The sequence below is a fragment of the Saccostrea cucullata genome, unplaced genomic scaffold, assembly GCF_032062105.1.
Source record: "Saccostrea cucullata isolate Sc308-1 unplaced genomic scaffold, CSIRO_AGI_Scuc_v1 ctg1223, whole genome shotgun sequence".
NCBI lineage: Eukaryota > Metazoa > Mollusca > Bivalvia > Ostreida > Ostreidae > Saccostrea > Saccostrea cuccullata.
In genome coordinates, this window is record NW_026940102.1 from 15,669 (window position 1) to 87,757 (window position 72,089).

The following is a 72,089-nucleotide window of genomic DNA, read 5'->3' on the forward strand; positions in this document are numbered from 1 at the left end:
ATGTTGAAGGATACAATAATTCTTTGAAATCTAGTTGCTATTAAACTTCCATGAAAACGAGAGTTGTTGTTTTTTTTTTTTTTTTTTTTTTTTTTTTTTTTCCTTGTTTTTTTTTTTGTTGTTGATTAATTTCATTTTTTAGACAAGGCAGATGCACCCCAAGAAAAGGAAAAGTGATCAATAAATGTTTTTGAAATTTTGATGAAAGTCCAAAAATCATACGATAAACTACCCTCCTCAAGGTATGTATTAAATGTACATTTTTTTTTTTGGAATAGACATATTTTTATTTCAACATGTGAATTGATTTAAGAGATTTTTATGTGTAATAAGATTGTCAAATATTTATTTTAGGGTTGGTAATAAACACTTTGAGATGATAAAATTTTAATAAAAATTCATTCAGAATTGGTGTTTTTATCATTTTTGATGTTGAAATGTAAGTGTTTATTGCATTTTTAGCCGGGCTTTGCTGAAAGCAAAGTCTGACTATAGGCATCATGATCAACTGTCTTACTATAAAAAGCATGTAACAAAAAACCAAACAGCGTCAAAGGAGACGCTTCCGATAAACAAAATAGTCAAAGGCCTGACGATATTCAAACAGATATTTTTAACATCCCAATCCTTGGAAAAGTTATTGATCAATATTTTGGCTTGAGAATTAAACTGAAAGAGAAATTAGATATTTGCTTTATTTGGATAATCCTGATATTCCACAGAAAAATAATTCAAACGTTTGCAAATTTTTCTCTTGAAATGTATTCCAATAAATAGCTAAAAAAATAACTTTTCATGACTTTCAGTTCACTTTACATTTTAAAAAACGGGGTCTCTGTAGGGAAAAGAGTACCAAATAATTTCCCATAGAACTCTATACAAACCTATATGCTCTCCCAGTAATTCACTAATTCCCTTTCAAACCTTTCAAACAAATCTCTAAAAATCTGGGTCTTTAGTACTCTTTTTCCATGGCGGGACACACGTATTTTAAGGTTAAAGAATGTTGTGAAAGCAGTCCATCACTTTCCAAAAACTTTTTCATAAGTGGAAAGGCTGACCAGAGAATAGGCCATGTGCTTTACCCATATCTGTCCCAGTCCAATGTATCTATTACGGAAATTCGGACTTCCAATTCGGAAGAAGGAAAACCATCGACAGTAACAGAGCCTGATACTCCCATTTCTGTTCTTGAGTCATTTGGCGTGCGATTCATTTTTGTTGACATAAAAGAGAATGGTAAGAACTTTGATATGTCTGTCTTTGAGTGAACATTTAAATCAAATCATATAAAAATAAAAAAATATCTTGCTTAATAAGAACTTGGTCGGTTGGTGTCTCAAGTATGTAAATAATCATGTCATATTGTTAATGTTATGTTGAAGGATACAATAATTCTTTGAAATCTAGTTGCTATTAAACTTCCATGAAAACGAGAGTTTTTTTTTTTTTTTTTTTTTTTTTGTTGATTAATTTCATTTTTTAGACAAGGCAGATGCACCCCAAGAAAAGGAAAAGGGATCAATAAATGTTTTTGAAATTTTGATGAAAGTCCAAAAATCATACGATAAACTTCCCTCCTCAAGGTATGTATTAAATGTACATTTTTTTTTTTTTTGGAATAGACATATTTTTATTTCAACATGTGAATTGATTTAAGAGATTTTTATGTGTAAAAAGATTGTCAAATATTTATTTTAGGGTTGGTAATAAACACTTTGAGATGGTAAAATTTTAATAAAAATTCATACAGAATTGGTGTTTTTATCATTTTTGATGTTGAAATGAAAGTGTTTATTGCAAGTTGACAGAGTTCGTCTGCCGATTTAAAGATACAGAAGAGAGCCTTTTTTTATAAAATACACACGATTTACCGTTCCATGAGGAGTTACGACCGCCTTTTTAATTTGAAAACGGCAATTTCTTACATTATGGTGACCTAAATAATGTAGGAAAAACAATATTCTGAGTCGTCAATTGTGAATCACAGAAAATTCTAGCTATGTAACTGTGACGGAGGCTTGAACAAAATACAAAACTATACAGGCTTGCAGGTTTTAACATAAAGATATGTAGAAATAGAATATTTCAAGTTTATACAATACAGTGTATCTTATGAATATCAATGGAGAAATAAATCACGTGGTAGCTGCACACCATTTCTCCATATGCATTTTTCTTTCAAATGCATATAGATGAAGTGTTTGAAATGATATTTAGCCGGGCTTTGCTGAAAGCAAAGTCTGACTATAGGCATCATGATCAACTGTCTTACTATAAAAAGCATATAATAAAAAACCAAACAGCGTCAAAGGAGACGCTTCCGATAAACAAAATAGTCCCAGGCCAGACGATATTCAAACAAAAATTTTTAACATCCCAATCCTTGGAAAAGTTATTGATCAATATTTTGGCTTGAGAATTAAACTGAAAGAGAAATTAGATATTTGCTTTATTTGGATAATCCTGATATTCCACAGAAAAAAAATTCAAACGTTTGCTAATTTTTCTCTTGAAATGTATTCCAATAAATAGCTAAAAAATAACTTTTCATGACTTTCAGTTCACTTTACATTTTAAAAGACGGGGTCTCTGTAGGGAAAAGAGCACCAATTAATTTCCCATAGAATTATATACAAACCTATATGCTCTCCCAGTACTTTACTAATTCTCTTTCAAACAAATCTCTAAAAATCTGGGTGTTTAGTACTCTTTCTTCATGGCGGGACACACGTATTTTAAGGTTAAAGAATGTTGTGAAAGCAATCCATCACTTTCCAAAAACTTTTTCATAAGTGGAAAGGCTGACCAGAGAATAGGCGATGTGCTTTACCCATATCTGTCCCAGTCCAATGTATCTATTACGGAAATTCGGACTTCCAATTCGGAAGAAGGAAAACCGTCGACAGTAACAGAGCCTGATACTCCCATTTCTGTTCTTGAGTCATTTGGCGTGCCATTCATTTATGTTGACATAAAACAGAATGGTAAGAACTTTGATATGTCTGTCTTTGAGTGAACATTTAAATCAAATCATATAAAAATAAAAAATATCTTGCTTAATAAGAACTTGGTCGGTTGGTGTCTCAAGTATGTAAATAATCATGTCATATTGTTAATGTTATGTTGAAGGATACAATAATTTTTTGAAAATCTAGTTGCTATTAAACTTCCATGAAAACGAGAGTTTTTTTTTTTTTTTTTTTTTTGGTTAAATTTTATTTTTTTGACAAGGCAGATGCAGCCGAAGAAGAGGAAAAGGGGTCAATAAATGTTTTTGAAATTTTGATGAAAGTCCAAAAATCATACGATAAACTACCCTCCTGAAGGTATGTATTAAATGTACCTTTTTTTTTTTTGGAATACACATATTTTTATTTCAGCATGTGAATTGATTTAAGAGATTTTTATGTGTAATAAGATTGTCAAATATTTATTTCAGGGTTGGTAATAAACACTTTGAGATGGTAAAATTTTAATAAAAATTCATACAGAATTGGTGTTTTTATCATTTTTGATGTTGAAATGAAAGTGTTTATTGCAAGTTGACAGAGTTCGTCTGCCGATTTAAAGATACAGAAGAGAGCCTATTTTTATAAAATACACTCGATTTACCGTTCCATGAGGAGTTACGACCGCCTTTTTAATTTGAAAACGGCAATTTCTTACATTATGGTGACCTAAATAATGTAGGAAAAACAATATTCTGAGTCGTCAATTGTGAATCACAGAAAATTCTAGCTATGTAACTGTGACGGAGGCTTGAACAAAATACAAAACTATACAGGCTTGCAGGTTTTAACATAAAGATATGTAGAAATAGAATATTTCAAGTTTATACAATACAGTGTATCTTATGAATATCAATGGAGAAATAAATCACGTGGTATACAAACCTATATGCTCTCCCAGTAATTTACTAATTCCCTTTCAAACAAATCTAAAAAAATCTGCGTCTTTAGTACTCTTTTTCCATGGCGGGACACACGTATTTTAAGGTTAAAGAATGTTGTGAAAGCAATCCATCACTTTCCAAAAACTTTTTCATAAGTGGAAAGGCTGACCAGAGAATAGGCGATGTGCTTTACCCATATCTGTCCCAGTCCAATGTATCTATTACGGAAATTCGGACTTCCAATTCGGAAGAAGGAAAACCATCGACAGTAACAGAGCCTAATGCTCCCATTTCTGTTCTTGAGTCATTTGGCGTGCGATTCATTTTTGTTGACATAAAACAGAATGGTAAGAACTTTGATATGTCTGTCTTTGAGTGAACATTTAAATCAAATCATATAAAAATAAAAAAATATCTTGCTTAATAAGAACTTGGTCGGTTGGTGTCTCAAGTATGTAAATAATCATGTCATATTGTTAATGTTATGTTGAAGGATACAATAATTCTTTGAAATCTAGTTGCTATTAAACTTCCATGAAAACGAGAGTTGTTGTTTTTTTTTTTTTTGTTTTTTGTTTTTTGTTTTTTTTTTTGTTGATTAATTTCATTTTTTAGACAAGGCAGATGCACCCCAAGAAAAGGAAAACGGATCAATAAATGTTTTTGAAATTTTGATGAAAGTCCAAAAATCATACGATAAACTACCCTCCTCAAGGTATGTATTAAATGTACATTTTTTTTTTTGGAATAGACATATTTTTATTTCAACATGTGAATTGATTTAAGAGATTTTTATGTGTAATAAGATTGTCAAATATTTATTTTAGGGTTGGTAATAAACACTTTGAGATGGTAAAATTTTAATAAAAATTCATTCAGAATTGGTGTTTTTATCATTTTTGATGTTGAAATGTAAGTGTTTATTGCATTTTTAGCCGGGCTTTGCTGAAAGCAAAGTCTGACTATAGGCATCATGATCAACTGTCTTACTATAAAAAGCATGTAACAAAAAACCAAACAGCGTCAAAGGAGACGCTTCCGATAAACAAAATAGTCAAAGGCCTGACGATATTCAAACAGATATTTTTAACATCCCAATCCTTGGAAAAGTTATTGATCAATATTTTGGCTTGAGAATTAAACTGAAAGAGCAATTAGATATTTGCTTTATTTGGATAATCCTGATATTCCACAGAAAAATAATTCAAACGTTTGCAAATTTTTCTCTTGAAATGTATTCCAATAAATAGCTAAAAAAATAACTTTTCATGACTTTCAGTTCACTTTACAATTTAAAAAACGGGGTCTCTGTAGGGAAAAGAGTACCAAATAATTTCCCATAGAACTCTATACAAACCTATATGCTCTCCCAGTAATTCACTAATTCCCTTTCAAACAAATCTCTAAAAATCTGCGTCTTTAGTACTCTTTTTCCATGGCGGGACACACGTATTTTAAGGTTAAAGAATGTTGTGAAAGCAGTCCATCACTTTCCAAAAACTTTTTCATAAGTGGAAAGGCTGACCAGAGAATAGGCCATGTGCTTTACCCATATCTGTCCCAGTCCAATGTATCTATTGCGTAAATTCGGACTTCCAATTCGGAAGAAGGAAAACCATCGACAGTAACAGAGCCTAATACTCCCATTTCTGTTCTTGAGTCATTTGGCGTGCGATTCATTTTTGTTGACATAAAACAGAATGGTAAGAACTTTGATATGTCTGTCTTTGAGTGAACATTTAAATCAAATCATATAAAAATAAAAAAAATATCTTGCTTAATAAGAACTTGGTCGGTTGGTGTCTCAAGTATGTAAATAATCATGTCATATTGTTAATGTTATGTTGAAGGATACAATAATTCTTTGAAATCTAGTTGCTATTAAACTTCCATGAAAACGAGAGTTGTTTTTTTTTTTTTTTGTTGTTGATTAATTTCATTTTTTAGACAAGGCAGATGCACCCCAAGAAAAGGAAAAGGGATCAATAAATGTTTTTGAAATTTTGATGAAAGTCCAAAAATCATACGATAAACTTCCCTCCTCAAGGTATGTATTAAATGTACATTTTTTTTTTTTTTTTTTGGAATAGACATATTTTTATTTCAACATGTGAATTGATTTAAGAGAATTTTATGTGTAATAAGATTGTCAAATATTTATTTTAGGGTTGGTAATAAACACTTTGAGATGGTAAAATTTTAATAAAAATTCATACAGAATTGGTGTTTTTATCATTTTTGATGTTGAAATGAAAGTGTTTATTGCAAGTTGACAGAGTTCGTCTGCCGATTTAAAGATACAGAAGAGAGCCTTTTTTTATAAAATACACACGATTTACCGTTCCATGAGGAGTTACGACCGCCTTTTTAATTTGAAAACGGCAATTTCTTACATTATGGTGACCTAAATAATGTAGGAAAAACAATATTCTGAGTCGTCAATTGTGAATCACAGAAAATTCTAGCTATGTAACTGTGACGGAGGCTTGAACAAAATACAAAACTATACAGGCTTGCAGGTTTTAACATAAAGATATGTAGAAATAGAATATTTCAAGTTTATACAATACAGTGTATCTTATGAATATCAATGGAGAAATAAATTACGTGGTAGCAATCTCATGAATAAATTGCACACCATTTCTCCAAATGTTCCTGTTATAAAAGATAAAACTACAAAATTTGAGCATACTTTGACGCTGTTTGGTTTTTTGTTACATGAAAGAGAAATTAGATATTTGCTTTATTTGCTTTATTTGTATAATCGTAATATAACAATTTGTGCACGTAGGCGGCTGAATGTATATTGTAAGCGAACTATTATCAATAGCGCGGGCTTTTCGAATTGTTAAAATTCTTGAAGAGTGTCATGTTTCATATCGTTTTCGTCGTTGTTATGTTAGTGGTTATATTCTGTTTTGATTTTTATCAAATTAATAATATAGTGAATTGGAATTTTAAGAATTAACATGCGTGAAGTCGCTTGACAATGTACATATATCAGGTTTCTACATGTAGTTGGCGATAAAGCTACTGTTTTAAGAATGTCTTTAAAATACACCTGTGCATTATTTTAACTATTCCAAGATTGAAATTTTAAATTATGAGAAAAAATGCTTACTGAATAGAAAATATGCGTGAACTTCTTGGAAATATTATTAAATTGAGAAAAAAATGCTTACTAAATAGGAAATATGCGTAAACTTCTTGAAAATATTATTTATTACTTCAAATTTTACAATCATAACATACCGTATCTTGAAGTCTGGACTGTTAATTTTAATTACTGATATATGGGATATTGTTTGAAATCATAATCATACAAACTCTACCCGTTAAAAATCAATGACCAAAAGGAAAAAATAAATGTGTACTAATTTCGGATCAGAAAATATACTCGAGCAATTAAAGCCTGGCTTTCAGTTCTTTCAATACTTTGATTAGATATGTTATTCAAACTACAAAGGCCTAGAGTAACGTCAAATAGTTTTGATATTTACTTCCGGTCGCGTGTTTTCCCGTCCTCAAAATGCTAAGTTATATATTTTTGAGGAAATATAGGCATCACATTCGGTAAAGAAAGAAGGATTTTTCCCGGCATTTTAGTACAGTACTTATGATTAACAGCTTCAAAACCTTGAAAACCTAAAATATTGTTAAAATTTTATTAAAAATGCAAAATTTTGAATTCTGTTAAGAGGTTTAAAAAGCTACTTCCGGTAATGGAAAGAAATTCATTCAACCGTTAATAACTGATTTGGCAAAGTAAAAGATGTCCTAACATTTTTGGTACATAGTTATAACTTGTATATAATTTAACCCTAAAATTAGGATGTTGCGTTTCTATCGACGGTGAGTATATATTATCTATGTAATGACGTACTTTTATTGTATAAGATAATATGTGCCTGTTTCGGATTAAGCAGCTTTAAAGAAGAAGGTTCCAATTTGTATCAAATAAATAGATTTTTTGCCAGGTTTATAACTCATTATTTGTCAGGCACCTAATTATTATCAGATGTGCGTACAACTATGCAAAATTCAAATGACGTGTTACAAAGGCTTGCTTAATTACAGGTTATTGTCTGCACATCTTGCAATGGATTGTTTTGATTGAGAACTTATCCAGCATGAAGACCAGGACATAATTAAAGGTAAGTGGCCCTATCAGCAAAGAATCAAACAAAGCAAAGCCTTCATCTTCAAAAGATTTACATTTAATACTTATTTAATTTGTGATTTATTTGAATTTCTTCAGAATGTTATGTTACATGTACATACTATGAAAAAAAAATTATATTTAAATCAAAATCGCTTTAAAATTTATTTCAGTACTTTGTGACAGTGGGAAGATGAAATTAAACATGACATGGCTCTATATTACTGCATCATATATCAATCCAGGTTTACTTATAAACCGAATGAAAACAGTCAAGCATCATTTGGAATTGGAGCTACATATGTCACCGCCTTAACAATATGCCTGCTTACATAACCAAGAAAGCACAGTGACCAGTTGTACCTATGATGTCGGACGAGATCCTGAGAAAACTTCCAGTACTCATCACTACCTGCACAGAAATGAAAATTTTAAATGACTTGTATTAACCCTTTTGTATTTCACCTTTCTTGTATTTTAGTACTCATGGCCTTTAGCTTCCTTCAAACAAAATTTCATCAGTACCAACTTGTAGGTGAAAAATGTTGAAACAGTTTGTTTGTCCCAAAGAAATTCTCTTCCAATTAATGAATTATCAGTGTCGTGAGCATTTGATTGATGTCAGTTCCATCGGCAAAGTATTTGTAGCGGAATGGTGCCAGTTGAAACACTTTTCACAAGAACCTGGAAAAACATCAGGTGGAAGTGATCATCTACAAGAAAAAAAGTGAATACTTTCTTAAATACTAGTATTAACAATAATACAGTAAAACTCGGTTATAGCGAAGTCACTGGGACCTATGAAATTACTTTGCTGTATCCATAATTCTTTTAAATTTATATAGCAGGGGATACGAGATAACTTTGCTATATCCGTGAATTTGCAATACATGTATCTGTGTACTAAACGAGTTTTACTCATACTGTATAACATGCCTCTGTACCTCTGTTATATAAAAAAACTAAATACACATGTACCGGTAAGTTGTAACTACCAAATATAGAAAATTAAACTAAGACGTCCTTAAATTTATTCTAAAGTGTATTTATAGCATATTAAAATTAGCATGCAATATTTCAATGTCTAGATATAGACATAAGAATTTTTAAGAAAAGATTATTCGTTGAAACAAATGTGCAAACATTCTGTACAGTTAGCAATTTTTATGCAGAACTTACTTATAAATGTTGAATGTGCATTTCAATCGTTAGAATGAATGTAAGGCACACAGTAGGAGAATAGTTCTTGTTAATAAGTTAAATAACTTGTTATTTACTGATTTTTTTTTTAAAGAAAATATGATAAAAAATTAAACTAGCATATATATGGCCCCTTGATTTACCATGATATGTGAGCTTTTGTGAATTTGATACTGAACTAGTAAGTTTTAAATATTGAAGTAAAGAAAAGTGCAGCCCAAAAAAATACATTGTGCCTGATTTAAAATGAATTCCATCAGTAACTACTTGGAAGTTGTCATATGAGAGAACTATGAGATAAACCCCATTAACAGATACCAGTACAAAGATAACACATTCAGTCGAATCATTGTCCTTTTTTCAGTACCTTCTGGAGCCCTTTAACATAAATTGAAAAAAATATCGAATAGATAAAATTTTCTATTGTTGAATGATGAATATCCTATGGTCCCAGTGAGGGCTGCATGTTAGGAGACACAGTTAGATTGTTGTACTACATGCACAACAAATAAGAAAAATTCCAGTTTCTAATCAAAGGCGGATCCAGGGCAAGCGCGATGGGCATGTGCCCCCTTCCTCTTAAAGTCTTTAAATTTGTTTATGAAATTTTGCTTATGCTATTCTAAAATCAAAGGGAAAAAACTTTAGGTTTTTCCTCAGTTTTATGGGGGCTTTGCCCCTGCACTCCCGCCAGGTCTTTTCCCTTCAATGCAGCCACAAGAACCCTTTACCTACTACTGCATCCCCCATCCCCTGTTATGCAATTCAGCCACTGCTCATTAATTCCTATTTTAGGAAAAAAAAATGCCTGTCTCATAATTTTAAGTGTATTTGGGAAGGGGGTCATAAAGCTTTACAGTTAATATAGAAATTGAAATTGAATGTATACATGCCTGTGTACATGCAAGAAGTAATGATTGACATTTTTATTTCTGGATCAACAGGATAGGGTACATAATTAGCTCATCTACTTTATATCTACTGTAATGATTTATGCATAGTATTATTATTAAATTAAATAATAAATATTATTTCTATCAGGATCATGTTTTAATGTAGTTATCAACCTAGCTGCAGAAATGTAGCTCTCTGAAAAAAATATATATTTGATAGACCGGAGAGCTACAGTGCCACCCATTGAAAAAACTGTATATTTATTGCGCACAAAAAAGTGCGCTGTTTCTCGATTTATTTCTCCATGTTTTTAAAACTGTCATCTCAAAATATTACTAACCGTGTATGGCATGTCAAACGTTGCTATATTCGATAATCTTGTGATTTATATTCAAAATCTTGTGATGTATGTTCGAAATCTTGTGATGTATGTTCGAAATCTTGTGATGTATATTCAAAATCTTGTGATGTATGTTCAATATCTTGTGATGTATATTCAAAATCTTGTGATGTATGTTCAATATCTTGTGATGTATATTCAAAAACTTGTGATGTATATTCTATAATCTTGTGATGTATGTTCAAAATCTTGTGATGTATATTCCATAATCTTGTGATGTATGTTCGAAATCTTGTGATGTATATTCGAAATCTTGTGATGTATATTCTATAATCTTGTGATGTATGTTCGAAATCTTGTGATGTATATTCGAAATCTTGTGATGTGTGTTCTACAATTTAGTGATGCGTGCAATAATACTGCATTATGGGTAATATGACGCAAAAGTATTCCAAAAAAGTAAGGACAATTTTCATTGGTTAGAAATAACGAAAGCAGCCGGAGCGGTGATCGACATTGTGATGCACAAATGACTGACTACCACACAACTTTGCAAGTGTGAAATTGGCGAATTCAACCTAAAGTCAAAACAACAATTATAGGTAATACTATAGTAAGACAGTATTGTGAAAATGTATTGTTTTGGTATCACGAAGCACTAAGTCAGTCATAACGTGAAAAGTGGGAATCAAGAACATTAATTTGATTTGTTTGAAGGTATTTTAACACACATTAAAAACAATTTAATGGCTAATTGCTGGAGAATGACATGTTTTATTCTTTTTTTAAGGTCCTCATATTGTAGTGATGTTGATTAATAGGTATGATTTATCTTATATAGGTGCTAGTTAGTATCTAACTGTGTCTCGGGACAAACTCTCACCACGCAGAGACGACTTTGCAATAAATAAAGAAATAAATAACACGACAAATTTTTAGGTGAAGGTGGCTGTCAGGAAAAGATTAATTGCCATGCATCATTGATTATTGTCATTCACAAATTTGTCCAATTATTTTTATAGTAAAAGTATTGAAAATTTCCTAATATTTTTAAGCTGTTTTTACAGCCTGAAATAATAAATTTAAAAAATCGTAATATATGTAATGATATATCATATTCTTGACAAGCAATATACAATGATAAAAATCATTGTCGCATATCTGCAGTGATTTTCTTTGATCTCTCTGTGGTGATATATCCCATATCACTTGTGTGATAATACTTTCCAAACATGTTTCAAAGTTTTTACACTCTATATCATACAGTTTTAAAGATTAAATGGTTAATTTATCAAAACCTGCCACTGAAAATTCAAAAGTCTTAAGTTAAACCAATTTGTCCAGGGTATTCTTAGTAAAGTATGTCAAAGGTCAAGGTCAATTGAATTGTAAGGCTGGTATTTTTTTCTTATGTTTTATGGCAATCAGTGCACATGGTAAATAGCATAAAATTACCCCTTAAAGGTCTTATGCAAGGAGATAGCCAATCAAAATGAACTCAGTCAAATGTAGTTCTATATATATAGAGACAATGATATTTCTTTTCTTTTTTCATTTTCAGCAACTTTATGTAGGTCTACAGTTTTGATTTTGGCTCATGCACTAGAAATATCATATCAGTAGAATTGTGCCACTGAATCAAAAGGATTTTTTTAGGTACGCATGATCGATGTAATTTCCTCGATGGTGCGTTGGCTGTTTGCCCATGTGTATTTCGGGGTAGGTATGTTTACTCTCAATTTTCTTTCTTAAAAGCCGCATAAGGGGTATATTTTTTCTGATCTAAAATTTTTGTCTAAGCATTAATCTTTATTTTCTATTTCATGAATTATCTGCTGACAGTCTAGTTAATTAGTTTATTTAATTAAAGCTATATAGTAACATATAGTGAAATTATTTCCTTGTGTGAGACCTAAAGAAAAATCAGGTTACTCATTTTTACGACAATTTCTTTGATTTCAGGAATAGCCTCCCCTTTTAAAGATCCAAAATGGTGGTTATACAGTCAGGCATGCAGTCTGGTCATCAACGGAGATTTTTGACACCCGTATTACCCATATTTATACCATTCGCCTCTGTAACCTTTGTTGAGTTCATCAGACAGGTAAGAAAAACAATATTATTAATTAAAATAATTTTATCAAGATAAATAAAATAATTAATGAAAAAAAATTACATGAACAGACTCCCTCGTATAAGAAAATGTCACATTTTACACATTGCAATTATGCATCATTTACATATCCACATTTTCCCCATTTACACATGCAGTTGAATAGATTTAGTGCTTAATAATACATATATAGCAACAATTATTACATGTAAGACAATTCACAAAATACATGAATGCATTTAACTGTGAAATACAGATTTCGTACATTTATAATTAAAATACACAGCATCAATACCCCCCCCCCCCCTTCACAATCTTGCAACATTCTTTTTAATTCAAAGTCACTAGCCAACACTAAAGACTTCCACTTATTGCTTTTCAGTCCATGACAGGAAGTTGAGGAATAAAGTTGACAGGACATCCCGAACTGTCCTCGGTACCAGCTTATGAGGGAACCAGCTGCAGTGGACAAAGCACGTTACATCATAGGATAATAGGTAAGTCTCCGGAGTAGTCTGTTTGTAGCAATTCTCGTACTTGGTCCTGCATCGAAGCTTCAGGACTATTGATATTTATCTCTGCATGGATTCTCTTATGGCTTTGGTTCTTCCCAGAAACATGTGACTGGTGGTGGTCTCTATATTCTTCTGGCTTTTGTGGTGAGGAATGCTTCATTTTTAGCTCACCTGAGCCGAAGGCTCAAGTAAGCTTTTCTGATCACATTTTGTCCGGCGTCCTTCTATCTAGCTGTCTGTCCGTCTGTCTGTCCATCTGTAAACTTTTCACATTATCGACTTCTTCTCAAGAACCCCTGGACCAATTTCAACCAAACTTGCCACAAAGCATCCTTGGGTGAAGGGAATTCAAGTTTGTTCAAATGAAGGGCCACACCCTTATTCAAGGGAAGATAATTGGGAATTAATGAAAATTTGGTGGTATTTTTTAAAAATCTTCTTCTCATTTAGAACCACCATGCCAGGAAAGTTGAAACTTGCTGGAAAACATCCTCAGGTATTGGTAGATTCAAGTTTGTTCAAATCCTGTTTATTAACCTTCAGTTTGCCCTGGGGCTGCTCCTGTGATGTGTTGTCAGCATTTGTTGTCAGCATTGATTGTTAGAGCATTGAAAGAGTCACAAGGTTTCCATAAGATTTGAATGAAATATTTTGATGATGTCAGTTTTATAGTTTCATTTGAAAAGAATGTGACAAGATGTCTGAAGATGTTCTGTTTAGGCTTTAACCAGTCAAATTTTACCTGTTATTTAGAGCAGACTATTCAGAGAAATGAAAGGACAGTAGGCATTTTAGAATGTGTTGTTCTGAATTTTCAGGTGTATATATACAAATTAATGACTTCATAAAAAATTTTGCTTTATAAATACTGTATACAGGGTTATTTTTGCCTGTGTTATTTTCGTACTTTCACACTTCCCAACAATTTTGCCGTGTTTTAAATTCGCCCAGTCACAGTTCTGTTTACAAAATTATGCTGCATTTTTTGAATTCACCCCATTTTAAATTTGTCCACCAATGAGTAGGGCGAAAGGGGCGAAAATACTGTAGATCACTTAATTTTCGCGAAACCTTATTTTTGCGAGATTGTCATTTACTCTTTATTAGCGAGACATAATTTTCACAAATTGTTGTTTCTTCTTTATAAAATCTTAAGGTATACTATTATACGCGAGAATGTAATTTTCGCGAACTCATTGTCTCGCTTAATTATGTGAAAATAAAATTCTTGCAAATAAAAAGTGATTTACAGTAGAATGGGGACAAAAATTTTCCTGCATACAGTAGATATGTTGGACATTCTTTGTAAATCATAAAATTATTGCTTTCTGTAATGGTTGTGTGACAAGTATAAAGTGTAGTTACCTCTATTTTAGGTACTACATGTATATGATGTTTTCTTTTTATAATTTACTCTAGTACAAAACCTTATTGGGGTAGCTGTTTACATGTGTGTGTTTTCAAAATTTGCTTTTTTAGACACCCGCGGCAAATATTCAAATGAGCCTAAAGTGATCAAAATTTGTTCACTGTCCATATTGTCATTTATGTTTCATCAACTTCTGCAGAACTGTCAATTTCATCCAAAATTTTAACATGTGTGAGTTTAAAAAAAATGATTAAGTTTATAATGAAGCATCCTTACATCGTTTAGAATCAAAGGGGAGATCATAGAATTTTAACTTAAGGCAATATCTTTATTAAGTGAAAGAGAGTTAGATCCATGGTACATATAATGGAGGTCTTCAAGTTCATTTCTCAAATCTCATTTCTATGAGAACCATTACATGTATCAGATATCTTCAAAATAATTGGGATGATTTAAATTATGCATTTTATTTTCTTGCTCTTGAACTATTTTTACACATTAGAAGAACACAAAGATAAGGGGCCATTCCAAGTTTTTTCTTTGTATAGCATCCACCCTAAAATCAAAAACCTATCTTTCTGTCTGAAACAATACACAATTTTATAACCATAAAATTTCTTATCTTCAGTTGAGAATTCTCTGTGCATTGTAACTGTAGTCAAACTACTAGATTATTAAAAGAGAAAATTTTTGGTACACCATTTAATTTTTTTTTTTAAAAGATGCTGATCCCAAAAGAGTAAATTGCTTTTTAAAGATTTGTATTTGTCAATAGTGATTTGTGGTTGTTTTCAATTTTACATGTATGACCTAAAAACCAATCTGTCCACAGATGCTAAACATAGAAAAAAAACTTGGAATTGCCTATTATAGTTAAAATATACTTGACTAAATGTGCAAACTGGAACAAGGAGCTGAAGTGAGCAATGTTTCCCAAATGGGTCTTTCTTTTTATATGTGTATAGTTGGTACATTTTTTCATGGTTGCTTCAGTATTAGCAGTTGCAATTTTGACATTAAATGTGATGTCAAAAATATTTCATTTCAAGCTCTCAGTGCATGTATTTTGCTTGTATGTGATTAGCTCTTTGTAAGTTAGGTTACACCATTATATATTTTAAGAGACAGTTGAATGGACAATTCAAAGTATCTCATGTACCTTTGTTATTTTCCATTAATTACTCTCATTTTTTTCATGATTGCATGAAGAAACATATTTTACATTTTGAAGTAATAATTAGTTGCAGACAGAATTCCTCTGTGAATATTATGCTATTGTTTGGATTTTTCCAAAATGTATTTTTATGTTCCCCAAACGAAGTTGGGGAACATATTGTTTTTACTCTGTTTCTTATTATTATTAAGGTCTTCCGACTTCCTTCGGAAGACCTTATTGTTTTCCTTCTGTTTTCTATTATTATTATTAAGGTCTTCCGTCTCCAACGGAAGACCTTATTGTTTTCGTTCGGTTTCTTTTTCCCTATTATTATTATTATTTTTTTTCTTACCGATTTTGTGCACGCGATTTCTCGGAAACGGCTCGCCCGATTTTCACCAAACTTTCAGATCTGATAGATATTCATCTGAACCTTGTCGGAAATTTTCGACGTTGATGACGTCACTTCCGGCCGTGAGATATGGACGATTTTCTGATTTTTAGAGGGTCGGCTTGTCCTGAGATCTCCTCCTAAACGACTAAAGATATGGACTTGAGATTTTCAGTGAAGGTAGAGGAATGATATTAGATTTGACATTTTGCATATAGAGCTTTCCAGGTAAAAAGGCATCGACGCTTGCCTGGGCTCGAAAAATTGGCTCATACGCATCTCGCAAAAATTGATACGTTTTCTTTTATATCTTTTTACTGGTTAATATTTTGTTAAGACATATATAATAAAAAATGTGCAATATAGTAGGACCTTTCATTTGATATTAAGAAAATGGGGTTAACCCTTCAATTAAGGGGCATGGAGGGGCCAAAAGTCTCTCGTCTTTAACTCTTTAATGATCAATATTTTGTGATACACTACTGAAGCAAAGATATTCAACTTAACAATTTGCAACAATATATTCTAAAACTTTGATCATATGTTACGTAATAAAGGATCACAGGGGGCTAGAATGCTATATCTTTGATGCTTTATATCTCGAAAAGCGTGAATATTTTGATAAGCAATATTGAACATAAGATGGTCAAAATAATGTTCCCAACAATATGCATACTTTTAATATGTTCATTTTCTCCGTCAACTCTTCCGTTGTAAACCGGAAGTACATGAAATTTAAATACATGTACATGTATAGCGATTTTTTTTTCATTTTCTAATGAATGTTATTGTTCATTATAGAGATTTAAGGAATGCGTAGCATCTTAATATTTCCACTGGAAGTACGGTTCGTTCAAACCGGAAATTGTCTAAAAATGAGTATTTTCCATCGAAACTTTCAGGGATGATTACTGCATGCATGATGTAGAGTTGAAAGAAGTTTTGAGCACATACGGTCGCACCGGAAGTGAGGAAGTAGAACAGGAAGTTGATTGGAATTGATAGATCCTACATTTTATTTGTGTTTCTAAACATATTTTGAAGAATTCTTGTGCCTTTCTGACATTTTTTATTATATCAGTGGAATTATCCCAACACAGGTCTTATTCCATCAGATATCGGACGGAAGACCTACTCGTTGCTTGCAACGAGATCGCATCTAGTTATTATTAAGGTCTTCCGTCTTCACGGAAGACCTTATAGTGATTCTACTGTTTCTTATTATTCTTATTATTCTTTTTTTTGACAAAATTTTGTGCAGGCGATTTATCGAAAACTATTCAGCGGTTTTTCATGAAACTTTCACAAAATATGTGTCATTATATGAAGTTGTTACATCCGTAGAGAAATTTGGAAAATTCGCTTCTGGTGCCAAGTTATGGACAATTTCCTGATTTTAAAATGCGATTTTGTCGCCCCTTTTTATCGAAAATGGCTAAGGATATGAACTGGAGACTTATTGGAGATGATAGATCATGACTTTGTGGGTTGCAGAATCGCCTTTTCGTGCGTCGTCAGTACTTCCGGTCGTTACGAATTGCAAACTTAAAAAAATCGTATTTTCTAACTTTTTTGTTTTTCAGTATTTTTCATTTTTATTTGGTATGGTAATAGAAGCCCTCCTTATAATGCTTACTATTTAATTTGTTTGAATGTTGATAAATCTAAAGTCTAGATATTTGCATTCAAAAATCTGAAGCGAGTCCAAAATGGCGGCTGTCTCTGTCAAATCCGCCATTTCGCGAGTAGGGGTTTATGGAGGCAGCTGAGCGTTTGATTAAACCATTCTGACATAAGGATACATGAAATGTAAAAAAACTACTTCGACTCTCACGTAGTAGTGAAATGGTTGGAGGAGTTACCTCCCGTTACTTGTTTATATTATAATAGATAATCAATGTAAATATTGTAATTAATTAATTGGTCAATTGACTAAAGAATTATACAAGTGTTATTGATAAATGATGTTCTGTTAGAAAATAATAATAGTGTTGCCAAAAGAAAGACAGTCTGTTTTATTTTATCAATATGATATCTGATAACTTGTGATCATTGATTAAGTTGAGGTACAAGGGGGCAGTACAGCCAACTGGCTTGTGTCTTTACTTTGGTACAGAAACCAATTGGTTTATCGATCAAATAGAATTGTGCAAAGTTGCCGTAGTCAGTGACTAGTTAAAATGTAGCTGTGTGGCATGAGCTATAGGTTTGTCATTAGGACAGAGAAGCTCTTACAAAGTTAAATCATACTGTGTAAGTATATTGTAGCCACTTGGCTAAAGTTTTATAGGCAACTTGGTAAGCAGTTATACACCAGGCAGATGTTAAAGGCTAAATCAAGGGGCACCAGGCAGATAGAATGATGTTGACTTATATAGTCAGTTGTACGAGTATAGTGAGGCAATTATCATATGGCACCAGGCAGGTGCCGGTATTAACTGAAGATATATAATTATACAAAGCACTTAGGTCATTTGATTTAAAGACACCAGGCAGGTGTCATATTATTATCTGTATATATTGCATTCAATCATATCCCCAGTAAAACTCGGTAATCCGAGCACGGACCTACTGACCGCTCAGATCCGACACGTTACAGTAGTACGTTGCAATTGAGTGTCAATCTTAAAACTTAATTTCCGTTTCACTGCTTTAGTGTAACTGGGCTAGATACGATATGTAATGTGTATAATGTGTTACATATACTTTCTTAACGTCAAAATGAAATGAAGGCGCTAAGAATGTTTTATTTTTAAAATTTAATTGATGCTATCATACCTATCTAATAGATCAGTCCAAAGAAAAGGCGCAAATATTTACTCGTGGCGTTTGGCGCGAAATTATGAATGCTTTTTATAATTCTTAGACAGGTGAACTGTTGCAAAAGTACCGTGGTATACACAAGTATATTTAGAGCAGTATTCCCATTAGCTTAATGGTTAGCGCGTTGGGGATATAAAAGTAAAAAAAAAATGCGCATTCGCGTTGGCGACATGGTTTCAATCCTCCTTGTGACCAAAATTTTGAATCTCTTTTCAGCTCGATTTTACGTGGGTTTCTTTTCCTAAAACGGACGGAAGACCTCTCGTTGCTCGCAACGAGATCGTATCTAGTTATTATTATTATTCCACTTTTCATAGTACAGGTCATATCTCCGCTGTGCGTGGTTCAATTTGAACGATTTTTTCAGGGATGGTGCATCATATTAATATCTCCAGGGGTGTCCCTCACTTTTTCGAAATTTACTTCTGTTCGCGTTTTTTGGGGAAATTTGTATTTTTTAAATGGAATTTTGTCCCAAAAAATTCTCGAGAACAGTAACAGATATAAAACTGAAACTTACGGACGTGATAGAACATCGAATGTAGATGTGTTGATCGACCTTCATTTTTCGTCGTTCTGACTTCCGGTCGCAAACGGAAGTGAATTCTAAAAGTCTATTTTTTCAACTTTTTTGTTTTTCACTATTTTTCTTTGGAAATCACAGGGTTGATAGAGTATTTTTTAAGAACTCTAAATATATTTTCAACATTTTCATGCGTGCATTTGTTGCAAAGATATGACCGATCCAAACTTTGTCTCACTGTCGGGGGTTCGAATCCCGCTGGGGGGTTGCAAAAATTTTTCTCTCTGTTTCTGTCTTTTTTCAGTTGCATATGACTTTTCTTTCGTTTATATAATGTATGGAAGATTTTGTCGATTTTTAAAAGCTATATTTTGAGATATTTTGTGGAATAACTGTAATAATCACGATCTATGTTGAGAGACTGCTGTCAATGAAAGTAAACGATAAAAATACATTCTGAAATCTATTTCATGGCCTGACGGAGCAGAGATTTCTAACGAAAAGTCGGGCGGAAGACCTGCTTGTTGCCCTAGCAACAAGAACGCATCTAGTTATTATTATTATTCCTGGGAAAATTTTGTCCACGAGTGATCTTGTAAACTATACATCAGATCTCTCATTTATTGCATAACATGGTTGTCCCCTGCAAGACTTGCAATCTGATGACAGAAGGCAGGCCAGGTACACAAAGATTTTGATAGCTCTAATCTTTTAGATAAGAAAAGCAATATTGTTGACAGTTACACTCCCATAAGGTAAAATGTTTTTAGGGTCAGTAGACATGTTATGTAGATTTGCCGAACGAAGGTCATTTTGCGCGCACGTGCTTGCAAGAGCGCACACGTGCAACACGTTAAATGACCAATATAATGGATATTGCTGTAACTTTTCTTTTTTTTGATGAATTTTTTTGAAACTCATAATGTAAGGATACATTAGTAGTATAGACAAGATGGCTTGGTCAAAATGGCAAGATCTCACGCGCATGCACGTGCGCTTTGCTCTGATTGGCTGAAACTAAAGTCTTAATATATTTCTTGTTTCTTGTCATAATCTTTTGAAATTTTGAACATAGTCCTACATTATGAAGATCTACAGCATGATATATAAAAACTTTCTTGAAATCATGCGCATGCGCGCGTGCTGCAATCTGATTGGCTGAAACTTTAAATGGCTATATCTCCTTTGTTTTTTGAAGAAATGCTTTGAAATTTAAAATATAGTCATGCATTAGGATATCCTAAAATATGATATAGAAAAAAATTCATGAAATCACGCGCATGCATGTGTGCTGCAATCTGATTGGCTGAAACTTTATATGGCTATATCACCTTTGTTTTTTGACGAAATATTCTGAATCTTAATATATAGTCATTCATTTAGATATCCTTCAATACGATAAAGATAAAAATTTATGAAATCACGTGCATGCATGTGTGCTGCAATCTGATTGACTGAAACTTCAAATGGCTATAACTCCCTTGTTTTTCAACCAAACAGGATGAGACTTAGAATATAGATAAATAAAAGGGAATCCTACAACAAGGTGTAGTCATTATGCACGTGCCTGCACGTGCGTGCACGTGAAATGAGTAAAATTAAAAATACGCTCGAATGAGTGTATTTTTTAAATACTTTCGGATTAAATGCTTTGATATTAAGTATATTAAAATTTTAGATAGTGCAGACAAGATAATATGGTCGTTACGCACATGAACACGCGTGCAATGCCTATTTTTAAATATATTTTGTATTTTTCTGGGAAGACCTTGATTAAGTCTAAATTCCATAAAGTATTTTTTATTTAATAGGGATTACGGGGAATATGGCAACAAAAGGGAGTTGTGGAGCGTTTGGGGAACATCTGTAACGGTCCCCGTTACAATTAGCACTAGTTTTATTTGTATTTGTATGCAAATTATTTTTATATACTGGAATAGATTAAGCAAATCATACTTAAGTTAAATGTGAGGGGTGGGTTGTTTATTTAGAATTGTTGGCATGAGAGGTTTTGCTAAATTAAAGCTGAACACGACTCGTAAATAGGTATACGCCTTTTCGATATCATTATCTACGATACATCAACACCAGGGTATACTTTTCAGATTCATCACACCAGACTGCTTTATTGTCACGTGTTTTGGCGTGGAATGGTGACCTGTGTTTGTGCTGGTTATTTTGCATTACCTTTGTTTACATTTTATTGCAGTTACGTGTATCCGTGATTGTTTGTATACTGAACTAACCTATACAACTATAATTGAAAGTTTCTTTGTTATCTTACTTTCCTGCATTAGACAAAGTATTACGTTATTAACTTAATATTGTCGATACCAAGTGTTGTATAGCATATGTTCTTCTACACCAGTGTCGACTGATTACACTGAACAGTGACCAAGTCCTGCCCTTTATATAGGGGTCTGCAGGTATAGCGATTCTCCGAACAGAAATTGCGGCCACATTCCTTTTACGAATCTTGTTCAGCTTTAAGTACATTGCTAATCTATGTACCATAAAAAAAATTATAAATAATTATTTCATCTGATACTAAATAATACATGTAATACATTTTTACCTGAACGTTTGTATTTTCTTTTATCAAATGTATTTTAAAAAATTATTGATATGTTTTATTAAAAGTTTATAAAAACATTTTTGACAGACTTTTTCCTAAAAATATAATATATTTAACAAGTGTAAGAAAAGAACTTTAAGAGCAAGTCCATTACCAAGTAACAATAAGTAGCCCAACCGGGACCAAAGTGCATTGATGATGCATCGAGGGATATGTACACTATCAGACTTGTTTTGGGTGCTAATCTGACCTACATTTTCCAAATAAGTTAACAGGTTAAAGTATTAGGCACATCTCTATTACCAAGTAACTATAAGCTCTATCTGGACCAAATTTGCATGGATAATCCGTCTAGGGATAGGCACTTACAGACCTGCTGCTTTGGATACTGGATCTGACCTTTATTTTCCAGATGAGTGACCAGGTTCAAGTTTAGGAGTAGGTCCATTAGGCATTACCATGTAACTATAAGCTCTATCTGGACCAAACTTGCATGAATGATGTATCTAAGGATGTACACTACCACACTTGTTTCGATGCTGGATCTGACCTACATTTTCCAGAAGAGTAAATTTAGCCATATCTTAACCAAATTAACTTATGGATGGTGTATATAATGATGGGGATTTATAGATTAAGTTTTCAGTAGATCCAAATTAACAAGAGTTATTTCCATTCGACCGCCATATTGTGGGTCAACATGCTCATATTCCTTCATAATTCAACCAACTTTAACTTTTATACTGGCTATTGTGGGCTGGGAAGCATTGTTTTTCTATCAATAATACATTTGTTAGAGAGCATCCTTTATTTCTTAATGTTTATTCCCTTATGATTTTTCCCCAAGTGTTTCTGCTACACCCTCTTATATTTGGTAGGACAAAGAGGGAAAATTACCTGGTTGACCCCCAAGATGGTGGCCAAAGGGAAATAAGTCTTGTTAATATGGGTCTACTGAAAACTATCTATAGACCAGCTTTGGATGCCGAGTTTGACATACATGTATATTTTTGGTTTTGGACTAGTTTTATATTTATGTCCCAGGATCGAAAGATCCTGGGGGTATATTGTTTTTGTCCTGTCTGTCTGTTTGTCTAGCTGTCTGTCTGCATGTTTTCAACGTGACGAAAATTGACTCCCGACTCTGAAATCAATCAAAGCTCGTGTTACTTTTAAGCTATTCTTGGAAATAAATTTATCTATATAAAGCGTTGTGTTTTATAGACGATGTACAAGAAGGTCAAAATCTGACCTCTATTTCAATCTCATAATGATGATAATATTAAACTTAAAGGAGTTTATGATTTAAACAAATCGTATCAATGTACAATTAATCCCTATAATATCAATATGAGGACCTGAAATAAGATAAAACATTATCCTCCAGCAGATAGCCATTTTGATGCTGCCACCGTTTGTCTCTTCACGTTAATCGTTATGACTTAGTGCTTCGTGATGCCCCGTACGAAAGTTCGAGGCGGAATAGGCACGGCTTGGGCACGGCTAAGGCACGGAATCCGCACGGGTTTTTAAAAAGCGGCACGGGTTCTGCATGTCCAAGACACGGACACGGCTTTTGAGTCTGAAAGTGAGGAATCCTCGCTCACTGAGAAACCCGTGAGGAGGCACGGAATCCGTGTCCCTGGGAGACGGTTTTTAACACGGGCGGGTTTTGCTTCAAACTATTTATTTATATCTCACAGGCTTTTTACTGAGCATGCTCAATCATAACTTCCTTTATTTGAATATTGAATTGGAGGGATTCATGGTCATGAGCTAAGAATGTGTCTTTTTTACTCTAGTTAAAGGATATTGAACAAATAGATGTCATTTGGAATTGTATTTATGTCATTCTTGGAGGATTTCCCCACTTTTAATCTAAATGCAGTAAGTCTAAGATAGAACTAGATGCTGTCATGAGACAGTAATACCCGCACTAAGGTGTTTGCCTCTAAATGCACACTCCTCTAAAATTAGGCTTTACCAAAGAAAAAGTCAATATAATTCAATAATTTACATAATAGGGCCTCCATGTATTCATCAAATTGAGCATAATATTCTCAAGTGAACATGTGACCCATGGGCCTCGATCTTATAGGTACATGTATTTCATATTCATAATTCATTACCAGTCTGAAATTAAACAACAGAATTCAATTAATGATGTAAATTAGGTTTGAAACAAGGGGGGGGGTAAATTTTTGGCCCATAATTGGAACTTTTTAAATCTATTTTCTCAGATAGATCAACAACAAATATTATTCAAATTAGTTTAAAGCGTTTTTGATGATTTTTTCCAAAATGTACAAACTTTTTTATACTTGATTATAGGCAGAAACACCTTGAAAGCTGCCATATACCATGTATACCCAATCAATTTAGTCAACCCCCACCCTTCTCCCATCAACACACACACACGCAAACACACCCTATTTTCCTGTTTTTGGAAATAGGCCTAGATGGCAAAGTTAAGATAAAACATCTTTTGTAAATAATAATTTTAAATTTGTTCTTATACTGTAAATGTATCTGAAGACCTGCATCACATTGGGCTTGCGTCACGTACCTAACTTAAGTACTAGTTTTACCATTATCATTTTTAGATAGCACTGCACGTGCAGTACTAGGCCTAGTGTTGTGTACACATATCATTGCATGTATGTCAGTTGGAATTATTTTGTGTTTTAACTGGATTATATTTCATGAAGTTGGAGCTATGGCAGTCGGTAAGTACACGTTTTGGTATAGATTTGGGTAAAATAGTCTGAAATGCAACTGGTTAGGTAAAAGTTTAAAGGATCAAAGGTCATCCGATGCTGCAATAAGACGAATTTCACATTCTAAAGAGTTATCGCCCGCTATCGACGTTACATTCAGTTACAAAATACAGAATTTTTTTCTGAGAGGGAGGGGGGACTTCCAGACCAGAGTTTCCTGAGAATCAAATAAAAGGAGAAGTTATGGTGGTGTCTGTTTTCTAGGGTGGAGGGCATCCAAATTCATTTTTTATTATAGTCCTGCAAATTCGGGGGGGGGGGGGGGGGGGGATCTCAATATACACTTCCAGTCCCTGTAAACAGTAATGGCAAATGATCATGTGACTCCTAAATAGTAGGAAACTTTTTCCATTTGACCATACATAATTTTGCGCTTTTTGTGTTATTATGTTATGTAAATTTAATGGTATAAAGGTTTTGAACCCCCTGGAGGTCATCCCCACTCTCCTAATGATTCTAACTGGAAATGTTCACAATATGACTGCATTAAATGAAATAAAAGTGCATCAATGATAAGATTGCTTGACATTTCATTCATCAACCTATCCTCCTAGAATTTGGAATGAAAATCATTCAAAGAGATGAACCACATTAAAGTATCTGTATATAGGCTATTAACATATTTTTTTAAAAATGTAAAACAAGCAGTAGTTTGCATATACATGTCATGAATATAAACAGGGGTCTGGGATGGGGTGAGGGGAAGGATCGAGTTCCTGTCTCTTTACGTCTTAATGGTTGAAAACTCCTAAAATGAATGTTGACCTCAAATCCGACTTGTCCTCATTAATTTTCAAGTGGGGGTGTCTCCATTTGAGTGAAAAATTCCTGAGAGGGATGTTTAACAACAAACAAACAATTAAATGACATAAAAACACAATATTGATTTGCGTTAAGAAATATGCAGGGGATTTTTTCCATCATAAATCTTCTTCTCAAGAACAGCAAGGGCATTATTGTCCCCCGTTTTGGGGGAAAGGGAGGGAACATTAAATCTTATTTGTCTGTCAGTCTGGCCATCTTTGACAGTATGTGCATCTGTCACAATAAATTTAACCTTGATCATAACTTTTGAATAATATGAGATAGGGCTTTCATATTTCACATGTACATTACCACAAAACTTTCTAAATGTACTATGATTTTTTAACCCAAGTGAGACCTTGACCTCAAAATTTTACCTACTTTCCAAAAAATAACATTTTAAATTAATCATTTTTAAAGAGAAAAGATATGGCATTTAAATTATACATGTATATTACATGTGAAAAGACTTTTCTAAATATATCATGACTTTTGACTTTCTGATCTAGACCTAGAAGTTAAACCTACTTTTCAAATATATTATATTATATATTTATATATATATATAACTTTTGATTGAAAAGAGATGGGTCTTTCATATTTGACATGTACTTTACCTGCAACAAAATATTTCGAGCATGCGATGATTTCCCCCCTTTGACCTAATTTTCATAAAGTGACATATGATAGGGATGCATATTTGATACACAATCTGCCATAAATTATGGCATCCCATTCACTTAAACACAGAAAGCAAAGGACCACAATTCTTTGAATTTGCATGTATAATCTTGATATGGAAACATCCTCATATAATGTATATTCAAGTTTTTTATGCTACGCCATGATTAGGAATACATGTATTAGTTTTTGTCATGTCCGTCCTCCACCCTTCCATCTGTCTTTCCATCGAGCTCAAAGAAATTACTTTCTAGATATTTTTATCAAAGTTCATATGCTGATGCATATACTGATGTAAACTATCCAACTGTGGCAATATTTTTTATGCGCCCAGATCGATAGATCCCGGGCATATATTGTTTTTGTCCTGTCTGTTTGTCTGTTTGTCTGTTTATCTGTTTGTCTGTTGTCAACTTTAACCTTGGCCATAACTTTTGAACAATAAGAGATAGAGACTTCATATTTGGTATGCATACTCCACTATTAAAGTCCTTTCAAATGACATCAAGGTCAATGACCTTGTGACCTTGACTGTGACCTATATGCTAAAAATAGCTTTTTCCACTGTTTGTCATAACTTTTTAACCATAGGAGATAGGGACTTAATATTTGGTATGCATACTCCTCTAATAAAGCCCTTTCAGTTGACAACAAGGTCAATGATTTTGTGACCTTGACTGTGACCTATATGCTAAAAACAGCTTTTTACACTTTTTGCCATTACTTTTGAACCATAGGCGATAGGGACTTCATATTTGAGATGCATACTCCACTGATTAAGTTCTTTCAAATGACACAATGGTCAATGACCTTGTGACCTTGACCGTGACCTATATGCTAAAAATAGCTTTTAAACTTTTTGCCATAACTTTTTAACCATAGGAGATAGGGACTTCATATTTAGGATGCATACTCCACTGATTAAATTCTTTCAAATGACACCATGGTCAATGACCTTGACTGTGACTTATATGCTAAAAATAGCTTTTTACACTTTTGGCCATAACTTTTAAACCATATTAGATAGGGACTTCATATTTGGGATGCATACTCCACTGATTAAGTTCTTTCAAATGACACCACGGTCAGTGACCTTGTGACCTTGACTGTGACCAATATGCTAAAAATAGATTTTTTGAACTTTGTTTCCGCCGGGCGCATTGTGTTTCACAAACACATCTTGTTTACTTTTACTTTCCTATGACCTTTACTTAACTTTTCTTAAAATTAGTGTTTAGCTTTATTTTAGAGAAACCATAATGATTCAAGTTGTGTAATGAAACTTCACATGATGATACATACTGATGTAAGCAATTAAAGCTTTACAATGCTTCACTCTTTTTTACCTTGACATTTCCTGTGATCTTGACCTCACTGTCTTAGACTAGATCAGTTTTGAATAAACAGTTCAAGATATATTAATCAAACTTCATATGCTAATACATACTGATGAGAGCTATTATTGCATTAACTTATTTTGACCTTGAATTTTCTTTTGACCTTGACCTCACTTTTTAAAATATGTGTTTATCTAAGTTTCAAATAAACCATTAATTATATTTTTATCAAAATTCATATGCTAATAGTAAATTCACACTGATGTAAGCTTTTCAGCTAGAACAACATTTTGACCACAACCTTTCCTTTGACCTCTCTTTTCTTAAAACAAAGTGTTAAGCTCAGTTTCATTAAATCATTCAAGATATTTTTATCAAACATAATAAGCTAATATGTATTAGTGAGAGCTATTCAGATGCATCAAAAACTTCATCTTGCACATTCCTGTGACCTTGACCTCCCTCCTCTTTAATATGTATTTTGCTTAGTTTTTAAGAAATAATTTAAGCATTTTTATGTTTAACATGCACTTATGCATAATTTGATGAGAATTTATTATCTATATCCAATTTATTTATATTTTAGTTTCAATTCTGAAAAAAAAACTGTTTAAGATATTTTCATCAAACTTTATACACAAATACAAATTTTAGTTTTTAGTTTTTAGCTCACCTGAGCCGAAGGCTCAAGTGAGCTTTTCTGATCACAATTTGTCCGGCGTCTGTCTGTCTGTCTAGCTGTCTGTAAACTTTTCAGATTTTCGACTTCTTCTCAAGAACCACTGGGCCATTTCAACCAAACTTGCCACAAGGCATCCTTGGGTGAAGGGGATTCAAGTTTTTTCAAATGAAGGGCCATGCCCTCATTCAAGGGGAGATAATTGGGAATTAATGAAAATTTGGTGGCATGTTTTAAAAATCTTCTTCTCAAGAACCACTGTGCCAGGAAAGATGAAACTTATGGGTTAACATCCTCAGGTAGTGAATATTCAAATGTGTTCAAATCATAACCCCCGGGGGTAGGGCAGGGCCAAAATGGCCGACCAAAGTTTTATCTAGAAATATATTGGAAAATTCTTTAAAAATCTTCTTCTCAAGAACCACTGTACCAGGAAAGATGAAACTTATGGGGTAACATCCTCAGATAGTGTATATTCAAGTTTGTTCAAATCATGACCCCCGGGGGTAGGGCAGGGCCAAAATGGCTGACCAAAGTTTTACATAGAAATATATAGGAAAATTCTTTAAAAATCTTCTTCTCAAGAATGACAAAGCCATAATTCATCAAATTTATATGGAAGCATCCTCAGGTAGTGAAGATTCAAGTTTGTTCAAATCATGACCCTGGGGGAAGGGCGGGGCCAAAAAGGCCGACCAAAGTTTTACATAGAAATTTATTGGAGAATTCTTTAAAAATCTTCTTCTCAAGAATGACAAATCCATAATTCATCATATTTATATGGAAGCATCTTCAGGTAGTGTAGATTCAAATTTGTACAAATCATGACCCCAGGGGGTAGGGCGGGGCCAAAATGGCCGACCAAAGTTTTACATAGAAATATATGGGAAAATTCTTTGAAGAAAAGCAAATCCATGATTGATCATGGGATTACTTATGGATTTTAACTTTTCAATAATAAACTAATTTTTACTTTTTCTTAGCTTCAGTACTCAGGTGAGCGATGTGGCCCATGGGCCTCTTGTTTAATGTACCATTAGTAATACACATCTGGCGGGACATTCATGTCCTATAGACATATTTCTAGTTTTTCAAATCATCATCTCAGGCTAGGGTAAGGCCACAATTAGGGATCAAAGTTTTATTTAGGAATAAAAGGAAACACATCTTTAAAGTTCTTCTTTTCAGGAACACCAAGAGCATGATTAATATGGAAATATTCTCAAGAGGTGTAGATTCAAGTTTGTACAAATCATGACCACCAGGGTTAGGGAGGTGCCATATTTTTCCAGCCCCTTTTTGCCATCCATATGAAAATTCAAATTTTGAAACCATTTTACACATACACAAAACAAACCAATCATTTTCTAAATGATCATGGTTTAATGCTATTGCAGCATAAGATATTAGGGAAGTTCTTGAAAGCAGGGTGATTAAACATGTCAAATATATGTAAAAAAAAATATATATAAAAATTCTACCTGGATTTGATCCCCATCCCCCCAACCCCCGGGCAAAATGGAAATTCCGAAACCTTACTGCACATCTACATGACACCACCAACCATCTCTTAAAAGATGATAAGGCTGCTGAGTAAAATATAGAAGGAGTTCAGGGAAAAAGGGGCTTTTTGTATAAAAAACGTCATTTTTCGACCCCCATTTGATCCCCCGTGGCAAAATCAAAATTCCGAAACCTTACTGCACATCTACATGACACCACCAACCATCTCTCAAAAGATGATTAGGCTGCTGAGTAAAATGTAGAAGGAGTTCAGGGAAGAAGGGGCTTTTTGTATAAAAAACGTCATTTTTCGACCCCCATTTGATCCCCCGGGGCAAAATCAAAATTCCGAAACCTTACTGCACATCTACATGACACCACCAACCATCTCTCAAAAGATGAATAGGCTGCTGAGTAAAATGTAGAAGGAGTTCAGGGAAGAAGGGGCTTTTTGTATAAAAAACATCATTTTTCGACCCCCATTTGATCCCCTGGGGCAAAATCAAAATTCCGAAACCTTACTGCACATCTACATGACACCACCAACCATCTCTCAAAAGATGATTAGGCTGCTGAGTAAAATGTAGAAGGAGTTCAGGGAAGATGGGGCTTTTTGCATAAAAAAACATCATTTTTCGACCCCCATTTGATCCCCCGGGGCAAAATCAAAATTCCGAAACCTTACTGCACATCTACATGACACCCCCAACCATCTTCCAAAGGATGATTAAGCTACTGTGAAAAATGAAGGAGGAGTTCAGGGAAGAAGGGGCTTTTTGTATAAAAAAAAACATCATTTTTCGACCCCCATTTGATCCCCCGGGGCAAAATCAAAATTCCGAAACCTTACTGCACATCTACATGACACCACCAACCATCTCTCAAAAGATGATTAGGCTGCTGAGTAAAATGTAGAAGGAGTTCAGGGAAGAAGGGGCTTTTTGTATAAAAAATGTCATTTTTCGACCCCCATTTGATCCCCCGGGGCAAAATCAAAATTCCTAAACCTTACTGCACATCTACATGACACCACCAACCATCTTCCAAAGGATGATTAAGCTACTGTGAAAAATGTAGGAGGAGTTCATGGAAGAAGGGGCTTTTTGTATAAAAAAACATCATTTTTCGACCCCCATTTGATCCCCCGGGGCAAAATCAAAATTCCGAAACCTTACTGCACATCTACATGACACCACCAACCATCTCTCAAAAGATGATTAGGCTGCTGAGTAAAATGTAGAAGGAGTTCAGGGAAGAAGGGGCTTTTTGTATAAAAAACGTCATTTTTCGACCCCCATTTGATCCCCCGTGGCAAAATCGAAATTCCGAAACCTTACTGCACATCTACATGACACCCCCAACCATCTTCCAAAGGATGATTAAGCTACTGTGAAAAATGTAGGAGGAGTTCAGGGAAGAAGGGGCTTTTTGTATAAAAAACGTCATTTTTCGACCCCCATTTGATCCCCCGGGGCAAAATTTAAATTCCGAAACCTTACTGCACATCTACATGACACCACCAACCATCTCTCAAAAGATGATTAGGCTGCTGAGTAAAATGTAGAAGGAGTTCAGGGAAGAAGGGGCTTTTTGTATAAAAAAACATCATTTTTCGACCCCCATTTGATCCCCCGGGGCAAAATCAAAATTCCGAAACCTTACTGCACATCTACATGACACCCCCAACCATCTTCCAAAGGATGATTAAGCTACTGTGAAAAATGTAGGAGGAGTTCATGGAAGAAGGGGCTTTTTGTATAAAAAACGTCATTTTTCGACCCCCATTTGATCCCCCGGGGCAAAATCAAAATTCCGAAACCTTACTGCACATCTACATGACACCCCCAACCATCTCCCAAAGGATGATTAAGCTACTGTGAAAAATGTAGGAGGAGTTCACGGAAGAAAAGTGTGACAGACGGACGGACGGACGGACATGAGTAACAACAATATACCCGAACTTTCTTTCGAAAGTGCGGGTATAATAAATATTAGTTCATTTTCAATTTTCATGATCTTTTTGTATTTACAATGTTGATATTGAACATGATGAAACACTGCATCTCTGTTTATTTGAATGACTCTAGTTGTACTCTCACTAATTAATCCCAAAATATTTTATGTGTCATCACTGTGCTACAAAAAGATTTATTTAAATCAAATACTTTCACAGATTGTCCAAACTAAGATAAAATTACAATTCCCAGAATTATACATTATCAATTAAATTCTTAATTAAAAACTAGCATGGATTGTAACTGATAAAGCAATCTTAATCTTTAACAGAAAGTATATCAGGACACATTTATATAAGATTTTCAACTTTTAAAATTCTAAAGCTAAGCATAATGATAACATAAAGCATTGTGAAGTTTGGTTTCAGTCACCATTTTGGCATTCACATGCATTTACATCAGGAGTTTCTCGACAAGCCCCGACCTAGATCTAGACAAAAGCACAGATCCCGTGACTCCATATATGGTATGTCACACGGCTTTTTTGACACGGGTTTCCAAAAATCCGTGTCTCCATATATGGAAAAGGACACGGGTTTCAGACACGGGTTTAAAGAATCCGTGAGTCCATATATGGAAACAAGCACGGCTTTCCGACACGGATTTTGTAAAACCGTGTGATCTCATTTAAATAATTCGGCCAATATCCCGTGCCGTGTCCGTGCCTCGACCACTTTCAGGCACGGCTTTCCATACATACTTTACATAGGAGCAGGAATTTTATAAGCACGGGTTTCTGGAACGGAATCCGTGCCTAAGCCGTGTCTAAGCCGCCCGGACTGTTTCGTACGTGGTTGTACCAAAACAATACATTTTCACAATACTGTCTTACTATAGTATCAGTTATAATTTGGACTTAGGTTGAATTCGCCAATATATCATACTTGCGAAGTTGTGTGCATCACGATAACAATCGCCGCTCCAGCTACTTTCGTTATTTCTAACCAATGAAAATTGTCCTTACTTTCTTATAAAACTGTTGCGTCATATTACCCATAATGCAATATTATTGCACGCATCACTAGATTGTAGAACACATATGGCACGCCAAATTCACAAAAATGAGCTAATCATAGTTTCACAATCGATAAACTAGGTTTATCGCTAGTAAACTATAGTTTACGGACTGTAAACTATAGTTAACAACGTTAATCTATATTTTACATCTGTAAACCATAGTTAACGCGATAATCCATGTTTCACAACCGTAAACTATACTTAAAACCGGAAACAATCATTTGCGATTGCAAAACATAGATTATCTGATAAATACAATTTCATGATTGTAAACTATGGTTTACAACTCTTCACTATAGTTAATGATCGTAAACTATAGTTTACAGACGTGAATCTATGTTTAACAACAAAATCTATTGTTAACGTTTTATTACAGACAGATAAACTTAGATTAGCATTCGTAAACTATAGTTAACAACCGTTATATAGTTTTACAAATGAAAGCTATACTTAACGAATCGTTAACTATAGTTTACGGTTTGTAAACTATTGTTTACAGTCGATAAACCTAGTTTATCAATTGTGAAACTATGTTTAGCAAGCCAAATCTACAAAAAATAGCTAATCATAGTTTAACTATAGTTTAAGGACTGTAAAGTATAGTTAACAACGTTAATCTATATTTCACATCTGTAAACCATAGTTAACGCGATAATCTATGTTTCACAACCGTTAACTATACTCACTCACTCACTCACTCGGTCGTCCTTAGACGACCAACGACATGACCACTCCAGTTCTTCCTGTCAGCCATTAGGGAAGCTAGCTCATTTGTATCCCTTGTCTTTGTGTCACGCTTTAGTGTGTCTAAAAACGTGGCCTTGGGTCTACCTCTCCTACGGCGTCCCTGAATTGGCTCCCACAGTACCAAAGATTGAGCGCTGAGCTCTGGATGACGGAAGCAATGCCCAGCTAGCTGCAATCTCCTGGAGGCTATCTTATCACTGACCTTTGGGAGGTTACCATATAGGAACTCGTTGGGAATCTGGCTTGACCAGTGAATGTCTAGAACCTTACGGAGCATGCGTGTGTAGGTTACTTCTAGCGACTTCTCCTGGGCTATTCTCAGGGTCCAGCTCTCACAGCCATACAGTAGAATTGACTCGATTGTGGCTATGAAGAAACGCAACTTTAGATCACTTCGCATTGTTGAGCGCCATATTCTGGACATCTTGTTCAGAGCCCGCCAGGCTAAAGCTTTCCGTACAGCTATGTCCTTTTCTGAACTTTCAACCCAGGATCCAAGATATTTAAAATCTTCTACCCATTCGATTTCAGTGCCATCCAAGGTTTTGAGTGGATAAACTATACTTAACACCAAAAATAATCATTTGCGATCGCAAAACATAGATTATCTGATAAATACAGTTTCACGATTTGTAAACTATGGTTTACAACTCTTAACTATATTTAACGATCGTAAACTATAGTTTACAGACGTGAATCTATATTTAACAACAAAATCTATTGTTAACGTTTTATTACAGACAGATAAACTTAGATTAGCATTCGTAAACTATAGTTAACAACCGTCATATATAGTTTTACAAATGAAAACTATACTTAACGAATCGTTAACTATAGTTTACGGTTTGTAAACTATAGTTTACAGTCGATAAACCTAGTTTATCAATTGTGAAACTAGGTTTAGCTCATTTTTGTGAATTTGGCGTGCCATAAACACACATCACAAGATTTCGAATATACATCACAAGATTATCGAACAAACATCACAGGATTATTGAACATACATCACAAGATTTCGAATATACATCACAAGATATTGAATATAAATCACAAGATTTTGAACATATATCACAAGATTATAGAATATACATCACAAGATCTCGAATATACATCACAAGATCTCGAATATACATCACAAGATAACAGAATATACATCACAAGATCTCGAATATACATCACAAGATATTGAACATACATCACAAGATTATAGAATATGCATCACAAGATTTCGAAAATACATCACAAGATATTGAACATACATCACAAGATTATCGAATATAGCAACGTTTGACATGCCATAACCGTGTGCTCCTAACATGTTCTTTCACTGTTTCCACAACAAAACATTTCCTTATAATTGTTTTAATACCCCCCGGGCGTTGAAATTTAGATCATCAAAAATTTCGCCTGTTTATACTGCCATTTCGGTTTGCAAGATAATTCAGTCCAACGCACTTCGTACAGATGTAAACTACGAAAGTTATTGATAGAGGAGTAAGGACTTTATTGAAATCTAGCTTTTTGCAATTGAGGTAAGAATTTGGAAGAATTAATCCAGAACCGAGCGCACTTTTTTGTGCGCAATAACAGTTTTTTCAATGGGTGGCACTAGCTCTCCGGTCTATCAATATATTTTTTTTTGGAGAGCTACAGTTCTGCAGCTATTATCAACCCTGTATTCCCGTGATGGATGCATTTGGGTACATGTACATGTATTTCCCATTTTGTTTTCAATGACTGCATGCTCAGCTGATTCTACATGTACATCAGTAAAATAAAATTATAGAACCAATCTTTGGGGATCCTTTTAGTTTGAAAACACACGTTTTCATCTTAAAAACTATCTTAATATTCCTTTTATGCTTTAAAATGTTCGCTAATCTTGTCCCATTCAGAATAGCTTGTATGTACGTCATTTTTAGGTCACCTGAGTAAACTCAGGTGACCTATTGCTATCCGTTTTCGTCCGTTGTCGTGTGTTGTGCGTCGTGCGTTAACATTTGAACATTTTCAGCTTCTTCTCTGCAACCACTGAACCAATTTCAATCAAATTTGGCACAAAGCATCTATGGGTAAAGGGGAACAAAATTTGTGAATTTCATGATCCCTGCCCCCCTGGGGCCTGAGGGATGGGGCCAAAACCACTAAAATTAATGCAATCTTTAAAAATCTTCTTCTTTACTCCTGGACATCAAGCAGTCAAACTGTTTGCATGATTGTAATCAGCATTGAGTCCTCTACCAAAATTGTGAAATTCATGGCCCTGGGGTCAGGGGTTCTAGTGTTAGGGCGGGGCTAAATAAGTATATAGTGAAAATGCATTATTTCTTTGAAAATCTTCTTCTCTGCTCCTGGGTATTAAATAAACCAACTAAGTACATAGTTATGATGAGCAAGAATGCCTCTACCAAAATTGTGAATTTTATGGCCCCAGGGTCAGGGGTTCTGGTGTTAGGACGGGGCTCTATTGATTATATAGTGAAAATACATGAATTCTTTGAAAATCTCCTTCTCTGCCCCTGGGTATTAAATAGACTAACTAAGTGCATAGTTATGATGAGCAAGAGTACCTCCACCAAAATTGTGAATTTTATGGCCCCAGGGTCAGGGGTTCTGGTTTTAGGACTGGGCTCTATTGATTATATAGTGAAAGTACATTAAATCTTTGAAAATTTTCTTCTCTGATCCTGGGTATTAAGCAGATGAACTACCTATATAGTTATGATGAGCAAGGGCCATAATCTTCCAGAATTGTGAATTTCAAGGCCCCAGGGTCAGGGGTACCATAGAGGTGGGGGGGGCTGTACTTATATACTGAAAATGAATGAATTGTTTGAAATTTGCTTCTTGGTATTAATCAAATATTTTTGAAAAGCAAGGATGCCTTTTTATAAATTATGCAATGTGTGGATCTAGGCCTAAGGGTCAGGGGTTCATGTGTGGTAGGGGCACTATTGATTATTGCTGAATATTACTGATTAGTTGAAATGCATTTTTTGTTCCCCTACCTTGCCTATGGGTATTAAGTAACTAAACTCAGCAACTGCTAAGTGTATACATGTAGTTATGATGATCAATGGTGCCTCTTTCAAAATTGTGAATGCCATAGATCTGGCTTAAAACATGAATCAAATTCAATCACTGGAAAGTTGTTGCATAATGCTCTGGTGACCTATAAGGCCCATGGGCCTCTTGTATAAAACAATAAAGCAATTAAATGTTTTTTACCTGTATAAATCAATCCATTTTCTCCTCTTCTTTTTAATAATCGGAAAATAAACGGCATGACAGGCTTTACTAGTCCACTGCTAGGCTTAAAACTTAATGCGAAGCGGTAATCCATTGTCTCCAAGAACGCTGAGGTACTCAGAAGTTATGAAACGAAAGTGAAAGTAAACGAGACTTACAGGCCCTTACAGTTTTGCATTAATTTTAATCAACCCTAATAGAAATTGTAGTTTGTTTTGCTCACAAATTAATTTATTTCACTTATCTATCGAGAAAACTTTAAGAAAAATTGGAAAAACGCATAAAAACTGGGTAGTCCGAATTTTCTTGGTTCCAGTGATAAATCAGTATATTATAGGGAGCATTCATTATTTAATGTTGTAAGAAATTCGAATAGGTGATTGAATTCGAATTGGAGATATCACCAATTCAAATTGAATAGCTGATATCACCTATTCGAATAGAAGATATCACCTATTCAGCACGAATAGGTGATATCACTTATTCGAATAGGTGATATCACCTATTCATTTCCAATAGGTGATATCACCTATTCGAATAGGTGATATCACCTATTTGAATAAGTGATATCACCTATTCGAATAGGTGATATCACTTTTTGGCAGTAAATACCAAAACGGTGCCCCATATATTTGAAATGATTATACATATGTTATCAAGACAACAAATGGCTTTAGTAACATCGAAAATCTCGGTAAAATACACCTCCGGCCGTTTGTTTTCCTGTACTCAGAATGTAAATTCTGTTTTTTTTTTATTTATTTTTCAGTTTAAATTATTTGTTAATATCATATGTCTGTTTTTAACATAGAAAAATCATTCATACAGATATATAGAGAAGAACGGAAGACCTTTTTTGTTGCTGTAGCAATAAGAGTTTCTAGTTCTTTTAATCCTCTTTATTTTTATTTAATTGTGAATTATGACTAGTGATATATTTTTGTATGGAGAATACCATAGACAGGACAGTTTGACAAACAATCGATCTAAACACTAGTCCTTTTAGGTCAGTGTGCACCAGCCCGTGAGGGTGACCAATCGTCTTATATATGGAATTGAAATATATTATCGTTTTACAAACAGCGTGACAGTTTGCTTGATAGGGCGTGCTAAAATTTTGTGTGCTGATTATCATTTTACTCATCCATTGGATGTTTGATTTCAGTGGAATCAATAATAATTTGCATATGAAACTCTATGGAACGCCGTCACTGCCTTATAGCAGAACACTACTATTGCATTGTGTCAACCTTCCATTACATTATGTCAACTCTTTATGACATTAACCCACCCTACTATTGCATTGTGCCAACCTTCCATTACATTATGTCAACTCTTTATGACATTAACCCACACTACTATTGCATTGTGTCAACCTTCCATTACATTATGTCAACTCTTTATGACATTAACCCACCCTACTATTGCATTGTGCCAACCTTCCATTACATTATGTCAACTCTTTATGACATTAACCCACACTACTATTGCATCGTGTTAACTTTCCTTTACATTATATCAACTCTTTATGACATTTACACATACTACAATTTTATTTCGTCAACTTGCATTTCGTTATGTTTACTTTTCATGACAATCTTAGTTTTTATTAACTGATGTGAAAAGCTCTTGCCATACTGTGCGCACTCTTCTACATTATGTCGATTCACTATTACGTTATGCGAACGCGGGTATCCTCGGCCTTTATATGAGCATAACGTATTTTCCGCGTTCCGCAAGCACTAAAATGGCGGGAGAGAAAACTGTCGTAGAAGAGATTCTCAGCGATTTCGGAATGACATCTTTAAATGAAAACTTTAAGCGACAAATGATTGACAATCTTGAAACATGCAAAGCCTTAACACTGCGACTGTGAATTAAAGTCACGTCGAAATTCAATGGTGTTTACTTTAATCTGATAATTAAATACCGGTAAATCAAATATTATAAGTCGTGCAGCAATCATTTTTTTCTTTTTATTTTGAATTTTTTTTATATATATATATAAAAGTCTTAAACTTTCATTGCATTAGTTTCACATTAAGTTTAGCTGAATTAAGTTGAAAACTTTTTTCTATAAAACTATTAAGCTTAAGAGTTTCTCCGCTTTCCGCCCGAGGTCTCCAACCATATACCGTCCCCCTTCCTTGTTCAAGATTCCCATATCTGCCACTGATATGTGCCCATGCATGCTTACTAAGGCATATTCAATTGATTTAGATGAGCGACTGGTAGATTTTTGTAACAGAATTCTGGCCCTGGAATGATTAAAAAAAATTACTAACTCCAGTGACGTAGCATCATTTTTTTGAAAGAGGAGGTCAGCCAGTAAAAAAAATCATTTATCCGAAAAAACTAAACAAGCCAAGAAAAAAAATGTCCAAGCCCGAAAATCCTATTTCGGGGAGAGTGGTCCAACTTCAATCAATCCTATTTTTTTCAAGATATATTATATTACCCTTAGTGGACTATATTTCAACAAGAAGTGGGGGTGGGGGGGGGCTGTACAGTTTCAATGAACATTACATTTTCTATAGAAAAGTTATGTCTGGGAAAAGAGGGGGGTTGATATTATGTGCCTGTAATTTGTTCTAATCAATCACGACCCCCCCCCCCCCCCTTCTTACCAGTCATTAAAACACGGTCGTCAACATTTATTATATACTAGATATACAGCTTTGAGATAATGTAAATGTATTTTTGCATCAGGTTATGAACTTGGAATCCACATGATAAAGAGTTAACACAATATAAAGATATTCTTAAATCACATAAGAAAGAGGTGGCATAACGTTATAATATATCCATATCACGGTATGGAGTTTTGACATAATGTAATAAAGTGTTGATATAATATAAAGATATGTTCACATTATGTTATACACTTTTTACACCACGTAATAAAGCACTGACATAAAGGTAAGATGTGTTCACCTCACATCATGATGCCCTCGGGGTAAAATAAAGATAAATCCATATCACGTAATAATACTTTGATATAATAGAAATATACACTCTCAAAAAGGAATGGGCTTTTGACTTCATGTGATGATAAGTTTAATTATAAACTTTTATAATTTACTTGACGTAATGCAATTTTGACCTCACATATTAAAGAAATGAAATGATGTAAAGAAATATTCATTTCACGTAATGAAGTTTTAACACAATGTAAACACATTATCACTTCACATAATGAATTTTTTACTTCAAGTTATGAAGTGCTGACATAATGAAAGGATGTATTTACTTCATGTAATGCAGCATTGACATGATGTTAAGATATATTTTCATCATCCCATATGGACATAACGTAAAGAGATGTTCACATCACGTAATGATAAATTGACGTAATAAATGCATAGTTGTGTGCTATAAGGCAGGGATGGCGTTCCATAAAACTCAGAATACAACAATATGCTGATGATACTGTCCAATCATATTGAATGATTGTTCACCAGTGCGGCGTTTGTACTCACCAGCAACACGTGGTCTGTCTAAGACTGCTTTCTGTCCTTAAAAAAAGCGTGTATTATATTTGTTGTGATTTGACCGCATGGGGTTTTATATAGGCCTACGTACATGTATAAGAAAACTCAAAGAATGGAATTAGTAAGCAAGGCTACTATGCTACTGTTATACTAATGTAGCTATCATTATAGGTTGTAAAACTTGCTTTGTCCGTCCACATGTAATTGTTGTTTACTGCATACTCGTAAACGTGTCATTCAAAACGATTGGTCAGTATTGTCAGTGGTATTGTTGGGTTCTCTAATTCATATGCAAAGTATTATTGATTCCATTGAAATCAATCGTCCAATCGATGAGTAAAATGATAATCGGCATACAAAATTTTATCATGCCCTATCAAGTAGGGCTGTATCAATATATCGATATATCGATACGTATCGATATTCAAGAAAAATATCGTATCGAAAAATTACTTCCAATAAGTATCGGACAAGCAGTTTTTCCTCTAATTCTGCTAAAAAGATGGGAATTTCAATCAGCAAAGATTATATTTAACTTTTTTGAATTAAAACTGATCAATAATTAAAGATTTATCAATTAAATAACACAGTTTTTATAGTTATTATAAATTGCATAACAATTTTATTTTAAAATGTTGATTTTACAGTCATTAAAAGTTTCAATTGGAAGTGTTTTATTTACTGACTATGGGATAAGAACTTTAAAATGGGTAATAAAACACAATTTTTTTTATGAAATCCATACATTAAGTGATTAATAAGCCTTTTTTTGATGGACTTGTTTTAGAATCCAATATATCGCATATCGCTTTAGAAAATATTGTATCGTAACGTATCGAAATTTTTTGCTCAATACACAGCCCTACTATCAAGCAAACTGTCACGCTGTTTGTAAAACGATATTAAGTAGAGAAGAGAAATAAGACCGACACCGTATTACATTTAATACACATAACGCTTTATATATTCTTGCGCGATAGCTTTAACATGAACATTTTCAGTTTCACTGCAACTGCTCAACCAGTTTCAACTACATGCATAAAGCATGTATGGGTAAAGTGGGGAGATGTGAAATAACAACATTAGTTATATTTATATTAGTCAAATGAATAAGTTTAACCGCAAAGATATTGATTTTCCCCCACAATAATAGGATTTTAAGTGACCAAAAATTGTTTAGATTGATGATTAGAGTTGAAACTGGAAGATATAAAGGGGAATCATTAGAAGATAGGTTATGTAATTTTTGTTCAAAAGATGAAGAAGACGAGTACCACTTTTTAGCTCACCTGAGCCGAAGGCTCATGTAAGCTTTTCTGATCAAAATTTGTCCGTTGTCTGTCGTCGTCGTTAACTTTTCACATTTTCATTTTTTCAAGAACCACTTGATCGAATTTTAACCAAACTTGCCACAAAGTATCCTTGGTTAAAGGGGATTCAAGTTGTTTAAATCAAGGACCACGCCCTCTTCCAAGGGGAGATAATTATGAATTTATGAAAAATTAATGACATCCTATGAAAATCTTCTTCTCAAGAATCACTGGGCCAGGAAAGATGAAACACATGTGGAATCATCCTCAGGTAGTGTAGATTCAAGTTTGTTCAAATCATGACCCCCGGGTTACGATGGGGCCACAATTGCCGATCAAAGTTTTACATAGGAATATATAGGAAAAATCTTTAAAAATCTTCTTCTCAAGAACCAATGGACCAGGAAAGATAAAACTCATGTGGAATCATCCTTAGGTAGTGTAGATTCAAGATTGTTCAAATCATTACCCCTGGGGGTAGGATGGGGCCACAATTGCCGATCAAATTTTACATAGGAATATATAGGAAAAAATCTTTAAAAATCTTCTTCTCAAGAACCAATGGACCAGGAAAGATAAAACTCATGTTGAATCATCCTTAGGTAGTGTAGATTCAAGTTTCTTCAATTCATGATCCCCGGGGGTAGTGTGTGGCCACAATGGCCGGTCAAATTTCTACATAGGAATATATAGGAAAAATCTTTTAAAATCTTCTTCTCAAGAACCAATGGGCTAGAAAATATGAAACTCATGTGGAATCATCGTCAGGTTTTGAAAATTCAAATTTGTTCAAATCATGACCCCTGGGGCTAGGATGGGGCCACAATGGTCGATCAAAGTTTTACATAGGAATATATAGGGAAAATCTTTAAAAATTTTCTTCCCAAGAACCATTGAGACAGGAAAGATGAAACTCATGTGGAATCATCCTAAGGTAGTGAAGATTCCAGAATTCAAATCATGTTCCCTGGGACAAGGGTGGGGCCACAATGGCCAATCAAAGATTTATATATGGAAATCTTTTAAAATCTTCTCAAGTACTTCAAAGCCATGATTAGTGATATTTATATGGAAACATCCTCAGGTAGTGTAGATTCTTGTTTGTTCAAATCAAACCCCCAGGGATAGGGTGGGGCCACAATGGGGAATCTAAGTTTTACATTACAATATATTGAAAAAATCTTCTCAAGAAAAAGCAAAGCCATGATTAGTGATACCAGTATTTATATGGAAGCATTTTCTGGTAATGTAGCATTTAATTTGTTCAAATTATAACTCCTAAGGGGAAGGTGGGGACACAATGGTGGATCAAAGTTTTACTTAGAAAATTAAAGGGGAAAATCCAAGAACAGAAAAGCTTTGTTTAGTGATACTGACATGTAAGCATCCTCATGTATCGAAGATTTAAATTTGTTTAAATCATGGCCCTTTGGGGTTGGAAGGGAAACAATGGGGAATCAAATTCAAATTATTACAAAGTAATATACAGGAACAAAATGTTTTAAAAAATCTTTTTAACAAGAACAGCAAAGTCATATACTGTATTGATATGAAGGCATTCTCAAGTAGTATTAAAATTCAAGCCCCCCCCCCCCCCCCCCCCCCCCCCCCCCACGGTAAACTTTTCAGTTCTCATCTGATTTGTGCTTTTTCCTCGCCGATTTGCTCAGGTGAGCGATGTGGCCCCTGTTATTACATTGTACAGAATATTCCAATTTCAGATCAGAGTTATTTAATAGTATTAAATGTAACCCACCTTTTTCTATGTCATATCAAGAGAGGGTAATTTTTCTTTTAACAAATTTTCCTAGGAGACCTCAAATCATTATACCTTTCATACATGCACAGGCAATCTCTGTTATACAAAAAAACGCTATGCATAACATTTGTGTATATGTTTTTCATATAATTTGTTAAAAGTGACATATAGGTCCGATGGGCCGGGTGTTTGGATATTAATTGTATGAAATGTTTTTCATTGTACTGTATAACACATGTCACTATAATAAACAATTTACTTACTTACTTACAATAGGGATGGTTGTAGAAAGATTGAACTTTGAACAAATTAAAAAGTTTACAAATTCTTAATATTTAAGAACTTTTTTAGCCACGTCATTTATAACCAAACTAGGCCAATACCAATCCAGACATCCATATTTTTGTTTGTATCATTTATCATTGAATACGAGTAAATCAAACTTTTTTTTAAAAAAAACAGAACTTGTGATAATATTTTATTTAGGTACACAATCTCTTAATTTTAAAATTTTGATTGTAAGGATCATCTAATTTACGAAAGATTGTTTCAAAATACGGATCGGGCACATTCGAAATAGAAGTACAGTACGTATATCCCATATGCAGTATGACAATGACAAATTTCTCATCATAATATATAGAAAATATACCAACTATAACAATGTATTGGAGAAAATAATTTATTGTCAATATCCATGGGATTTATCCCATTTGAACAAATTCATGGGAGAAAAAATCTCCTAGGAGAAAATATTCCATGTGACATTTTTTCTCCCATGGGAGAAACGTGGGATATTTGGTGGGACTGAAAATCCCACCATTCTCTCATGGGATTCTGAGTTTTAGGACTTCATATCTTTAGAAGTGCTAAGAAATCCCACCAAGTGATATAAAAATATTTTGGATATCATAATTAGAAATGGTAGTAAAAAGTCTGGACTATGTCGTATCCAGAGTTAAATGTCGTACTGTTAATAGTATTTTAGAAAAGTGCGTTTTTCAATGAAATATATAGTGGATAAATAAATTTATGACTCACTTATGGCCAGGCACTGTAGAAACATACCCATACCGTGTAGACAATTAGCTAGTCAGAAGTCCATGCATGATCATTATTTTTTTTCTAAAGTTATATTCTGTTTTTATGGCTTACGAAACCATATAGCTCCCGGTATCTTTACGGCACTATATTGACTTCATTCTTTCTTTCATTTAGACTTACCTACAAGATGTCGCTGTTGATACTATCGATCGGAAAATATACTTTCGCGTCCTCACAAGAGTTTATTCAATTTAGTTTTTTTTTTGAAATTTGGTTTATCTTGTCGTCAGTTGCGAAAATTAAATGAAAATAAGGTTTGTAATTAAGAACTTGCTGAGTAATTTTCACAACAAAACAACAAAAGTAGAATAGAATTGAAGAAGTGACGAGAACTATTTTATCGTGCTCATGTTTACTACAAGACATAAGTTTCAAGATGACTGCAAAAGTAGAGACATAAAAAAAAAAGTTAATGGTGGGTCATTAGGGGCGTATTTGTAGAAAGCAAAAATAACACAATACATAAAACTGTAAAAAGACAGTGGCTGTATAGAAAATTTTAATAGAACAATTTTTTGTGATTAGATCTCTTTTGTTGAATAATTTTAAAGATATGTATGCCGTGTTAATCAGTATTTTTGCACAGCTGACACCAAACAAAAATTTCTGAAGTATAATATGCTATCAAAAATGAAGCATTCTTGCAAATTGGACGAAATATTATTCGGTATTAACAAAGCACTGGTCAGGAAAAGAACACGATATTCTCATGCATATTTATAAAGGACTTACGTATATGCTGGATCTGCGCATGTGCGCGGGAAAAGCATCGCGAGAATCATCAGAGGGCTGTTCAGCAGAGCGAACGTTTGCGAGCGCTCGACAAAATTACTATTGGAGGTATAAGGAATTTTGGCGAGCGCTCGCGAACGCTCGCTCTGCTGATCAAGGAAACTATTTTTTGTGACGTCTGTTCAGTAAGGAACCACCTGGACATGACTGACAAATCGACCAATCAGCTCAATGAGTTGCATTTAATGTATTTATGGGTTACTACATAAAATACTACATGTGTTTTTCGAAAAGGCTAATTTTTTAAATCGCTCTCGGAAAGACATGATGCATTTTCCCAAGCATTTACACGCTTAATGCATTATGTACATTATTATCTACTAATCCTATGCTCACATTTGCATACAAATGATTAACAATGATAAACATTAGAGTTTTCCCCCACTCCATTGTACAGGTCCGTTTGTTTATAGTTTCTGCAACCAACTCTGAGGTGTGCTCACGTATTGACAATGTTTACAATGTGTACAACTTCGAAACATACAGTATGCTACTCAATACATTTTCTACGATCAATGCACATGAGATTTAATATAGAGATAATTTAAAAAAAACGTGAAACTTAAGTCTTTTTTTTTTATAAATGCATAAACTTTAAATTTCTACATGTAGTAATAACTTAGCAACAACTAATTCAACCAGTTACATAGCAAATTTACGAATATCGAGTTTAAAAACTGGAGTCTTGTTTACATGTGGAGACTTTATGAGCGGTATTTCAAAGTACTTTTTAACAAAAAAACTGAATTTGTTTGTTAATGTGAGCATGGGAATTCTCAATTAGTACCTATTCTTCCAATTTTTCTCAAACACGTTTCAAAAAATTGTAAATTGACTTTCCAGCCGTCATTTGAAATCGCATCCTAAATTTCCTTAACCCGCGTGTTTGTAGTAAAAACGAAGTAGACCATCATGCTTTTCGGCTCATTCACGAGATTGGACCATTGTTTGCTGTGAGCATGCGAGACCACGTGATCATGAATATTTCAATAAGAGGCGGTTTAATATCCGAATATTTTTTACAAAATAATATTTCATAACTTTTTAAAAAAGGATGGAGTAGAATTGTCTTATTTGCAGAAAGTATATAACTTTTATAACTTGATGAGACACCACGTATATTTATTTCTTTAAAAATAAAACACTAATACGGAATATATATCTTTAATAAGTAAAAACTGACAATTTGTTCAAAATATTTTTAGCATTTATTTTTAAAAAAAAAAGAATTTATAAGTGAATTTGTATTTTTCATTGAAATATGGATTTAGATACAATTAACTCAACCAAGACACGCCGCAGGCCGTCAATTCAGTGAAACTCCCACCTTGCATTAAGAAATTTCTGGGGGGAAACACTGGTAATATTCCAGTATACTACATACTACATTTCCTTTACACTTTACATCCCTGTCAAGCATGTAAGCCATTATGGCCCTTCAGACCTTTGATTTATTACTAAGTATGTAATAAACATAATAAAACATATCCTTTTCCACATCACATCCTGTATCAGCCCTCGACCAATATCAGCCCGAGATTGGTGTCTCGGGCTGATATGGGATGTGATATGGAAAAGGATATGTGTTATTCTCTATTTATCCAAAAATGTATCATAACATAGTAATATTTAGTTGTTTTACTTGATAAAATAAAGTAAACCACAAATAGTAGCTTTTAAAGACAGTTAATGACATTTGGCCTACTGCATGAGTACTGTAAAAAGGTGTTTGAATTAACCCAATAAGTAACCATCTTCTCTTTTAGTAGAAATGAATGAAGCAGTGTCCGAAGTCTGTTCAGTAATAAATTAAGATTAGAGTTTTTAGCTCACCTGAGCCGAAGGCATCCTCATGTAGTGTAGATTCAAGTTTGTTCAAATCATGACCCCCGGGAGTAGGGCGGGGCCACCATGGCCGACCAAAATTTTACATAGAAATATATAGGAAAATTCTTTAAAAATCTTCTTCTCAAGAATAGTAAAGACATAATTGATCATATTTATACGGAAGCATCCTCAGGTAGTGTAGATTCAAGTTTGTTCAAAACATGACCCCCCCGGGAGTAAGGCGGGGCCAAAATGGCTGACCAAAGTTTTACATAGAAATATTAGAAGTTTTTTTAAAATCTTCTTCTCAAAAATTGCAAAGCCATATTTGATCATATTTATATGGAAGCATCCTCAGGTTGTGTAGATTTATGTTTGTACAAATCATGACACCCGGGGGTAGGGCGGGGCCACAATGGCCGATCAAAGTTTTTAACATAGAAATATATAGGAAAATTCTTTAAAAATCTTCTTCTCAAGAGTAGTAAAGCCATAATTGATCATATTTACATGGAAGCATCCTCAGGTAGTGTAGATTCAAATTAGTTCAAATCATGACCCCCGGGGGTAGGGCGGGGCCACAATGGCCGACCAAAGTTTTACATAGACATATATAGAAAAATTCTTTAAAAATGATTTTCTCAAGAATAGCAAAGCCATGATTGGTCATGGGACTACTTTTGGATTTAAACTTTTCTATAATAAACTAATTTCTACCTTTTCCTCGCCACAGTGCTCAGGTGAGCGATGTGACCCATGGGCCTCTTGTTAAAGCAAATTTGTTCACAACTCTTTGCCAGGGAGATTAATGTAAGGGATTAGTTAAACCCAGTTGAAAATTAAAATATCGGCTAATCCACTTGAAGTATGAAATAACAAGATTTCACATGTTCATATGCATAGGCACATTATCATAGATTAGTGGACAGAAGTTAACTAATCTCAACAGATCCAAATAAACGCTTTTTCGTGAATGAACCATTGATCCGTGTTCCTTGAGTCCCCAAACAATGATTTGATGTGTGTGTACGTTTTATATCGAACTATTTTGGACTTATTTTCCGCAAAGAAGTAAATGCACGTGTTTACATAACTTCCGATCGGATTTAGAAAAGCCTTCTCTTTGATCTTCACATTTTTGGATCGAACCAATGTGATTCGTCGAAAGACTACAGAGAGTGGTGAGTTTGGTTGTTTCTGAAATGAGAATTGACCGTTTTTAAAATATTCATTTGTCCTCTTCGATTAAAAAAAATAATGATACATTCAGTAAAAAAAAAGCCGAAATTTGTTTTTTTTTCCATCAAAATCCAAACCGTGAAACGTGAGAAAATCGACCTGAATTTTAAAAAAAATGATGAATACAATTAGTTGTCTTTTTTATTTCATTGAAACGTAATAGCTTCTTAAAGGGGCTGAGGTTTTGGCCATTTTTAGACTATTTTGATCTCCTTTAGAAGATGAGCTCCATGTTAAGATATACAAAAATGATCAAATTTCAAAACTAAAACGTATGAAATTTTTCTTTGCCAAATGATAGTTGACAGCTTGAGATATCATTGCTATATCTGATGGTCAATTTGATGACCCCCAGCCTCCTTAAACTTCGTTAATTTTCACTTTAGGGTACGTGGCATTTACATTTGTAACCCCCAGGAAAAATAATCAACAGAACAAAGTATCAGTGAATAGAAATCACTGTTGTTTACTTACACGAAGAAAGTAAATAATGCTCAATTAATTTAGTTAATACATGTACTATTTGATCATTTTTTCCCAAGTACATTATATTCTACCACTTTAGCCATATGTAGATCTATTTTGTCTTTCCAAAAGCCTAAAATTGTTTTAGTGGGTTCGTCATTCAACGATTGATTGATTGATTGTATATTGTTTAACGTCCCATTCGATATTTTTAGCTCTTCTGAGCCAAAGGCTCAAAGAGCTAATGCTATGGCCATTTGTGCAGTGTGCGGTGTGCGGTGTGCGTTAACTTTTTAGAATATGGGCCATAACTCAAGAACCCCTTGGCCAATCAGTACCAAATTTGTCACAGGGTATCCTTGGCCCAAGGGCTACCATTTATACTAAAATAAGGGTTGGGACCCTAAAACAAGGGGAGATAATCAGGAAAACAAAACCAAAAGTACTGGTTGCTAAAAAATCTTCTCCAGAACCACCAGGCAGATTTTCACCAAACTTACATACAAGGATCAGGATAGGTTGAAGATTAAAAATTGTTCAAGGCATGACCCTGGGGCAAAGGGCGTGGTCTCAAGGTCACTTCAAAGTTGACCTAAATTTACAATTAATAAAAACGTGTATATTTTTCTTACTGTAAGGACTAGAATCATCAAATCTTGTAAGTTGATGCATCTTACGACTTCACATCATGTTAACTCAAAAGTAGGTCACGGTGACCTACTTTTTAAATTTTGCGGGGATTTGTTTTCAAATTGATTTGAAGGCATATTTTGGACACTTTAAGGCCTATGATCATCAAACTTTGTCAGTTGATGCATCTTGGGTCCTTGAACAATGTCAACTTAAAAGTAGGTCACTGTGACCTACTTTTTGAACTTTATGACTTATCCTTTTAAAAACATTAAATCCCATTATTTCAGACACTGGGAGGTTTAGAATCATCAAATCTTGTACTTTGATGCATCTAGGTACCTTAAAACATATTTATAACAAAGTAGGTCACTGTGACCTACTTTTTAAATTTTGCCGACATTTGTTTTCAAATTGTTTAAAATGCATATTTTGATTACCTTCAGACCTACGATCATCAAACTTGGTCAGTAGATGCATCTTGGGTCTTTGAAAAATGTCAACCAATAGGTCACGATGACCTACTTTCGACATTTTATGGCTATATTTCAGTATCTTAGGCATTTATTGGCTTAGAATCATAAAACTTTGTGAGTGGATGCATATTTAGTTTTCGGAGAGTGACGACCAAAAAGTAGGTCATGGTGACCTACTTTTGACATTTTATGGCTTTATTTAAGTATCTCCGGTACTTATTGGCTTAGAATCATCAAACTTTGTGAGTTGATGCATCTTGGGTTTTCGGAGAGTGACGACCAAAAAGTAGGTCATAGTGACCTACTTTTGACATTTTGTGGCTATAATTAAGTATCTCTGGTACTTATTGACCTAAAATCATCAAACTTTGTCAGATGATGCATCTTGGGTTTTCGGAGAATGTCGACCAAAAAGTAGGTCACAGTGACCTACTTTTGAATATCTCAGGTACATATTAGCTTATAATCATCAAACTTTGTCAGTTTAGGCACCTTGGGTTTTCGGAGAACGTTGACCAAAAAGTAGGTCACTGTGACCTGCTTTTGAATATCTCAGGTACCGATTGACTTAGAATCATCAAACATTGTTAGTAGATGCATCTTGGGTTTTCGGAAAATGTCGACCAAAAAGTAGGTCACTATGACCTACTTTTGACATTTTATGGCTATATTTGATTATATCTGGTACTTATTGGCTCGGAATCATCAAACTTTGTCAGTTGAGGCATCTTACGGTTACATTGAATGTCCAACAAGAAGTAGGTCACGGTGACCTACTTTTGAATATCTCAGGTTTTTATTGGCTTAGAATCAGCAAATTTTCTCAGTTTAGGCATCTTGGATGTTTGGATAACGTCGTCCAAAAAGTAGGTCACCGTGACCTACTTTTGACATTTGATGGCTATATTTAATTATCTCTGGAACTAATTGGCTTAGAATTGTCAAACTTTGTCAGATGATGCATCTTGGGTTTTCAGAGAATGTTGACCAAAAAGTAGGTCATGGTGACCTACTTTTGAATATCTCAGGTACTTATTTAATTAGAATCATGAGTCTTTGTCAATTAATGTATCTTGAGTCCTCAGAAAATTCCAATCAAAAGGTAGGTCACTTTGACCTACCTATGGTATTTTATAATTATATTATAATATCTTCAGTCTTAACTGGCTAAATATTATCAAACTTTGTAAGTTGATGCATTTTGGGTCTTATGATACTAATAGAGTTGGAGGCTTCTAATAGAAGTGATAGATTGTACAATTTATCAGAAGAGCGATTCAAGGCCCTTGGGTCTCTTGTTTCACTCACCACAAGCATCCCCTACTAACGTTATCGTGATTTAAATTCCAGCCTCGTGGTTTAGGTTGATCCATTCAAAGGTTACAGGGTAGAACCGCTTTTAGAAATAAAATTGGCAGTAAACAGGAAATCCGTTTTGTCTGTTTATTTTGAAAACATTGATGTCCTGGAAAAAATGTGTTTTCAAATCTTTCGGAAGGACTTTCATGTTTCGGTAGATAAAGGGAGGGTCAAGACAATATGCTTTATCTTTGCTTTTGTGATAAGAACAAGGTACAGTTTCAATACAAATTAAGCCCTTTATTTTTCTAAAATATGAAAGTGATATAAGAGATCAAAATTCATTCTTTCTGAATCATAGAAATTCCCTGCATTAAGAATACACAAATCATTTTTCTCATATGACTTTCTATATGCTAATTGTGACGTCATTAACTTGTACATTTTCCGGTATTTTCTTAAAAAGTTGCAGAAGACATCAATTTTCAGCGGAATTTTCTTTCAGAAATCAATCTCTGCCACCGTCGCCCAGAAAGGCTTTGAGATATGTGTTTTTCATGGCAGTTTACATAATATATCCAAAAATTAAAGAGGGCGACGGTGGCAGACACTATTTTCTAAAGGAAAATTAGCACTGAAATGAGTCATTTTGAGGCTTTTCTATATTAAACTTAGAAATGTACCAAATTAATGACGTCATATTTCCAGATAGGTCCTCCTTCATGCCGTATTCTTAAATGATTTATCATAACCATCTACTCAACTATTGTAAAAATTAATTTCATAACTTTTCAAGACCATTTGATTTTTAGGGCACAATAAAGCTCAAACTGTACCTTCTTCTTTACGGCAAAAATTCCCCAAATAGCCCGATACCATGGTAGAAGAAAATGTGTTTACATTATGTTCTTATTCGTTTCTACTCAAACGAACATAAATAATTTATAAAATAAATAACAACACGTATATAGATACAGAAGCGCTCTCGTAAGTGCAGTTAAATTACAGACAATACTGTAAATCACTTTTTATTCCCGAGAACTTTATTTTCGCGTAGTTACGCGAGACGGTATGCCGGCGAAAATTTCATTCTCGTGTATAATAGAATTCCTTATGATTATACAGAGCAATGACCATAGTTCGTAAAAAAAATTGTCTCGCTGATAAGAAGTCAATGACTATCACGCGAAAATAAGGTGTCGCGAACATTAAGTGATCTACAGTAATACAAATACATCTTTACTTCTCCGCAGCTCTTAAATCTACAAAACAAAAACGTATAATTAATATAAACCAAGATATATAAAATACATGGTTACTGTCTTGAAATATAAGCGATATTTGGGCGAGGGTAAGAAAACGTGATAGAGGGCGAGGCTTGCCGAGCCCTCTTACGTTTTCGACCCGAGCCCAAATATCGCTTATATTTCAAGACAGTTATCATGTATTTTGTTTATCCTGCAACAAAATTTTACATCTGAGCGTCCAAAACAAGCTAATTCCGACAGATTTAGGCACATCTCTGCAGTTGAAACTATGACGCCATGGCGTAAACATTGGAATATACATGACGTCACAATGCTTTTAGAACGTCGGAATACATGCACGAGGCTTTATTAGGGCAGTGACCGGATAAAGCTTTGGTTTATTAGGTTACCTTTATTTGGTCAATGCAAGGGGTAGTTGCAGGATAAAATATTTGTGAGGGGGGTGGGCGGGGGAATGTTTGACTGCACTGTTTGAGAGAGAGCCTTCGAATGGCATTAAACCTATTACACGGTAAAGCGTGCGTGCTTGAATAGAATACCTTTAGAACAGGTGTTCTATAAATACATTAACCAATCCGATCGATTATCTATTTTAAACAACACTAGGTAAACATGTGTTGTGATACCTTCAATAAATACAAGTAATAGTAAGATCATATGAAGAGAAATCTTCGTCATGAAGAATGGGCTCTGCTTCGCTCCGCCCATTCTTCATGACGAAGATTTCTCTGCATATGATCTTACTGACTTAGAACAAAACCTCAGCCAATCAAATGAATGGATTAAAAATAAACTCCTCCCACGGCTGTGTGGCTGTGTCATATATTAGAACATAACCTACTTATTCAGCCAATCAAATGCTTCCATTTCTCGCAAAGAATTGATTCTTCATGGTGAAGAATTCTTCTATTTCTGAAAAATTCAACGGTGTCTGATTGATTCACTTGACAGTTATATGGGTGTGTCTTCATTGGTCTTTGTTCAGCACACAAAAAGAAACTATTCAAAACCCAATGTTTACAATGAAACTTAAAACTTTCTAGGCCTTGCTACACTTTTTTCCCACTGTAATCTTTTGTCGCCTTTTTCAATATTTTTTTTTTTTCACATTTCGGTACATACAGAAAATAAAATCATTCTGTATTTTTTTTTTTTGATAATGGGTAATACTGTAGAACAATATCGTTCCGCTATCGGGGTTTTCTATATGAAATGTAGAGGAATACTGAAAAGGTCCTCATTCAAGGTTTTCAACATTGCTGATTTATTTTACTTTCTGCATAAAATGAATACATTATTTCGAATTCATCTAAAAAAAATGGGTTCATATTTAATTATTATAAATGATCTTTCTCAGCTTTTCCTATTTTTGAAAATCCTCTTATCTGGGGATATTGAGATTAATCCTGGTCCATCTTTTGAGAACTCCCTTGATATAATACATCTGAATATAAGAAGTATCAGAAATAAAATAGACTCGTTGATTTACTTAGTACAGGACTTTGATATATTATGCTTTACAGAAACCCATTTAAATTCAAACTTAAGCAATGATGATCTTCATATTGAGGGATTTGGAAATATTTTTAGAAAGGATAGGAATTCATATGGAGGGGGAATCATGATATATGTCTCTAACTCTCTAAAAGTTACTCGACGGGAAGATTTAGAACCACGAAGCATAGAGAGTATTTGGATCGAAATTGAACAACCGAACAATAATTTATTCATTTGTTGTGTTTATCGTCCACCAAACTCGAGCAATGATTTTTGGGGGAAACTTTCATGGTCCATTGAAAGAATAAGTGATATGTCAAACAAAATTATAATACTTGGGGATCTTAATGTAGATTTTCTTCAAATAAATCCAAATCATGAAATTTATAATATCATGAACATGGCTGGGCTTTTAAACGTAATAAACGAACCTACGAGAGTAACACAAGTTACAAAAACTCTGATAGACCCTATTATTATTAGTCGTGAAATATTTATGTTCGATTCAGGTACATTAATGGTTGACACAAATATCAGTGACCACAAAGCTACGTATATATATGTGAAACAAAATTACTGTAACAATTCTTCATACAAACGTAAAGTATGGAGCTATAAAGAAGCAAATTTAGAAGAACTTAATATTTTAATAAACAACTTTGATTGGGAAAGCATTATTTCAAAATCAATTGATATTGAAACCGCAACAGCAAACTTTACACAACAATTTATGCTAATTATACGCAAATGTATACCCGAAAAAACTGTTACAATAAGACCAAACGACAAACCATGGATGGATTCATTATTAAGAACAGCTATACGACTTAGGAATAGATTAAGAAATAAAGCACAGAAAACCAAGAAAGAATCAGATAAAGAAGAATTTCGGAAAGCTAGAAATAAAGTAAATAATATGAAAAAATATGCCAGAGAAAATTACTACGACAACATTGATTCTCATTTAAACGACGCAAATAAAAATAACAAGTTGTACTGGAAATTACTAAAAGATGTCTTTCACACTAAAACTTCATCCGAAATACCCCCTATTAAACAGTTGAATGAGAATGGTGATCCTATATACGCATTTTCCGATAAAGAGAAAATTAAATTACTAAATAACTTTTTTACATCCATCTCTGATATAAAAGATGAAGAATATGAGCTACCTGATTTTGAGTCCAAAAATGAAGAAAAATTTTGTGACGTAAATATCCAAGAAAGCGAGATTATTGATATTATTTCTATCCTGCCCGTAAATAAAGCTGTGGGCCCTGATTGTATCAGCCACAAAATGTTAAAATCTTGTAAAGAATCCATAGCTAAGCCACTTTGTCTGTTATTTAATAAATCTCGTAGACTCAAAGTTTATCCTGAAAGTTGGAAACTAGCACATGTCCTTCCATTATTTAAAAAAGATGACCCATCAGTCACTTCAAATTATAGACCTGTATCTCTTTTGAGTTGTGTGAGTAAAATATTTGAGAGAGTTGTATTCAAACATGTATATAATTTTTTTTCACACAAATAATTTGTTCTACAAATATCAGGCAGGTTTTCTGCCTGGTCACTCAACTGTGTACCAACTTTTAGAAACATATCATACTATTGTAAAAAGTATTGATGAAGGGCAACATTGTTGTATGGTTTTTTGTGATTTATCAAAAGCTTTTGATAGGGTTTGGCATAGGGGTTTGATTTATAAATTAAAAATGTATGGTATCTCCGATAATATGTTAGAATGGTTGGAAAGTTACTTGTACAATAGAAAACAAAAAGTTATGTATAAAAATTTATTTTCTTCTGTGAAAAATGTGCATGCTGGGGTACCCCAGGGCTCTGTCCTTGGCCCTCTTTTATTTTTGATATATGTGAATGATGTAGCCGAAAACATGATAACTGTTTGCAGACTATTTGCAGACGATAATTCTTTACAAAAAAGCTCGAGTGACGTGCGTCTCATTGAACATCATCTAAATCATGACTAAAAAATTCTGGATGAATGGTCCAAAAAATGGTTATTGAAATTTAATCCAAGTAAAACAAAAGTATTATTTTTCAGCTTAAAAAATACAAACCAGTTACCTGAATTATTTTTTGAAGACTGTCAGTTAGAATATGTATCACAACATAAACATCTAGGTGTTATTTTCTCAACTAAATTAGGTTGGTCAGATTACATTGATAGTATTGTCAGTAAAGGCTACAAAAAACTAGGACTTCTCAAAAAACTTAAATTTTCAGTGTCTAGAGATACGTTATCCAAACTTTACACTTCCTTTATTCGACCACAACTTGAGTATGCATCTGAAGTTTGGTCAGGCTGTTCGCTGGCAGATACTGATAAACATGAAAAGCTTCAACTGACAGCCGCAAGAATAGTGACTGGTCTTTCAGTATTAGCATCAAGAAATTCGTTGTATATTGAAACAGGTTGGGAACCTCTTATAATAAGAAGAGACAAAGCCAAACTTTTAAAAATGTTTAAAATCCACAATAACCTAGCTCCTGATTACCTAAAAAACATTGTACCGATGGTTAGAAACACTGTTTCAAATTACAATACTCGAAATTCATTTGATTATTCTTTACCTAAATGCAGGCTTGAATTATACAACAAATCATTTGTCCCCGATACTGTACGCAAATGGAATTCACTGAGCAACGAAACAAGGGAAATAACCTCAATAGGAAGTTTTAAAAGAAAATTGAGTAATAATAAAGATAAGCCTCCCAAGTATTTTTCATATGGCAGAAGGTATCTGAACATTTTACATACAAAATTAAGACACAATTCTATTTTATATAATGATCTGTATAGATGTAATATCATAAGTAATCCAAATTGTTCTTTTGGTATGAAGGAGGATAGTCATCATTTTTTCTTTGTTTGTAGAAAATATTTTGAACCTAGACGCTTAATGATGAATGCACTACTAGTAACTAATAATGTAAAAATGATTAATGTGCATAAATTACTATGGGGAGATGATTCCTTATCTTCGCAGGAAAATGAAAAAATATTCGGTATTGTTCAAAAATTTATTCAGGAATCAGGTCGTTTTAATTAACACTGAATTGTATTATCTCTATTGAAATTATTACATTTTTATAATATCAACACTGTATTTATTATCACCATTATTAATAATTGATATTATTTCCTTATTTATAAAACAATTGTCTTTGTTCTTCTATGTACATGTATATATTATTGTAAAATTTTGTAAATGTTGTATGGCTATTGAGATATTATGTATGGGAGAGGACTGTCTAAGTTGCTAGAACTTGTGTCCGATCCCTTTGACTTATTGTCAATAAAATATGTTCAAAACAAAACATAAAACCATCGTCATGTATATCAGAGACGAACCTTGTCTTTGAAAACAGATTTAATCACAATTTTCATCAAATTTTTATTTTATATTAGACAGCGATACCCACTCCTGCTGACTAGGGCCTTGTCATCTTAACACAATCATTTTTAAAAGATATAGATATGACGATTCTTGTTACATGGGTATTCATTAGTTCAGTAACTTTTATATCTTTACCATACCATTTCCCCAGTAAATCGAGCTATTTCATATCATCCCGTGCTAACCTGGATGGGTTGGGAATCCATTCTGAAACCGCATGTGTTCGATATTGATTGTGTGCTCGAAATGTACAACGAGCAGTCAAGTTGAGCCTTATATATGACACAACCGTGGGAGGAGTTTATTTTTAATCCATTCATTTGATTGGCTGAGGTTCTGTTCTAAGTCAGTAAGATCATATGAAGAGAAATCTTCGCTCCGCCCATTCTTCATGACGAAGATTTCTCTTCATATGATCTTACTATTACTAAGGCTCAACTTGACCGCTCGTTGTACGTATCGAGCACGCAATCAATTATCGAACACATGCGGTTTCCGAATGGACTCCCAACCTAGTCAGGTTAGCACGAGATTATATGAAATAGCTTGATTTACGGGGGAAATGGATGGTGAAGATATTAAAGTTACTGGAATTAAATGAATACCCATGTAACAAGAATCGTAATATCTATATTTTTGAAAAATGATTGTGTTAAGATGACAAGGCCCTAGTCAGCAGGAGTGGGTATCGCTGTCTAATATCAAATAAAAATTTGTTGAAAATTGTGATTAAAATCTGTCTTTAAAGACAATGTTCGTCTCTGATATACATGACGATGGTTGTATTTTCTGTATGTACCGAAATGTGAAAAAATAATATTCAGAAAGGCACCAAAAGATATCAGTGGGGAAAAAAGTGTAGCAAGGCTTAGAACAGGTTGGGAACATATCCCCTCTAGCGAGATCATCTCGCTAAAGCGCGATTATCCCTCTTTAGCGGGAGAAAAAACATTACCATGAACGGGAATTTTGTTGTTTTCTTTATAAAATAATCAAAAATCTCGTGCGTATTGAAAATCCGTGAGAAAGCTGTATTGAAGCGTGAATTTACTACAAAAAACTGACAATTTTGACCAGAAATTTAAGACAATCAGTGCTGCGTGTGAGAATAAGAGGCCGAAATCCACGTGTAAATCGTGCTTTTTTAGCGAAGGTTTCTTGAGATTTAGTTACAGTCAGATATGTTTTTGAAGCATATAAAATATGTATAGATATCCAAATTATATTCGTTAGGGTCTTAGCTTTCCATTCTTGCACAAAATTTTAAAATAATGTTCTTTAGAAACCCATGATATTTGCTTAAATATTTGATCTTTGGTTGACGCGAAGAAGTACGGAAGCGCAACAGGGTTGTAACGTTTGTGGAAAAAAGTATAAACTGAGATGTGTATAGAATATGATAGAATATGGGTAAACCATTCATTTAATGGAATATTGAAAACAAATTCATAAAAAAAGGTTTATATTGTGTCTAACCGATATTGACTTAGTACAAATGTTGATGCATGGTAAACTTGTAAATTCAGGAAAGCATGAATCAACGGCGTCGGAAGCAAATTGGAAAAAAGGGGGGTGGCTAATTCAAAGAGAAAAAAACTCAACCTGGAAAAAAAAACTTGACAAAAAGAGGAGAATTTGACAATTGTCCAAACCTCAAAATCCTATTTCATGCGGGTAGAGGGGGGCGTGGGGGTTAGCTTCGAACTTGTTTTCAGTTACCACTTACCATCTTTTCATTAACACAGAAACGTGCCTGTTGATATAACCTGCAGAGCTCACAAACTTTATAAGGTCAAAAAAGCTACAATTTTCAGAGAGAAAGCAATATTTTGGGGTTAAATAAAAGGGGCATAACTCTCATCATGATAGTAAATGATGGATGATAATGTGAAAAATGTGTGCTGTTGGAAAACAAGTGAATACAGGGCAGTCTAAATAAGTACAGTGAAACAACAGTATCTTAAAATCTAACAACTTTGACTACCTAGGGTATGTTGAAGTTCATGACAGTATTACAGATTGGATGAATGATTTGCAAACACTTTGAATTGCATATGATTTACTTTTGTTAATTTAATTTGCTCATTTTGCAGATCTCTTTCTCATGCAGATTATTAATGAACAATGATAGATTGAATGAGCAACTGTAAATGGCATAAATGAATTTTATATACTCAGCTGTTTAGAGTTGAACTTTGGTATACATCTTGAACACTGAGTGATATTTTGAACACATTGAGATATCAAAGTCATTTTTAAGTCCCTTGAACGACATTTTTTGTTCTATACATGTACGAGGGGTGATAAAAAAGTTCGCGAACTAGTTGAATAATTTCCTTAAAACAAATAAAATTAGCTTTCGGTGTTCATTATTTTTTAAAGTAGACCTCTCTGATTTTAATGTATATCTGCCACCGTTCTACCCATGCGCGAACCACGTGATCCAGACAGTCACGTGACGTGCTCTGAAGCATTCTGTTCATAGACGCTAAAATATTTCCCCGAGTCTTAAATTTCAAGTTAATTTTTATAACCATACAAGTTAATTTTTATAACAAAAGAACAATATGGATATATAGTCTATTTGTCAGAAATGACCAAATAAACCTGATACACGAACGATCCTTCACGTTCACGATTCCACACGTTACACGATCTTACACGATTGCTAACGCAAACGCACGATTCTTCACGCAAAATAGTTCAAATTATTTAGGAATCGATATTTCCAAAACGAAATACGGCTTTATATTGATTTTAGATTCAAAGAATTATCAATAAATATATTATATCATCGACTTTGAAAAAAAAAACGGAAATGGGTATTTCTGGACTAAATACATGTAAGATTTCTTTTATCATTTTAGATAATAAATAATTATTTGGATAATTCTCCGACATAAGAAAACGGATTTTTTTTTCTTCTATCAGAAGTAGTAGGTGGACCGTAAAATTTGATTGAATTGGATTTCATAATATGTAGAATGGGGGAACGATTGGGAAAAAAAATGGCAGCATAAAATGACTTAACTTAAAAGTTATATCTATATGTTTTCATAACTTTAAAATGTTTATGAATCTCTAAAACATGAAAAACGACATTGCAAATTATTGTTTTATATATATCCGATAAACACTGTTCTCATGCGTATATACATTCGCCGACTAAACATTTATGTAAGCTTTAGAAAATATTTATTTATTTGTAAAAAATTTTCTGTTTGATTATATGAAAAAAAAATATCTTACCAAAATTGTACTTCAGAAAAATACAGTAAAACATCTTAGTACGGTTTATCACAATAAGTCACGCTATTTGACGAGAACATCATATTGTACGACTTACTATATTGCTTGTTTACAAGCGATAGTTAGTTCGTTCCGCATTCTGTTATGTAAACTGCGCTCTTTCCTTTTATTTGGATTAAAAAATAAAATATAAACGAAATACTTGTTTCACAGATAATATTCCGATAAATACTTACAAAACGAAATTTATCACGCACGATTTCAACCGCAAACGATTGAGTCTGTTACACGCACGATCTCGCACGTTACACGAACGATCACGCACGATGCACGAACGATTCTACACGATTTTTGTCCAGCCACTGTATATCGCAAAACTTCGGATACATAGCCTATATTCTTTTTGTTGATGGACAATTTGTATGTTGTCTGAATGTTTACTTTTTTGATGACTAAGAAGTATGGAACATCTGTTTGAAAAAAAAAAATATTCAAATAAAACGTAATTTTACAGATTTCCACTCCCGTTTTTATTATATTTAGACCATTAAATTCATAACCAAGTAAAAATTATAATAAAGTTCATCCTTTAAAAGTCTTTAGTTTGTACAATTGTTTATTTTTTCACTTAGAATTACATTCTAAATTCAAAAATAAAAATTAAGGTCCATGTCATCTACAAGTTTCCATGTTTACCCATGCCGCGATACAATGGGACTCTCCAATTTAGAAGATAAATAAGATTGCCTATTTTAAAAATAGACCTCAAATTAAACGATGCAAGATTGGAAAATAATTTTGCACCTAAAAAGTTGGGCCATAGTTAAAATTATAAATATCATTTAATACAAGTTAAATTAAAAAATTGAAATTATACTTTTTTATGCAAAAGAATTAAGTACCGCGATATAATGAGACACCGGTATATAATATGAGGGCCTTCTTTTTATCATATTTAATATGTTAAAAGTCTAAATTAAACGATATTCTAGGGATTAGATAATCATATTATTGTTAAGATATTCCATCATTTTTCTAGCTATAACTTTGCAATCTTTCATAACAATTGCCTAACAAAGGACACATCACTTCCCCCAGCTTGCTTTCGCTTGGCCATAAAACAAAGTCATATTTAACCATTTCACTCTCTTCACTAAAACAATCAATCCAATTTATGATTGAAAGTCTGGAAAGCCTATTGTCTTAATAAACTTTGTAGAAAATATTCTTAGACACTTCAAAGGAATTTCCAAGTTATATGTTGAATTTTACAGCCGTTCGTTTCTCGAGTAAGACTGTGACAACCATTTTTCGTCACGAGTCACTTTCACATTGTGACGTCACAATGATGGAGAATGTGTCACAAGGGCAGCTGAACGCAGAAGGATAAAACGTACGCTGAACTAGGACCTGGGGTCCCCCGCAAATAGTTCGTCATTTTGCGTAGTAATAAAACATTCTAGGAACTGCTGAACGCAGAAGGATAAAACGTACGCTGAACTAGGACCTGGGGTCCCCCGCAAATAGTTCGTCATTTTGCGTAGTAATAAAACATTCTAGGAACTCTCCTAAGCATTAAAGGCACAAAAGTAAATTCATCGATATCATCAATACGGAGACCTCAGGTCACCTTATATATTAATTGAATTTTATATGATAGACAATTTTCTTTGTCTTACTCCAAAATAATCATATTTATAATCAACTTTCTAATATATATATTAGCAGAAACGAGAAAATAATAAAGGGTGACCAGAGGTAACCTAATATTTTACATCAATAGGGGGACCAAAGATCACCTTACATTGTACATCAGTAGGGGGACCAGAGGCCACCTTATATTTAACATCATTAGGGAGACCAGTTGTCACCTTATATTGTACATCATCAGAGGGATCATAGGTCACCTTACATTTTAAATCAATAGGGGTCCAAAGATAATCTTTTATTGCACATAATAGGGGGACCTGGGGATACCTTATATCGTACATCATTTGGGGGACCAGAGGTCACCCTATAATGTACATCAGTAGGGGGACTACAGGTAACCTAATATTGTACTGTACATAAGTAGAGGGACCAGAGGAAACCTTATATTGTACATCAGTAGGGAGACCAGAGGGCACCCTATATTGTGCATCAGTGGTGGGGGGGGGGGGGGGGGGGGGAGAGGACACCTTATACTACATGTATACATAAGTAGGGGGACCAGTGGACACCTTAAATTGTACAGAGGTCACCCGATAGTTTACATTAGTACGGGGACTATTGGTCACCTAATATTGTACTGTACATCAGTAGAGAGACCAGAGGTCACCTTATATTGTACATCAGTAGTAAAACCAGAAGTCATCGTATATTGTACATCAGTAGAAGGACCAGAGGTCACTTTATATAGTACAGGGACTTATAGTGGTCACCTAATATTGTACATATTGTACTGTACATCATTAGCTGGGACCAGAGGACACAATTTATATTTTACATTAGTAGTAGGACCAGAGGTCATCTTATATTGTACATCAGCAGAAGGACCTGAGGTCCTCTCTTGTATATCAGTAGGGGGAGTATATTTTGTGATAAATAAGGACACCAATAGATATATTGATTTTTTACATCAGTGATGTGTTATAAAAGGGGTCACCTTTCATTGTACATCAGTAAGGGGGAATATAGGACACCTTATTTTGTACATCATTAAGTGGGGACCAGAGGTCACCGGATATTTTACATTAATACGGGGGCATATGATTTGTTGGACCTAGTGGTAACCTTATATTGTACTGTACATCAGTAGAGGGGCCACAGGTCACCTTATATTGTACACCAATAAGGGAACCAGAGGACATCTTATATTGTACATCAGTAGGGGGACCAGAGGACACCTTCTATTGTATATCAGTAGGGGGACCAGAGGTCACCTTTAATTGAACATCAGAGGGGGACCAGAGGTCACCTTATATTGCACATCAGTAAGGAGATCAAAGGACACTTTATATTGTACATCAGCAAGGGGATCAGGGGTCACCTGATATTGTGAATCAGTAGGGCCAGAGGCCACATTATATTGTACACCAGTAGTGGGACCAGAGGTCACCTCATATTGTACATCAGTAGGGGACCAGTAAGGGGACCAGAGGTCACCTTATATTATACATCAGTAGGAGGACTAATGGAGTTTTATGAAGAGACTTATTTTTACATTAGACAGCTGACTTTTACATTTTAAGTAATGGAGTAAGTCATTGTTTAAATTTTAAAAGTCAGTAGTCGATTGTAAAAGTAAGTCTCTTCATAAAACTCCTGTGGTCACCTCATATTGTACATCAGAAGGGGGACCAGATGTCACCTTGTATTGTACATCAGTAAGGGGATTAGAGGCCACTTTATATTGTACATCAGTAGGGGGACCAAAGGTCACCGTATATTGTACATCAGTAGGGGGACTAGAGGTCACCTCATATTGTACATCAGTATGGGGACCAGAGGACACCTGATATTGTACATCGGTAGGTCACCTTATACAAGGGTCGTTTAATAATGTCTTCGGTGCTCGGAGAGAAACAAAAGTCGCTTTTCAATAGTTTAGTTATAATGATTTAACATAAAATTATCTTTTCATTAAAACACATGTAAGTAACATTTTTATCCAATTTCTGATTCATTTTCAATTGTTTTTCGAACTCATTTTCTGGTATGAACCTTTGTATACTGGATTATTGCAGATTCTTTGATTTCCTGGACTTGTTTCTTCCTTCTGAAAGGCGTTTTCTCAAGTTTGGCAAATGGAACAAGTCAAAAGGCGAAAGATCTGGCGAATATTGTTAACGTGAATGAACATTAACTTTTGTTTATCCCCAAGACTCCTTTACTCTTCAGGGCTTTCGGGTTTGGACGCTGTCATGGAAAAAATCTTGTGTTGTGGATTCCTTATTCTCCTTAACCTTTTGATTTTTTGCCAAAAAATTGCTTTCTAGATTCCTCCAGAAATTAAACTGCATCCCCGAATACGAATTTGAACAATAAGACCACTAATATTTATGAAAATTGCCTATAAATCTATCCTTGTGCTCTTGCAATTCTCTGCTCTTCTTAGACCTTTGTTTTTTTTGTCAAGTACATCTTATTGTAAATTTGTTTTGAGGGTTTTAAGCAATAGATTCAAGTTTCATTATCTGTTTGAAATTCAAATAAACGTGGATAACTACAATTACTGATATTTTTAATAATTGTTCATATATTCTTATATGCAGTCGTTTTCACTCATTTTTTCAAGGGTTACTTTTGAGTAATAAACTTTTTTTTTCTGTCAAACGTTTTTAAAACAGTATGAACTACTCCCGAAATGATGTGTATTTTGAAAGAGGGTGTATAAGGCGTGTACAATCCCCCGCTCTGAGACAAAATGTTTTTCAATTTTCAAAATCCACAAAAAAGCTATATTTTTCTAAAATCATGTTCTCAGTAATGTCATCTTCAAAGTATATTATCATTTTATTTTTCTGAACGACTTATCATTTGATAACATTTATTTCAAAGTCGACAGTTAAGCATATTTAGTGGAAAATGGGTTTCATAGAGCTATAAAAAACGAATTTTGAACATGAATGGGTCAAGTCTCCATTCTTCGTGAACGCTTAAATGATGGAAATGTTACAAACCCGTCCATTTAAATCACACTGAAAGACGTCAATAGTGCATATACGAGGGGTTATCAAAAAGTTCGTGGACTGAGGCTATAAAATTAGTACTATGTAGTCTATACTTTCAAAATTTATAAGGGACATAAAGCAACAAAAAATAAAGAAATGTTGAAAATTTAAGCTCGATTCGTTCATTTTTTGTTAAAATATTATAAAATAAAAAAGACATTATATGGTTACCCGGCGCCACCGCCGTTTAGTTTGATTACGTCCCCCAACGTCATTGTTTTTCAATGTCCGCTTCTTCTACCTCATACTCTTAATTTGATGAGATTCCCTGGAGTTGAGTAAGGACTTAAACCCGTCTTGTTTTTATGACTTTACAATGTCAGGAACAGCGGCTTTAAATGCATATAATATTGCAAATGGATTGATACATTGGGAGATATCCTCACTCGATTGTGCCAGCATATTTTGCTTTTGGGAGTTTAATATCTACAACATATGATCAACTTCATTTTTTGACGTGAATGATTTTTCACACCTTGACTAAGAATCGACATTAACTGTGCATCCCTTTTCTCTCTGAACCTCTTTTGCATTAAAAAAAACAAGTACTCTGGATGCATTTAATTTTTCAATAGCCAGTTTAAACATTTCCTAGGTCTATACCACTTTTTTCAGGGCCAAAACTTTATAGAATGTTGGAAAATGAAACCCCCCCCCCCTTTTGACGTCATTTTCAATGACTTATTTGTTTAGACACTCCATGTCAAATTTACGATAAATTTTCATAGAACTTTCAGAATGAATTGAATACTTTTTATTTTATGAAGCAATAGTGTCCCAACATATACCTGAATTAATAAGATTTTTGGATGTCAAATGTTCATATGAAAAGAGTTTTTCTTAGTTATGCTTCGATCGAAAAAACGCCGTATTCGAGGTTGCGCCGCCTGGACATACCATAGCTTACAAAAACATTATTAATTTATTTAAAAATAAAATTTATGATCTGTGGTTTATTCTATAGATAGAGAAGATGATGCTAACCACATATTTCAAAATTCATTGATGTACCTAAAGCGGTTTTTAGCTCTACTGGTCAGAGACCAGAAGAGCTTATGCGATAGTAATGCGTCCGGCGTCCGTCCGTCTGTCTGTCTGTCTGTCTGTAAACAATTTTTCAAAATGCTACTCCTCCTACAGTTTTGATCTGATTTCAATATAACTTGGCATATAAGTAGATTACACTAAGATACATAATTCTGTGTATCGGTTTTTGATTTCGACAAACGGTGTTGGTGTTGTTACTAAAAATAGAAATTTCTGTGAAATTCTTTCAAAATGCTACTCCTCCTACAGTTTTGGTCTGACTTCAATATAACTTGGCACACAAGTAGACTACACTAAGATACATAATTCTGTGTATCGGTTTTTGATTTCAACGAACGATGTTGGCGTTGTTACTAAAAATAGAAATTTCTGTGAAATTCTTTCAAAATGCTACTCCTCCTACAGTTTTGGTATGATTTCAATATAACTAGGCAAACAAATAGACTACACTAAGTTACATAATTCTGTGTATTGGTTTTTGATTTCGACGAACGATGTTGGCGTTGTTACTAAAAATAGAAATTTCTGTGAAATTCTTTCAAAATGCTACTCCTCCTACAGTTTTGGTATGATTTCAATATAACTAGGCAAACAAATAGACTACACTAAGTTACATAATTCTATGTATCGGTTTTTGATTTTGACGAACGATGTTGGCGTTGTTACTAAAAATAGAAATTTCTGTGAAATTCTTTCAAAATGCTACTCCTCCTACAGTTTTGGTCTGACTTCAATATAACTTGGCACACAAGTAGACTACACTAAGATACATAATTCTGTGTATCGGTTTTTGATTTCAACGAACGGTGTTGGCATTGTTACTAAAAGTAGAAATTTCTGTGAAATTCTTTCAAAATGCTACTCCTCCTACAAATTTAGTCTGATTTCAATATAACTTGGCACACAAGTAGACTACACTAAGATACATAATTCTGTATATCGGTTTTTGATTTCGACGAACGGTGTTGGCGTTGTTACCAAAAATAGAAATTTCTGTGAAATTCTTTCAAAATGCTATTCCTCCTACAGTTTTGATATGATTTCAATATAACTTGGCACTCAAGTAGACTACACTAAGGTACATAATTCTTTATATCCGTTTTTGACTTCAATGAACATTATTACCTTGGTTAATAAAGATAGCAATTTCTGTTACTCTCAAATTTGCTACTTCAAATACAGTTTTAGTCTGATTTTAATATAATGTGGCTTGCAAGTAGACTACACTAAGAACATAAAGAGACTTATTCAAGGATCATTATTCTCTTTTTTGCCTGTGCAAATTTTCAATTCCCAACTGCTTAAGTACTTTCCTCTTCCTTTGCTATAAGTACAAACCAGTAGAGCTTCAGTCTCGACAGAGACTTCTGATTATTTTATGGCGCCAGTCCACGAACTTTTTGATAACCCCTCGTACTTCGTAGCGTACCGGTAGTGGTTAAAGCGGTTGGTCTTGGACTAAACCTGAGCTATGAAGAGAGTTCGAATCATACATGAAGCTTTTTCTTTTTCTTTTTCTTTCTTTTTTTTTTTTTGTTTTCAAATGTCATAAAAACATGAATAAAAAATAAATTATTCATAAATTATTAAAACAATGAAATAAAGAATTTGATATGTAAAAAATGATATAAACCATAAAATTTTGAAAAAAATAATACTTTTCGAATTGAGAAACATCTTTTTTTAGAGCGCGGAATTGTCCTTGCCTTGTACGCCTCCATTCTTTGCTATGTGTTGTATTTTATCATACACCATCAGTGATTATTTGTTGAAATTTGGCAAACAGTACATTATTTGTTTAATTTTTGTTTGCAAGTACGGTATTCATTTTTGATGCCAATTATATACATTTTATCAGTGAAATCTACCTGCTGAATTGTCTATAAAACAAACATTGATTGCAGTAAATTTTTACATATTTCATTGAGTATTTCTTTGGGATTCTTAACAAATTTTACAGCAGCTTTAATGGACGGTTTAATTTTACTTTAGTTTACCGATTCTTTACAATTCATTTTTAATGCAGTGTCTCGAATACCCTTGTTTTCCAGCTTCTCACAATTAAACTATGTGATGAAAAGTAGTCACATCAATTGTTAAAAATTCAAGCTTAGTATTGTATGTCATACAGTTCAGGACATTATTTATTGAACAGCCCTCCTAATTTGTACATCAGTAGGGGGACAAGAGGTCACATTATATTGTACATCATTAAAAACTAATGATAACACTATTTTGAACGACAATGAAGAAACCTGAAGACACTTTATATTTTACATCAATAAGAAGACCAGAGGTCATCTTATAATATTATATTGTAAGTCAACAGGGAGACCAGAAGACACCTAATATTTTACATAAATATTGAGACCAAAGGACTCCTTATTTGGTCACCTGAATCAACGCATGTGACTTATTGCTATCAGTTTTTTTTCTGGCGTCGTGCGCTGTGCATTGTGCGTTAACATTTGAACATTTTCAGCTTTTCTCTGTAATCCCTCAACCATTTACAACCAATTTTGGCATAAAGCATCTATAGGTGAAAGGAAATTTTTTTTTAAATTCATGGTCCCTGCCCTCCACCCCCTAAGGCAAGAATGTTTGGGCGTAATTACTACAATTGATGAAATCTTTAAAAATCTTCTTTACTCATTAACATCAAGCCGTCGAACTTTTGGCATAATTATTATAAGCATTGACTCCATACCAAAATTGTGAAATTCATTGTCCCAGGGTCAGGGGCCCTGGGGTTAGGACAGGGCTATAAAATTTATATTAATTTATAATCTCTCTCACTTTGTCTGTCCGAATATAAATTAATTATACTTTTTATTCTGTATTGAAAGAATAATCACCTCATATGTATGGAATGCTGCTCGTCAGAACGTTTATTACAAATTTAACACATTTGTATTCATTTCAACACACGTTATTTTTAATCATTAAATAATACTTATATACATACATATATATGTCTGGGTGCCTAATTTACTAGTTTCCATTCCTTACACGTTCTGTACGAGCGGTAGAGTAACTTTTTAAGCACGCACCTGCTATTTATATGACCATGTCACGTGACATAACAACCACACAGATCCACCATTCTGTTCACACAGGAAATACCCATAACAACATTAATAATAATTATGAAATGCATTTATTCTTTGAAAATATTTCCCTCTGCCCCTGGATATTAAACAAACTAACTACATGCAAAGTTTTGATGAGGGAGGGTATTCTCTCCAAAGTTTTGAAATTCGTGACCCAAAGGTCAGGTGTTCCGGTGTTACGCTGGGGCTATATAAACTGAAAAGTTTATATTCATTAAAGAGGCTGAGGGGTGGCAGCCATTTTCAGACTATTTTGATCTCCTTTAAAAGAAGAGCTCCATATAAAGATATACAAAAAATGATCAAATTTTAAAAACTAAAATGTATGAATTTTTTCTTTGCCAAATGATAGTTGACAGCTTATGATACCGTATCTAAAAAAAAATAAGTTAAAACTGATGGTTAATTTGTGGTTAATTTGTTGTCCCCCAGCCTCCTTAATTCTTTAAAAAAATCTTCCTCTCTGCTCCTGGATATTGATTAAAGTAACTACATATAGTTATGATAAGCAAGGGAGTGTCTTCCAGAATTATAAATTTCAAGGCCCCTGGCTCATGGGTACCATGTCATTTGTAGACAATACTGTAATTGAATTAATACTTTGAAATTTGTTCTTTGGTATAAATACGATTAATTTTACAAGTATATCCAATTAATGCTTTGAAATTTGTTTTTTTTTTTTTGAACAATGGTCCTTTTTTTCAAAATTGTGAAATGTATGACCTCAGGATGAGGGTTTTTGTGGTCAATGAGCACTACTAATTATTGCTATTTATTACCGCTTATTTGAAATGAAAGTTTTAAAGTTTTACAAGATGTTCAAATGACCTATAAGATCCATAGGCCTCTTGTGTTCTTAAGTGAACGTCTAGCATCTCGTTAATATGCATTTTATCTGTACCCACTGGTCCGCCCTTGTTTTTTTAGGTGTCTGTTGGTTAAGACGAGTCTAGAATCGTTGATGCTTTATCTCTCTGCATTCATATAATATTTTTTATGTCTGATTTCTTTAAAAATGTACAACAAAGGGGACCACTGGTCTCCTTATTTATGTACAATACAAGGTGACCTCTGGTCCCCCTTGTGATGTAAAATATAGAGTGACCTAAGGTCCTCATAATGATCTACAACATAGGGTGACCTCTGACCCCCTATTGATGTATAAGGTGACCTCCGTTTCCCCTTATGATGTACAATATAATCTGACGTCTGCTTTTGTACAGTATAAGGTGACCTATTGTCCCCTTTCTGTTGTAAAATATAAAAATGACCATAAGTCTCCAAAATGAAATAACATATAAGGTGACCTTTGATCAACTTATTGTTGTACAATATTAGTTTACTTCTGGTCCACCCAGTAACGAACGTTAAAACTGAACTGAAGGCTCTGTCTCCCTACTAATGTACAATAAAAGGTGAACTCTGGTCCCCCTACTGTTATCTCCTACTGATGTACAATATAAAGTGTCCTGGCCCCCTACTGTTGTACTATATAAGGTGACCCCTGGTCCCCCTACTTTTGTAAAATATAAGGTGACCCCTGGTCCCCCATCTGATGTTCCCTACTTATGTACAATACAAGGTGACCTCTGTTCCCCCTACTGATGTACATAAAAGGTGTCCTATGGTCCCACTACTGATGTACAATATAAGGTGACCTCTGGTCACCCTACTGGTGTACAAAATAAGAAACCCCTGGTCCCCCTACTGATGAATAATATAAGGTGTCTTCTGGTCCCCCTACTGATTTCCCCAACTTATGAACAATATTAGATGTACCCTGGTCACCCTGCTGTTGTACAATATAAGAAGTCCTATGGTCCCCCTACTGCTGTACAATATAAGATGACCCTGGTCCCCCTGCTGATGTATAATATAAGGTGTCCTCTGGTCTCCTACTGATGTACAATATAAGATGTCCTCAGGTCTCCCTACTGGTGTACAATAAAAGATGTCCCCTGGTTCAACAACTGATGTACAATATAAGGTGTCCTCTGTTCCCCCTACTGATGTTCAATATAAGGTGCCCTCTGGTCCCCCTACTGATGTACATACTGATGTACATAATAAGGTGTCCTCTAGTACCCCTACTGATGTACAATATAAGGTGACCCCTAGTCCCCCTACCAATGTACGATATATGGTGTCCTCTGGTCCCCCTACTGATATACAATATAAGGTTACCTCTGGTCCCCCTATTGATATACAATATAATGTGACTTCTAATCCCTCTACTGATGTCCCCTACTTTAAGGTGCCCTCTGGTCCCCTTATTGATCTAAAGTGTAATATTAGGTGTCCTCTGGTCCCCCTACTGATGTACAATATAAAGTGTCCTCTGGCCCCCCTACTGATGTACAATATAAGGTGCCCTCTGGTCCCCCTACTGATGTACATTATAAGGTGTCATCTAGTCCCCCTACTGATGTACAATAGAAGGTGACCCCTAGCCCCCCTACCAATGTACGATATATGGTGTCCTCTGGTCCCCCTACTGATGTACAATATAAGGTAACCTCTGGTCCCCCTATTGATATAATAATAATAATAATAATAATAATAATACTTTATTTAAAGAAGGTAACCTGATTAGTGCAAGCACTATTCTTCCCCAGGGCCTTCTGACAATT

At 34.0% G+C, this 72,089-nt stretch overlaps 1 long non-coding RNA gene across 1 annotated transcript; it reads right to left on the reverse strand.

Moving 5' to 3' along the window:
* Window positions 1-8,582: 8,582 nt before the first annotated feature.
* LOC134254777 (uncharacterized) lies at window positions 8,583-36,871 on the reverse strand. Its single transcript, XR_009989378.1, has 3 exons — window positions 36,742-36,871; window positions 9,484-9,632; window positions 8,583-8,767 (listed from the first exon to the last, which is right to left on the reverse strand). It is a non-coding gene; the product is annotated as an uncharacterized LOC134254777 (long non-coding RNA).
* Window positions 36,872-72,089: the final 35,218 nt, after the last annotated feature.